Below are 69,573 nucleotides of genomic sequence, written 5' to 3' on the forward strand. Positions count from 1 at the left end.
AAGGGAAAAGTAATTAAATACCAGTGAGGAGATGACTTCACTCATCCCTACCAAAAGATTATACTGCAAAGATTTTTTCTAAGAACATTTAGGTAGATAATAGTGCAAATTAAGATCTACTGGATGTCATGCAAAGAAATACTCAACCTCAAATCACATTTTTCCTCCCAGATTTTTGCAGGGGACTGGGAGTTGCACAGTACAATACTTATTCTTTAGCCCAGAAGGAACCAGATAGATAGAAGACTAGGGTAACTACCTAGAAGAGTTATGTTTCTGTCCGTGGTGCCTTTTATTTGAGAATACTCCCTTTTTTGCTTTTTCTGAAAGATGCTACAAATGAAGCTGTGCAAATTGACTAGGGTTGCACAGACAAGCTGAGCATTAAGGTCTGTGCATTATAAACGGCGGGTCACGGTAGGTAGATACATGCATATAACTGGTACCTTATCGCCCTTCATTTCTATCTGTTATGCGGGAATTGAGTGAGTTCAGAGACACTGGGCCTGGATAGATGCCCGAATTAAACATTTTCCTAAGAATGGGAATGCAGAGAGAGACAAGCGCCAATCAGAGGCAGCATTTTGAGGCCCTTGAGATCCTACTATAAATATCTGCTCTGCCCCATGTCCTTGGCACCTTTTCCCAAAGTTAGATTCCTGGCCCTCACTCCCACACCGTCCCTTCCTCCAAAGCAATACCCCCTGATGCAGTGAGGCAGTGGACGCCCATGACCAGCAGGGGTTGGGAGTCAGGGCCCCCTAGCTTGGTTCCTGCTTTCCTTTCCCTCGTTTTATGAATCTCTGAGCTGAGCTTCTTCATCTGAGAAATGGGGCCAAGGATGATGAGTATGTTAACGAATAATCACAAAGCCGGGACTGCAAAGGCTTTACACGTATTCTTCACTTAATCTTCAGAAATGAAGGCGGTATTGATTACAATTACTGCAAGTAGCATCCTCCTTTGCAAAAGAAGAAATTGTAGTTTTTGGGCGGCTCCTGTGGCTCAGTGAGTAGGGCGCCGGCCCCATATGCCAAGGGTGGCGGGTTCAAACCCAGCCCCGGCCAAACTGCAACAACAACAAAAAAAATAGCCGGGCATTGTGGCAGGCGCCTGCAGTCCCAGCTGCTCGGGAGGCTGAGGCAAGAGAATCGCCTAAGCCCAAGGGTTAGAGGTTGCTGTGAGCTGTGTGACGCCACGGCACTCTACCAAGGGCGGTACGGTGAGACTCTGTCTCTACAAAAAAAAAAAAGAAATTGCAGTTCTTTTTTTTATTTTTTTATTTTTCCAAAGCCTCAAAAAATAGACAACTAATATTTATAAATAAAAATAGAAGATAATATCAAAAAACAGATCATGCCAAATCTTATAGACAAAAGAAAAAGAAGAAATACTTCAAATTCATTCTACTTCATCTGGATACACCTGATATTAAAATTGGAAAAAATATATTATTATAAAGGGAAATTACAAACATATTTCACTTATGAGGATGCAATATCCTAAAAAACATGTTAACAAGTTGAATTAAAAATTATTGTTCAAATAATGTACTTTGGTCAAAATTAAATCCAACTTATGTGAGAATTAGTTGCTAATTTCTTTTCTTTTCTTTTCTTTTTTTCCTTTCCCCCACTCCTCCCTCCTTCTCTATCTGATCTCCCTTTTCCCCACCCCCAACTGTGTCATTAATTGTCCTCATATCAAAGTTGAATACATAGGATTCATGCTTCTCCTTCCCCTGTGATGCTTCACTAAGAATAATGTGTTCCACCTCCATCCAGGTTAATACAAATGCTGCAAAATCTCCATTTTTTATGACTGAATAATATTCCATGGTATACCTCTACCACAGCTTGCCAATCCATTCCTGGGTTGAGGGGCATTTAGGCTATTTACAAATTTTGGTGATTGTAAATTGAGCTGCGATAAACAGTCTAGTACAAGTGTTTTTATGATAAAAGGTTTTTTTTTCCTTCTGGATAGATGGCCAGTAATGGGATTGCAGGATCAAATGGGAGGTCTAGGTTGAGCTCTTTGAGATTTCTCCATATTTCCTTCCAAAAAGGTTGTGTTAGTTTTCAGTCCCACCAGCAGTGTAAAAGTGTTCCTTTCTCTCCACATCCGTACCAGCATCTGCAGTTTTGAGATTTTGTGATATGGGCCATTCTCGCCTGGGTTAGATGATACATCAGGGTGGTTTTAATTTGCATTTCTCTAATAATTAGGGATGATGAGCATTTTTTCATATGTTTGCTAGCCATTCGTCTGTCTTCTTTAGAGAAGGTTCTGTTCATCTCTCTTCCCCATTGATGTATGGGATTGTTGTTTTTTTTATGTGGTTTTTTTAATGTGGATTAATTTAAGTTCTCTTTGTCTGATTCAAAATATGCAAATATCCTTTCCCGTTGGGTAGGTTTTCTATTTGATTTGGTTGTTGTCTCCTTAGCTGTACAGAAGCTTTTCAGTTTAGTTAAATCCCATTTGTTAATTTTTGTTGTTGTTGCAAAGAAATGGCAGTCCTAAGGAGTTAACTTACCTGAGGCCTGACCCCTTACACTACCATAAAAATGCCTGCCTAATCAAAGTACTGAAGGGTTGACGTTAACGGACGTGGACACGTCGATTAACCCTATTGCCTTTACTTCTGATGCTGTTGTAGTTGACCATGATGCTGACTTTGTTGTTTTTCTCTCTACCCAGATGGTGGGAATTCAGGGACCTACCAAGTGCAGATCATCAATCCATATATTAGCAAGTCTAAATCATAGCCTTAGGGACATGTCTATGCACCTAATAACAAATCTGATACACCTTTTAGATATTTCATCATTAACATATCATCTGTAGAAGATGAAGGGGACATCAACAAAAAAGGAAATGGGATTCAGTTTTACCTGAAATGGTCCCCCATACTTACGACTTAAAAATTCAGAATGGCAAAATGTAAGGTACACGCTGTTCTTACATGTTTCACTTAGATCTCCTAAGTTAAAATAATGTATCATGTGCTAAGTTTTGACTAGTCAAACTGCACTTTTGCTCCATTCTTATCTTTTAATTTACTTTTCATTGTGATGAAATAACTATGATAAATATTTAAACCTCTGACATTGTAAGATGCCAATCAGATTAAACACAACAGCAAACATTTGGCATACACCTGGAGACTTTCCTAAATAAAATAAAATCATGATTACATTTCATCACTTCCTTCCTCATTGCCAACTAACGTCCCCATATCGGAAAGGGTCGTTTTCATCCTACACATCTATTTATAATAGTGTGCTCACCATCTTCCTTCCTCTGGCACATTGCCTGTGACCTTGACTTGTTTCAGGACAGATAAAAAGTGCCATAAACATATGTTTATGAAGCTTCAGACATCTTGTAAGAGATTTTGTAGTTATGAAAGGCAGTAAAGAGTGACAAGGACAGTTTATAATGTAATACTGCCTGTCAAGAGAAAATGTCACCCTTACTAGAAAGGACCCAGAGGCGTAATTAGGACGTGGCGAAGGGACTGAATTCCTGGCAAGGAAATATGAGGGGGGAGGTAAAACGGACCAGCAATGGGAAACGCCTTCTCCCCGACACAGCTGAGAGGAGCCCCTGTCCACGCCAAAGTGCCCAGGAAAGAGTCCTGCTCCCACGTCCAAACTGCAGACTATCAATGAATACCCAGGACAGCAGCATTCTTGAAGATGTGCTAATAAGAATTTGTGAGGAAATGAGATAATTCTGATGTTTCTGACTTTTCCTAATAGCATCATTATGAAAACTAAAATAATGAATCCTCCTGGGCACAGAGTAAGAACATTAAAGGAACTGAAACTTCACAGTTCCCCACTGCTCCATACCCATAAACACAGATCCATACAGTCCCCCACAGAGCTATAAATAACTCCTGCCTGAAGGTCTCCTTCCTGGTCACATGTTTCTCCATAAGATGTGCTAGAATCCCTTCCCTTTTATCTTAACTTTTATCCTTTAGATTCCTGTCTTTCAAGGACAGGAGGGACAAATAAATGGGGCTCCAGATGCCTACTTGATTAACCATAGCCTCCCTCCCATTGAAAAAAATCTCCTTTCCTAGGACCAATAAAGGTCCTTGTAACCCATCGTTATGTGCTGCTTCAGGGCCCGCTGCATAAAACGGGGGTCCAGTGTATCTCTCAGCATCATTCCAGCTCAAACATTTTGTAATTCTGGACTGCAAGCCTGTAGATGGGAAGAGTCTCAGGAGCAGCCCCAAATAACCCCTGTCCTAGTCATGGGCCCCTTCACACAGCAGCGGGGCTTGGCCTGGGGCTGGGAGGCTGCATCATTCCTCCTCAGGATTAATGATGGCTTCAGAGATGGAGTCACTTTTCCCCAGGTGATTTTTCTCACCTTACAGAAAAATTGTATCTTCCTCACTTTCATTCTCAGAATCATTCACCTGTCAGCACCATCTCCTAACCCTAGGACTCAGTTTCCTCACCTGTTAAAAAAAGGGAGGGGTAGTAATGATGCTGATCACTGTTGAGAGGACTAAATTAATTAATGTAGGGCAGGTGCTTAGAGCTGTCCCCAGAACATAATAAATGTCAGGTAACTGCTAACCATCCTGCATATTATTACTACTGCACATAGCACTGTGATCCCAACCAGGATTCCAACCCCCAGGATCCCAGCCACCGCCCAGATCCCAACCCTGTTTTCTTCTCTTCCTTCATACTAAGTTTGTAGTGACTAATTCTGAACCCTATGTGTAGCATAGAGAGTCCATGCCAGGGATTGAGCTTAACAAAGCTGACTTCCGAGGGTGCTCTGGGACTTTGCCAGGATTTTCTCTTGATGGGAGGCACTGTATGGAACGTGTCCTCGACACCTCTACAGTATTAATAACTACCAAATGTGACTTAGAATCATAAACATGTCAGTGATTTGATTCCATGGACTGATGTCATGATTAAAACAGTCAAGGTCATCAACAGTGAGATAAAGGAACACGGCAGCACCACCCCTGGCCTGTCTGCTCTCCAACTCTGCTCTCATGCCTACGTCATCAGCATCGTAGAGTCCTACACAGTGCCTGAGCTTGAGGAATTATTTCTTCTCTGACTTGGGTTTTGAGTGCAGTTTATAGATTTAATCAGACAGACAACAATGAATGGCACAAAAATAACAGTCTAAAAGCTTTCCCAAACCAAAGTTCTTCTCTCCAGAAGAAGTCTAGAACTGTGAAGAGTGGACCCCCACAGCATTCGCCTCTTCCGCTCACAGTGCCCAGTTACATGACCAGGCTGTGGTTTTTGAAATAATATTTTATCTGAGGTTTAAAAAAAGATAATAGATTCAATCATTTAAATTCTTTTTTGCACACACAAATATCTGACACCATTACAAGCTCTAAAATGATATGTGTCAAATTCCTGATGGTTTTTTTTTTTTTTTTTTTTGTGGTTTTTGGCCGGGGCTGGATTTGAACCCAGCACCTCTGGCATATGGGACTGGCGCCCTACTCCTTGAGCCACAGGCGCCACCCATTCCTGATGGTTTTGATTTATGGGATTCAGTAATTTTGACACATATTATGAACTAATTTATCCTTGTTTGCCTTAAATCTAGAGGGACATCTTGGCACCCACCTAAGACAATGTGGTCAGAATCACTGAAATAGACTGACTTACTTAACCCTGTACAGATTTTTTATGGGGGTGGAGGGGGGCAGATATGTTCAGAAATGAGTAATGAGAAGATCAGAATAATATTATACAATTTCCTTAAAAATTGATTATATCCTTACCTTGGTATGGGTGGAATGGAACAGTCAGAGGACAAAGTCTCCCCTGGGGTAGACTGGTCCAGAGGCAATTTTGTTCTCACTCTATCTTCTCCACTGGAGGGGTCCAGACATGTGCGAGTGGGCGGTGAGGAAAGATCATGTCATCCTACCACTACCCCAAATCTGCACGCCCAAAACCCAGGAGATGGTACAATCAGTTCAAGTTCATGATGTAATCCTTCTCATACAGTGAGGCAATCCGTCCTGTACAGTATCCAAAGTGCGGTGAGGAATTGAGAGTGGCATCCCTAGACAAGTTAACTCATTCCTAGGTACAAACTATGAGAGCAAAGCTCAATCCCAGACTTCTGGGAGCCCCAAATGTCTATCCAATCCGTGGTCAGTGAGCGACTCCCCGCTGCCATTCTCTGCCATTCATTCTCTCTCCCTCTCTCCCGTTCCTCCCTCCCTGCCATTGCTACTCATCTGGGGTCCTGGGTTTTTGTTTATCCTCATCATCTGCTCCACATGATTCAGATGTCTGGGGGTGGAAGTGGTGGGGGAAAGCGTTCCTCACAATGATCTGATCTCTGGGGGAACAGCAGCTTAGATTGAAAAGGTTAATCTCTTGCTGGTACAATTTTCCTACCTTATCAATCTACAAGAGAGCCAGGCTCCTTCCCAGCTATGAATTATAGTCCAAAAAGCTGCCTTCGATTTTCATACTACTGTAAATAAAGCAGCTGCCCCTGTCTTCTCTAGTAATCAGATCTATTTTTTTCTTAGCATTGAACTGAACAGTGGGTAAGATTTGTATTAAGTTTATTACATACTAATTGTTTTTTCCCATTATCCTTCTACCAAACATGCTGGCGTGTAAGTCTGCTTAGGATATTCACAAGTTTCATATCCAGCTCCTCTAAAGGTGCCTGTCACAAGGCAGGCAAGCTCCAAACCTGCATTTCCAATTCTGGACTGGGATAACACACAATCACTTCATTCACAGCTTGGACAAAACTAAATTTTGGAAAGAAATGTTCCCAGAAAACCCACCCGTATTTCCTCCCGTATTTCTTTCTCCCATCTAGAAAATCTAGTCATCCTTGAATTAACTTCTCCCTGCCTGCCCCTCCTCCAATTCCCCACATTCTATCCTCCTCCACCATTTCCTCTCCCTTCCCCTACGCCCTTCTCACCTCCCACATCGAAATGGCTTCCAACTCAGGCCGATTCTTTTCCTCGGTCACCCCTCTTTCCCACCTATCAAGGTAACCACATCTGTGAAGACTTTTCCTCACCACTCCAATTAATAGCTTTGATTTCTGTGCTTCACATCACTTGACTTTTCAGTGCTTTTAAGTCCTTTTAGGGTTTCACACTTTTTGAGACCTGTTAAAAATCATGAGCCCAACAAAATCCATAAGCACTCAAAGTTTCATATAAAATGTCAGCACTTGATACTTTGAACACTTTTCTGTAACGCGTCCTGGTTACTGTGTGATGCTTATTTACATACCTGCCTCCCTCAATAGCATCTCAGGACAAGTTTGTATCACTTGTTTTAAACCCTGCCTGTATAGCATTGTGCTTAGGATGTACAGGCCTTAAAAAACATGAACTGTCTATTGAGATATCTAGGTGTTAGGTTAATCCAGCATCTTCCAAACATCAGTCTTTTGAATAACGTGCTTACAAATTTTGCCATCTCTGCTATAACCTGTCTTTTTATTTCCATAACATTTTGTGTGCATTTTTTGTAAAATCTTTACTGATGATTTCTCCCATCCCTGAACACAACATGTGCCATTAACCTCCCCAAAAGATGTGGAGTTTATTTCTCTCCCCCTGAATCCAGACTTGTCCTGTCACTTGCTATGATTAATAAAATGTGGCAGGAGTGATGCTTTGTGACGTCCAGGTCTAGGTCTTAAGAGATTTTGCAGCTTTCTTTTTTTACTCTCTTAGGATCCATCCATGATGTAAAAAAAAAAAAAAAGAGAAGGTTCAAGCCAGATTACCAGATGACCAGAGACTACAGAGAGAGACAGACCTGGCCAACTGCAGCCACTCTACCCATCCCTGCTGGGTTGCCAGACAAATGAGTATCTTAGTCCATTCAGGCTACAGTAACAAAATACCTTATACTGGATAATTTATAAACAACAAAATTTTTTTATTTCCAATTAATATAAGGTACAAATGATTAAGTTACAATCATTGTGTTTGTTAGGTGCAGTCTCTGTTGCAGTTGTGAACCGCACCCAGGAGATATGCCATGTACCCTTACATTGTGCCCCTTAGGTGGGAGCATACCCATCCCATCTCTCCTTCCCTCTCCTAGAAATTTATTTCTTGAAGTTCTGGAGGCTGGGAAGTCCAAGATCAAGTTTCCAACATATTCCAGTGTCTGGGGAGGGCCTGCTCTGCTTCACAGATGGTGACTTCTCTCTACATCCTCACATGCAGAAGGGGCAAAGAGCTTCCCTCAAGCCTCTTTTATAAGGACCCTAATACCGTTCAGGAGGACAGAGCCCTCATGACCTAATCACCTCCCAAAGATCCCACCTCTTAATACTATCCTATTGGGTCTTAGGTTCTAATGTATCAATTTGGGAGAGACATCAACATTCAAACCATGGCAACGAATAAAGCCATCTTGGTCCTTCTAGGCCCAGCCAAACTCTCAAGCCACAGGAATGACCCCAGCAGACATCATGTAGGGGAGAAGAATTGCCTTGCTGAGCCCCGCTAACCCATAAATCCTAGTAAGTCATTGCTCTTTAAGCCACCATGATTGGGGGATAGTTTATTATGCAACAACAGGTAACTGATGTGCTACTTTTCTGTAAATTAACAGTTTATTACTCAAGTCTAGGTTATAAAAAAAATTTTGTCACTTCCATAAATAGAAAATTAGTATCATTTGTGATAAAACTAAACACAATGAAAGAAGAAAAAACACAGCAATGCTGTTCACTTCTAGCTAGATAGTGCTGCCTACCAAAGCCTTTCTATTAGCTCCAGAGGAAGATCCCCCAAATGTTGGAGGGATAGTAACAATACACCAGAACTACAGCTGGTACTCTCTCCTGTACAAGCTGAGCTGAAAAAAAAAAATGAAAATATTTAACATGCTCACTCTAAAATTTGATAGTAATTAATTCTATTGCCAAAAATCATTATCTTGTATAATATTAACAATATAGGAAGTAAAAGGCTGTGGCAAAATTTGTGAGGCTGTAACTCATTTGAAAGATCCTGCCTTAAACCAACACTTGAACACTGAGGCAGGCAGACAAGTGGGCCATGAACATTTTTACCACTTTCTATGTGTCAGGCACAATGCTAAACAGAAAGGGGTTTGGGTAAAATAGTGCAACCCTGTCCCTGAAGTGCTTATGTTCTAGTGGAGGAGACAAAACTGTAAAAATATTTATAATACCTTAACCATGGTAAATGGAATTGTACAAGGTTTCAGATACAAAGCCTCTGGACTCAAATACCAAAGCCTTGACATTTTGTTGAAAAGTCTAAGGATATATGAATATTTCTGGGCCCATAGCTTTCATCAGATTGTCAAAGGAATCCATAACTTAGGGGGCACTCCATTGATTAATGTATAGTATTGTTCTTAGATCAATTCTTTTTTATTTATTTACATTTTATTATTATTATTATTATTTACATTTTTATATTGCCTAGTGCAGTGGCACAATCATAGCTCACTGCAGCCTCAGACTCCTCCTGGGCTCAAGTGATTCTAATGCCTTAGCCTCCCAAGTAGCTGGGACTATAGGCGTGCACCCCCACATACAGCTACTTTTTCTTATATATAGACAAGGTCTAGCTGTGCTGCCCAAACTTGTCTCAAACTCCTGGCCTCAAGCAATCTTCCTGCCTCCCCCTACTCACACACACAAAGTGCTGGGATGTACAGGTATAAGCCATTCTGCCCGGCATAGCTCTATCTCAGGACTCCTCTAGACTGCCTGTAACACTCTGTTTTCATTGTGGAATCACAACCCTGGCCTCCTCTTTCCTCTTTATGGTTTTCTACTTTGTCACATACCCATATGAAAGTTCCTTTAAATTCCCTGATAACGAAACTCCTAAAGATCTCTACCACATTTTAACCTCTTTGAAGTCAGAGACATGTCATGTAGCTTCCCGCCTTCCATTATGACAAACACCTTTGAAATGAAGAAGAAGCCTTCTAGAACTCCTTCAGGAGTCCTGCAGCCTAGGACTGATTAAAAATATTTTCCATTGCTCAGATTGAACACCAAATGTGTATTTAATCTGAAATGTGTACATAATGAAATATTTGGAAAAAGGTACCAAGGTCTTCCTGCAATGTGTTCTATGTGTATATTCATAAACGTCTGTCCAGACTGGCATTTTACCCCATGCCTGTTTAGGTCAAGGCTGAATATTTTAAATGGCACGGGGACAGTGTTTATTTACATACTGCATAAAGCAGCCATTGGGTGTTATTCACACCTGGGGCCTCTGGTCCTCTCCTGAGCATTAAAATGCTTCTGTTGACATTTATCTTTTCTCCATGTTTCTTCTTTTATCCTTTTCCTCCAACATAGCAATTTTGTTTCTCTCTGGAACTTAAATTCAGTGAAAAAACATAGGTCTTTAAAATCTGAGTCCTTTCATCAGAACTTTTTTTTTAATTTTTTAACTACGCTGTGAACGGAATGAGCTGAAGCCTCCTCTGTTCAAAGTTCTTGAAATCTCGACATTTAAATTTATTCTAAAATAGTTTTTGCATGAAAAACCAAGAAAGGGAGGATTGTGGCTTGTACCTTGGCATGGGATTTTATACGAGTGGGATAGAAACACAGTGGTGTTGAAGCTGTCTGCAGGATTTACTGGCACTGATTGGGGCAGGAGCGGCCTGGTGTCCAAACAAGCCCATAATTCATATGACTAATTCTAGCGTCTGGCTAATCCTCCAGCCCCACCCCCACCCCCACACACACAATCAACATATATGGAAATTTTAATAAAGCCATCACCTCATTCTCTTCCAAGAGAATGCTCACCCCTGCCTGCGCATTTCCAGAAAGGAAGGGGGCCTTCGGGACAAGGGGGCCTTTGCAAAGGGAGAACCCCTGCAAAACTTTCCAGGAGCGGATAGAATAAAACATCTCTCATTTCCAGATGTTTTCTAGTAGGTGTGCTTCTGAGCCATAGGAGCCTCCATGTTACAGCTCTGAAAATATATAGACATACTCAAACACTCTGAAATTTTACTTTTCTAAATACTTTTTAATTTGGACTTTATTTTTGAAGGAATAGTTAAAGTGTCATCTAAATATACTTCTTGGTTAAATGAGTCCTGTTTCGGTAGTTGAAGTATTGTTTTCATCTACCCATACTTCTGAACCTTTTTAATAACACCTCACTATAATCAGGAATTTAGCATGACATGACACAGTAGTCTACAGAGACTCAATACATGCTATGTATGTGTAATAAAAAACACCTGCCACTTAGATGTAAAGCTTATCTAAGATGAAGTAGCAGATTTGGAGAAAATGCATCAGAATACATTAACTGCCCAATGCGTGCCAAAGCTACCCCCAGCCCACATAACAATTGCAATGGCAGTCCTTGGAATAGCAGGAAGAATTGTTTTCAGGCTAAACTTCACACCTTTTCCGTGAGAGCTCCTTCCAAAAGAACACAAAGAAGTTGTATGTGTGCGCACACATATGTTTTTCCTGTTTTGAGAGTAGAAAGTTATAGAAGTAAATGATAGTTAGTGCCTGAAATTCCAACATGGGAACTGAAGAAAGTAGAGTAGATATGGAGGAGGTTTCTTCCAAATTCAAAGACTCTGGTTAGGAAGGCTGGGTGAGGTGGCTCACGCCTATAATCCTAGCACTCTGGGAGGCTGAGGCACGTGGATTGCCTGAGGTCACAGGTTCACAAAACCAGCCTGAGCCAGAGCAAGACCCCATCTCTAAAAATAGCTGGGCATTGTGGCGGGTGCCTATAGTCCCAGCTACTTGAGACACTGAGGCAAGAGAATTGCTTGAACCCAAGACTTTGAGGTTGCTGTGAGTTATGACACCACTCTACTGAGGGCTACAAGTGAAACTCTGTCTCAAAAAAAAAAAAAAAATGAAAAATAAAGACTCTGGTTAGGGGCAACTGAATGAGCACATAAACCCTGCTTCTCGAGGCCGAGCGCGGTGGCTCATGCCTATAATCCTAGCACTCTGGGACACAGAGGCAGGTGGATTGCCTGAGCTCACAGGTTCAAGACTGGCCTGAGCCAGAGCGAGACCCTGCCTCTAAAAATAGCCAGGTGTTGTGGTGGACACCTGTAGTCCCAGCTACTTGGGAGGCTGAGGCAAGAGGATCACTTGAGCCTAAGAGTTTGAGGTTACTCTGAGCTACAACACCACAGCACTCCACCAAGGGCTACAAAGTGAGACTCTGTCTCAAAACAACAATAACAACAACAACAACAAAATGCTGCTTCTCTCCAAATGCAAAGAGTAAAAGTAAAAAATGTAGTGGTAACTTTAGGGTAGACGGAGGATGAACAGGCAGGAAAGTACAATCAGAATTCAGTCCCTCCTAGGCTATGGCGAGAGGAAGAGGCTCCTTCAGGCTCTACACCCCTACGTAGCAAACGGGCAATGAGGCCATCTGTACATTACACACACCTGGAGCCCCCTCCACCTGGTAACAGCCTCCCTGTGCACCTGAAGGGACTACGCGCTTACATAGTCAACCCCACAGTAGAAGGGGTTCCAGTGTGGACAAGAGCAGTAGAAAGACATTGAGTCTCAGGAATTCTGAACCTCAAGAGTCTCTGGAGGTAAATTATCCCTTTCCTATTTCCTTGGTCCAATCTGGTAACAGTGTGGAAATACCTAGAAGTAGTCAAAAGGTCTGGGTTCAATTCTCTGTTCTTTCATTCATAGCATCTGAGTTTATGTTACTGAGCAAACTGGTTTGAACCCAATGTTTCTTGAACAGCAGAATGGACATAAATGCTTACTTCACAAAAAGGAAGTGGTGAGAACAAGAACAGGCCTGGGAAGAGTGTGTGTCTGTGTGTGCCCACAAGGGGCACGGCCGAGGGTTGGCCTTCCAACGGTGTACACAGGGCACGAGGATGACAGACCACACCCTCACCTGTCAAATGTACTAATTGCCGGTGAGAGGCCAGCTGAGCCACCTGGCCAGCTGCCTATGCTTCTGACCAGGTATGTACCTCTGTGCCTAAATATCCAGCCTCTCTCCTGCCCATGGCTGGACACCTCAGGCTCCTCTCTCAGAGCCATCCCGTGTGGGAGCCTACCCCTTCTCACCTATTTGAGGACACTGCCGCAGCAATCATTCATTCATTCTTGCACCATCAGGTTGTTGTTCTCTACTGGATCTTTCCCAGCATATAAATGCGCGACTGTAATTTCTTCCATTTAAAAGGAGAGAGGAGAAACAAACAACTCCCGGGGTGCCTCCTCCAGCTACGACTCCATTTCTCTTCCTTTTTAGAGTAAAACTCCTCTAAAGAGTAGCCTGTACTCTGCCTCCAGTCCAGCTCCTCCTGTTCCTCTGGAATCCATTCCAAACCACTTTTACCCCCATTACTTCATCAAAATAGTTCATGGGGAAGTCACCAGTGACCTCCCCAGCTGCACCCACAAGTCAGTTCTCGGCCTCCTCTGCCTCACCCTGCAGCAGCCCCCGGCACACTTGATTGGTCCCTCTTTTCTTAAAATACTTGATTCACTCGGCATCTGGGACATCACTCTGTTTGGGACCTGAGAACAGTGTCCCATCTCACTCAGAGTAAAAGCCAAAGCTTTCGACTGGCTGGAAGGGCTTTCCTCCATTTCTCTCCAGGAGTGCTCTTTCTCCAGACAACCACAGAACTCATTCCCTCAACTCTATCAGCTCAAATATTCCTTTATCAGACTGTGGGTCTTTCCCTGGCACCCACTATAAAGTAACTGCCCCCCCCCCCAGCCCCATTTGTGCCTTACCAGTAGCTTCATGGTATAATCTATGTCATGAGATTACAGGTTTACTTATTTTATATAAGCTGGGTTTGTTCCCAGCACCTATGTGGCACATAATAGGGATATAGGTATTTGTGGAGTGACCAAGTAAGAGAATGCTAAGCCCTGGAAACTGAACAGAGACTGCCCATAACCAGCTTTCAGTGTTTGATTCAGAGAGAGGTGTCATAATGCAAGTGGTGCTAGGGACATACCATACACCCTACTTATTACTGGGCTGGAAAGACCTATCCTTATCCAAGGGTGAGGCAGGACAAAATCAACATGATACCCTGAAAACTTCTATAATACCAAAGAAACTTTTGAATACCATTTATGTGGTGTCCTAAAAAAAGGCATATGAACACACAGTCTCTGTGAAATAAGATGAAGGAAATTCAAGAATGAACAGACTAAAACAAAAGGAGAAAAGAACACAAAGCCACTGGAATAAGAAAAACAGTGCTGTCCCAGCTACTGGGGAGGCTGAAGCAAAAGGATCACTTGAACCCAAGAGTTTGAGGTTACCGTGAGCTATGATGCCATAGCACTCTGACAATAATTAGTACTACAGAATATCAATTATGATGCAGATAGACAACTTGAGTAGCCCTTCCAAAATGTAGCATAAACGTAAAAAAAAGTATAAGCCTAAAAGAAATGTCCCAGTATATTAACTATGTTGGCATCTTCAGTGATTTTTCTTCTGTTTGGATCTATTTTTTCTACTTTTAAACTTTTAGTAATACACAAGAATCATAGTAATAAGGGGAAAGGGAAAGTAAAAACTTTAAGTCTATTCCTTAACCTGTGTGCACATAGTTTTTTTTTTTTTTCTTGTGAACAAGAAATTGTTCCCTCCATCCACCATCCTCCTACAGCCCAGCAATGCTACTCTGCCCCAGCAATGCTACTCCTCCTCAGCAATGCTGCTACTCCTCAGCAATGCTGCTACTCCTCAGCAATGCTACTCCGCCCCAGCAATGCTACTCCTCCTCAGCAATGCTACTCCTCCTCAGCAATGCTGCTACTCCTCAGCAATGCTACTCCTCCACAGCAACGCTACTCCTCCTCAGCAACGCTACTCCGCCCCAGCAACGCTACTCCTCCTCAGCAATGCTGCTACTCCTCAGCAATGCTACTCCTCCTCAGCAACACTACTCCGCCCCAGCAATGCTACTCCTCCTCAGCAATGCTACTCCACCCCAGCAATGCTGCTACTCCTCAGCAATGCTGCTACTCCTCAGCAATGCTACTCCTCCTCAGCAATGCTGCTACTCCTCAGCAATGCTACTCCACCCCAGCAATGCTACTCCTCCTCAGCAATGCTCCTACTCCTCAGCAATGCTACTCCACCCCAGCAATGCTACTCCTCCTCAGCAATGCTCCTACTCCTCAGCAATGCTACTCTGCCCCAGCAATGCTACTTCTCCTCAGCAATGGTGCTACTCCTCAGCAATGCTACTCCTCCTCAGCAATGCTGCTACTCCTCAGCAATGCTACTCCACCCCAGCAATGCTACTCCGCCCCAGCACTTAACTACATAACTCAGAAGTTTCCACAAAACTTATTCTATTGGAAATTATTGAGAGATTTGTTGCTTTTCATATGACTAGATCTACAAAAGTCCTCAAAACTTAGGATGAAATTAGGAGCACTAAGAAATAAGCAGGATCAAACCCAGCCCCTGCCAAAAAAAAAAACTGCAAAAAAAAAAAAAAAAAAAGAAATAAGCAGGAAACTGGGGGCACCATTTTCCTCACATCCCCCTAATTTGCACAGGGATCCGGGCACAATCATTTTGTTTAAATGCCTGTTGGGATGGAGAGTGCCAATTCTCACTTCAAAGTATGCATTTTGAGGAAGGGATTTTAAAAAATGTTGTTAGGCAACTGAGCCTATGTGAACATTAGAATTCTGATGGGAAATCTGCCTTATTCTCCAGCCCTAATGCGGTGAGCTTGGCTGCTTTGAGCATCCTTCCAAGACTGCAGTTAGGGCTTTTAAACCTCAGTTGGATCTGCTGACACTCGGTGTTAGTTCTTTTCCTCCTCCCCCAAATTCGCAAGCTCATTTCTTCTTAAATTCTCCATGAGATGATGCATGAACGCATTTTATTTCTCAATGGAAATGTAGAGCTGTAGAGCTGTTAGACTTGAAATCACCAGGTGGTACTTGGAAGCGGGAACTAAGATTTTGTTGCCAGGGTAACCACACATTCTACCAGCTATGGGAAGAGCTGCCATGTTTTGTATGCTCTAGGGAATATATGTTATTTTAAAAATGGCTTAGTGCGTATGAATATTTACTATTTTAAAAGAATACCCATTTCTTCACAAACCATTGAAATATTTTTTGATTGCTCATGGGCCACAAAGACATTTAATTTCTTCAGGGCATTAGGTCTCATCTTTCCTCGCCAAGGTAATAGTGAAGATCCGGTAATAACTAATACTTTATGCTACCCACAATATATCTCTATATCTCATTTTACATGTTAGGTAGATTCATTTTAAATATGCAATTAGAGCTTAGTGATGTATCCTTTTTGAATTCTATACAGAAATACTTTACAGAATGTATTCCATTCATTAGTTATGAAAATCCTTACTTCTCTTTGCAGTAAAATTTGAGATGTAAAGGTTAATCTTCTGAGACCCCCAAAGTTCCACTGGAGTTGACAAACATTTTGGGTAGTTTGTGACCACATTGGCATGGAAGAAGCAGTCCCACAATACCCAGAATAAAGCAAAAAGTAGCCAGTGACACAAATATCTTTCTTTCTTTCTTTGCATCCATCATTCCTTCCTTCCTTCCATCTTTTAACATCTATTTACTGAGCTCTTACTTGGCCCTAAGAAATATTGCAGGTGCTACAAGAGTTTCTTTAGGGATTACACATAGCAGTAGAGGTGCAGGTAATATGATAGGGCCAAAAAAATCTATATACTAGATTTCATTCAATTGTCTTCCAAAGTAGTAGCACCAGTGAAATTCTCCCATGAGCAGTGTCTAAGATTTCTCTTTGCTCTACAAGGTCTGACAATTAAGTTCATGAATTTGACACCATGCACTTACATTGGCAGCCCTGTAGAAACAACTCCAGTAAAGTTTCATAACTTGGATATACAAGTGTCTCACATCTGGATTTGTGTCAACATGTGTTGGTGTCTTGCTGAGTGATGGGCATTAGTGTTGTTGGGTGACTTTGTGTTTGGTCGCAAGAATGTCAGAGCTTAAATTAGAGCAATGAACAAACATTCATAAATTTCTGGCTGAACTTGGCAAGAGTGGAAGTGAAATCAGGGACATGTTAGTCCAAGTTTATAGGGATAATGCCATGAAGAAAACTGCAGTGTACAAATGGATGAAACATTTTTTCTGAGGGGAAATTGTGTCACTGACAAAAAGAGATCAGGGCATCCAGTGACAAAAACATTGCAAAAATTCATCAAATTCTGTGTTAAAATTATTGGCTGTGAGAAGCATAACAGATCAAATAAACATCAATAGAGAAACAGTTAAGAAAATCTTAACTGAAAATCTTGGCATGAGAAAGGTGTGCGCAAAAATGGTCCCAAAGGAGCTAACCAATGAACAAAAGTAAAGGAGAGTCAAAGTTTGCCATGACCTTTTGGAGAGGCAATACGATGTTTTAGCTCACGGTATCACTGGTGATGAAACATAGGTGTATCACTACGACCCTAAAACAAAGTGTCAAAGTGCTTAATGAAAGTCAGCCAATTCTCCACAACCCAAAATGGTCCATCTGTCTAAATCAAGAGTCAAAATTTTGTGCCAACCTTTTTTTGATATCGGAGGGATTGTTCATCATGAATTTGTACCAAGTGGACAGTTAACCAAGCTTACTATTTAAAAGTGCTGAAAAGTCTGCATGAAAAAGATGAAAACAATCTGAACTTTTCACCAAAAACTCAAAGCTCTTATATCATAACAATATGGCACTGTCTGTCAGGGAGTTGTTAGCCAGTAGACAACTACATTGGAACATCTTCCCTATTCACCTGATCTGGCCCCTAATGACTTCTTTCTTTACTTAAAGATAAAGGAAATATTGAAAGGAAGACATTTTAATGACACTTGGGACATCAAGGGTAATATGATGACAGCTCTGATGGCCATTCCAGAAAAAGAGTTCCAAAATTGCTTTGAAGGGTCGACTAGGCCCTGGCATTGGTGCATCATACCTTCCCAACGTGGGGAGAACTTTGAAGGTGACTGTTGTGATATTCAGCAATGCAGAAAGCAGAACTTTGGCGAGGATGAATTCACGAATTGAATTATCATACCTCGTACATCCTCACTAATACTTGGTCTCTGGTGGATATAAAATCCCACTTTATGGTGGTTTTAATTTTGTATTTCCCTGATCACTATGTTCACATAGCAATTGGCTATTCCAGTTTTCTTTTCTGTCCACAGCCTGTTCCTATATCCTTTACCCACTTTTCTCTGGGGTTGTCTTTTTCCCATTGATTTCTAGGGATTCTTTATATGCCCTGCATCTAAAAAATTTCTATGTTTAAACCTCTTTCTTGCTCACTTGTCTTTTCACTTGTTTAGTTGTCTTTTAACTATAAAAATTTCTAACTTTAACATAGTTAAGTTTATCTATCTTCTTTATAGTTTGTTTTCTGTACATTAAGAAATCGTTGGCTCAGTGCCCATAGCTTAGTGGTTAGGGCACCAGCCACATACAGGGGGGCTGGTGGGTTCGAGCCCGGCCCTGGCCTGCTAAACAACAATGACAACTACAAAAAAAAAAAAAAAAAAGCCAGGCATTGTGCCGGGCGCCCGTAGTCCCAGCTACTTGGGAGGTAGCTCCTTCTCTTCCAGCAGCAAGGCATATGTCTAGGCCTTTACCATCACCACCCTGCCTTGATTACTATGGCTTCCTTAGTCTTCATATCTATTAAAGTAAAAATCTGTACCTTGTTCTTTTTCAAAATTATCTTAACTATTTTTGACCCTTTGCTCTTCTGGGTAAAATTTAGAATAGGCTTGGTGAACTGCTACTATCCTCAGGGGTCTTTTATGCTATAGATTATACAGCTGGATTTTTCAATACGAAAGTTAATTAGAAAATACATAGTCTGTTCATTGGAACCTTGCTACAAACTGTATACACGAATTCTAAAAATTCCCTACATGTATCCTCAAATCAAATGATTGCTGTTTAACTTTGGTTGATTATGACCATGGACAGACTTTGGATCTTTCCTTGGTAAGAGACTGGGCCATTGCAGTCCAGTGGCTGATAATTCCTGCCCCTCCTGATCAGTGTCAGTAACTGACAGCAGCTTCCAAGTTCCTGAAGACAAAAAAGGAAGCCCACCACTGGCTGCTGGCTGGTGAGACTGAAAAATGTCCTGCCTCATCTACAGTGCTCCTCTGGTGCCTCCAAGCTGCCTGCTCCTCAGAGCCCTCAATATCTGCCACTTTTCTGGGATAGGAGAGGATTCACTTAAGTCTGCACATCTTCAGGCTTGTCAGTGCCATAATAGCAACAGTAGGTGTTAGGACAATGGTGTGTGCACTTTCACATTCCTCTCTGATTCCGCTACATAACAGCACTCAGAAACAACCTTTCAAAATTACAGTTTAGAGCCACAACAACTAGTTCTGTCTTCATCAAATTCTAGGCATGAACTTTGAACATATTTTACTCATCAAGCATTGTGCAGAGCACTTAGCATATATTACTTCTGATGATATCCAACATAGGTAATACGTGGTAGAATCCCAAATTTGCAGGTTAGGAGGCTGAAACTCAGAGAAGTTATGTGGATTGCCTAAGAGAAGTATAGCAACCAGCAGATGTGCTAGGCACTGGCATTCTTTTTTTTTTTTTTTTTGAGACACAGCTCAAAATTAACCTGAGTGTCAAGACACCCAGAAAAAAAAGTAGAAAAAGTGAAAATGTCAAATGAACAGGGATAAGCAAAACAAAAGAGAAATTTAAGGTTCTCTGATTACTTCCGAAACCCTACAGATATGCTAACTACTGTTAATTTTGCCCAAGAGTATGTAATTCTTTTTCTTTCTTTTTTTTTTTTTTGGATCTAAACTGAGTTGAAAACTAAACCATTTCAAAAAATTCTCTAAATTAGTTGGGAAAAATTTACAGTCAGCTACTCATGTAAATTGTTTCCAATTTAACTCACAATTCACGTACTATGCTACACATAATTAAGCAAGCAAAGGTTGTTTTAAAAATTTCAATATCAGGGTGGCACCTGTGGCTCAGTGAGTAGGGCGCCGGCCCCATATGCCAAGGGTGGCGGGTTCAAACCCAGCCCCGGCCAAACTGCAACAAAAATATAGCTGGGCGTTGTGGCGGGCACCTGTAGTCCCAGCTGCTCGGGAGGCTGAGGCAAGAGAATCGCGTAAGCCCAAGAGTTAGAGGTTGCTGTGAGCCGTGTGATGCCATGGCACTCTACCTGAGGGCGGTACAGTGAGACTCTGTCTCTACAAAAAAAAAAAAAATTTCAATATCGGCCAATCCCATGGAAAATGTAGGGACAAGTCTTTTTTTTTTTTTTTAATCAATAAAAGGTGAAAAGTCTGATTCGCTTCCTATACCCTTTGGGTAGCACAGTATAAGGATCTCTGAGCTCTAATTTTCCGGTTTGTAAAAACAGAGAAAATCACAATCATTGCCTCAACAGGTCATGATGATTAAATGTATAACCCATGTGAAAAGTACTTTAGAAACTATATAATATGTTGAGTGCATATTACCTGTTATTAGACAGAAGTTTGATAATCCAAACAGCTAGAGCTATTATGTTTCCAGAGCTAAAAAGCAGAGTTCCTACTCATTTCAGACTCTGGGCCGGAGACAGAAATGGAAAGGAAAGGTTTCTAAACAAAAACGAAGAAGAGAACAACGGAAGTTCCTTCGAGTCACCCTAAGAATGAGAGTGAATATACTTGAAACAACAAAAATTCTTAGTGCCTTCTTACGGAAGTGTTCTTTTTGTGCGGACTAATAGAGTTATTACCTGATCTGCGACTTCCAAAGTGCAGGACCACTGAAACTGTAATAGAAGAATCAGGGGAAGTAATGTCAAGGAATCAAGACTTCTGCTATGTTTGGTTGAAGTCCAAACTTTAATGTGATTTTAATCTATTGCATGTCCAATGAGGAATTTAACTGTGATAATACTGAAAAGAAATATTGAATGAGAAACAAGAGAGGCCCAAACCCACAAATCTCATGAGGCCGCTGCTGACATGATTCTGTCAATAGACTCTGACTGGTTTTTAGCCAGGGCCTCTTCCCAGCACTCTTTCAGTTACTCTTTGCAGACCGTTGGAAATAAAAGGGATCATCTTAAATTGTAAGAGCAGGTAGGAAAAGAGTAGCTGTGGCACTGCAGAAATATGAATTATAGCTAAAAAGATCCAATATTCTGCTGCCTCTCTCCTTGTTTTCCTATAAAGTTCAGCAGGACCTTAACCCTAAACTAAGTGGCTTAATGCTACATAAAACGTCTGATAAAAAACAGTCTTGGATTGTGAGCCCGATGCTTGTAGAGTATTTTAAGTAGTAATTTGCAATCGACCATTGGATTCGGTGACAAAAAAATTCTGAACCATCTTGTCCCTGATCCAGCTCTGTCAGTAGACTAAGACTGAGCAGAGTGAACAACGTATCTCCTGAGCTAAAGCATGGGCAATAAAATTCAAAGACCCGTCTTTACTGCTACCACATTCAATGCGCACTTTGTACCCCGCACCAAGCCCTGGTGGGAAGGGCAGTGAGGACTGCAATCCAGACTGTCCTCCACCTGTCAAGCTCTGCACCCTGGGAGGGAGCTGTGTCCACCAGCAACAAGAGGAGCCTCCTAAGTGAAAGGCTCCATGAGTCTGAAGGGCAGTAACGGCACAGCTAATTGTTCACAAAATCTATCGCATAAACCAGTGGACCCAGTGTGGCTGGCTCAGTAGAGACACTCTCAACGCCTTAGGAAAAATCACAAGGTTTTATTTCCTTCAAAAAACGTCCTTCCCATTGGTAAACTACAAATGCTTGCCAACCCACACATAGACTGTAGTCCATCTCCTGCTGACGGGTAACACCAAGGGTCTTTATCTCCAACTGGAAATAATATAAATAAATTGCATGGAGCCAGGCCCTGGCCTGAGTCTTTCATCAACAGCATGTACTGCACGCTCAGCTGTGCTTTCCTCACCTTCTTGTCCTTCAGCTTTAGCCCCAGCGGGATAGAAACACTGGAAGACTTTTTGTAAGAGAGGATTAATCCTGAAGATCATTTTTCTTTTAACTTTAGTTATATGCTTCTTAAGCTATCACTTGAGGTTAGCATCTCTGACACGGCAATGACAAAATCTGAGATTTTTTTTTTACTTAAGCTAACCTTTGCATGGTACCTAACACACGCCAAGCACATGGTTCTAAGTGCTTTCTTTACAAGGGCAGACTCATTAAATCCTCACAACTTATTACCCATCCTACATTTGTGGAATGGAAGCACACAGCTGGCCATAAGCAGAACCAGAAATCAAGCCAGGCAGTGTGGATGTGGGGTCCATCATATCTAGACTGCTTTGCTATAGGTGGTACCGACATTGCAACAAAACGGGTCCCTCTGAGGAATATTTTTTTTTTTTTTTTTTGGTTTTTGGCCAGGGCTAGGTTTGAACCTGCCACCTCCGGCATATGGGACCAGCGCCCTACTCCTTGAGCCACAGGCACCACCCCCCTCTGAGGAATATTTTCTGACACTCCCATCCAGCAAATCATGCCTCAGGTTATAACCTTTGGCAAATATGGTCCTCAAAACCAGATATAATTACCTACATTTTGAAAAATCTATTTTACTATCATAGCAAAAGATCATAGTAGGATGCAACAGTCTCAACTAAAGTAAGTAAAGACCAGCTAAGAAGGTCTCCATGGTATTCATTGGGAAACATCGGGATCATAGTAAGATGCAATAATCTCAACTAAAGACCAGCTAAGAAGGTCTCCATGGTATTCATCATGAAAAATTTCTGCGGAAAAATAGGAAATATTTGAAAGCAAAATGAAATGCTCACCCTTAGTACCCCACCTTCTAGGGCCACATGATGCAAAAATCCCATACTCTTGATAATCTGAATTATCATAGAAGGCATTCATCACATTTTCTCTTCAACTTTTTCAGAAGGCTTTAGTTTAAGTTACAAAGCTTATCAAGTGGAAAATTTCACATCTTGTTTAAACATAAAAGGAGGGAGGATTAACCCACCGAGTTTATTCCTCAGAATCACAACGATCATCATCGCGGCTTGACCAGCTAAAGGAAGGAGACTGTGATATTACTTTGTAGATGTATGTTCTCCTAACTTTCCAAACAGAATTTCCAAGACAAAGAAACCTAATGATCATTAAACTAGTACTCCAAACGTACTTCACTGATGAATGAATCATCGTCAAAGACACGAGTGTGTGTGAGAGAGAGAATCCCTGCATGCGTGTACGGATATACATGTTGTATATGGTTATAAACAGTATCCTCTAAATTTAAACATACTGTAAGGCATAATCAACTTAGAATCACCTTCATGAAGTAACTAGAAGTGACTAATTAACTAACTTCTGGCTTCCGCCAAATGCCAAGAGTGGATTTTAGCCTCATGGGTTAAAAACATGAGCACTAGGTACTTGCTGAGAGCACATCTGGAATCACTTTATCCTGGGACTGTTGTATAATGAGGTGCTAACATAGCCAACTAGGCTCGCCCCCCCACTGAAATGTGCGTGTGTGTCCTGGACTTAACCCCGTTCAGTAGCAAGTTCAAATTCCAGAACAGCTTGTCCAGGGATCATGTTGGCAGGAATGTGCTTGTCTTGGAAACCTATGTACCAAAATATGCTCATCCTTAAGAAAGGCAGATCCTGCAGATAACAGGGACTGACCCATCAGGGTTCTCATATTCTTACCCTCATCCCAATATCTAACCCCTATTCTCTTCATCACTGCTTGGGAAACAAAAGGCAGTAAGCGAGAAGTTGTAATAAATCCTAACAAAACAACAAACGAACCAAGAATTTTGGGGAGCGGCAATTTGGGGAGGGGAGGGGTAATTGTTCACAATGGCATTGATGAAGAATGTGAATGTGCCACAAATTTTATGGTTGTCCCAAGTTCTCTGGTGGGAACAGATTTCTCTAATGGATGAATAATTAGACTTAATTATTCATAATTAAATATTAGACTTCAATAATTAATTAAATATTAGACTTAAATATTCATAATAATGATAGGACATGCGTAGGATGAAGGAGACCTAGTTCGACCTCCAGTTCTACCACTAACTAGTAGTTCGACCTGTGATAAATCATTTTCTTGCCTGGCCTCAGATGCACCCATTCATAAAACAGGTGGTTAGCCACACAATCTCTAAAATCATTCCACTTTAGATCTATCTTATGACTCAAAGTTTTTTACTGAATTTCAAATATGTGTGTGTGTGTGTGTATGCAGAGAGAGGGATGAGACAGAATTAATCCAAACAACCTACTGGGGAGCAGGCTAGGCATGAAAATGCATATGCTGGTCTCCCCTCTTCAGAGATGATTCTTTAGTTATCATTTCTTCCTCATAAAGCCACGTGGGGCGCTCACTGAGACAAGCCTTGAGTTCCCTCCACTTAGACCCTTTAGCCTCTCTTATTTCCTTTCTTCTTAACTACTGTCAATACCAAAAGTAACATGGTGCAGAAATCTGCAAAACTGTAAAATGATACCATTTTTGAATTCTTCATTCTTTGATCCATTCGCACTTTTATTTTGAGAAATATTTTCATTTTAAAATGTGACAAGTTACTATTATTTATGATTGCAAGAGGAACTTTGCCTAACAATTGCAATCAGTGTAAGCTGGCTTATTGTACCCTCAATGAATCCCCAACAATAAACAAAAAAAAAAGAAATTAACTTTTTAGATTTCTCAGTCTTAGTTGGTAACGTGGTACATATCAATGGATACGAGACCACCTAAACAAAACTCTTTGTGATCCTCAACCATTTCTAAGAATGCAGGTGGGTATCAAGGCCAGAAAGGTTGAGTGTAGTATAGTGGTTAAGGGAACAAATTCCACAGCCAGCTGCCTGAATTCAAACCTCACTTCTATTGCTTGGGAGTCGCTGACTGACACAGTTGTTCTGTGCCTCCATTAGGGATAACAACAGTAATAGAATTCACCTGATAGGGTCGCCATGAAGCTTAAATGAGTTAGTCGATAGATGTACGGTGCTTAGAACTATCAATGTCATCCATCATTCTCTGGTGTTTTTCACCTGCTTCTTTCAGTTTGGATTGATTGGGTTTGCTCTAACTACTGCTGCCTCTGTCTTAAACCAGCATGTAGCTGTGATGGGTATTTCTGCTCCACGGACTAAGGGTATAGCTGCCCTGGCTTACCCCACAACCACAACCACTGCTCTCCTACCCCTGTGCCGTACACCTAGCTGTGCTTCGAATATGCCCTTCACAGAAACTCCATCAGCAAAAGAAAACCGGAAAATCAAAGTAATGCTAAGTTTTTTTTTTAAACATGCTATGTCAGATGAATTAGAACATAAAGCAGAAACTTTAGCTTTAGGAATAATCAATAAAACAGAAGAAAGAACCAGAGAGAAAATGCAAGCAATGATATCCACTCCTTAAAGGAATATTTGCCCATGCTCCTTCCAATTTCAACTATGCTTTTTCTCAACCTTCCATCTCTGTTTCCAACTCTCTCTGATCTCCCAGACTACCCTCCCACCCACTTAGCCAAGACCCTCAGGCCATCAACCTGCTTTAAAACTTGCATGGGCCTGGGCGGCGCCTGTGGCTCAGTGAGTAGGGCGCCAGCCCCATATGCCGAAGGTGGTGGGTTCAAACCCAGCCCCGGCCAAACTGCAACAAAAAAATAGCCGGGCGTTGTGGCGGGCACCTGTAGTCCCAGCTACTCGGGAGGCTGAGGCAAGAGAATCACGTAAGCCCAAGAGCTGGAGGTTGCTGTGAGCCGTGTGACGTCACAGCACTCTACCCGAGGACGGTACAGTGAGACTCTGTCTCTACAAAAAAAAAAAAAAAACTTGCATGGGCCAAGGCGGTGCCTGTGGCGCAAAGGAGTAGGGCACTGCCCATATACTGGAGGTGGTGGGTTCAAACCCAGCCCCAAAAACTGCAAAAAAAAAAAAAAACTTGCAGGGACTGGCTCAGCGCCCTGTTGCTCAGTGGCTAGGGCACCAGCCACATACACAGCAACTGGCAGGTTCGAGCCCAGGCCAGGCCAGCTAAACAATAATAACAACTGCAAGCAACTCCCAGCTACTTGGGAGGCTGAGGAAAGAGAATTGCTTAACCCAGGAGTTGGAGGTTGCTGTGAGCTATGACGCTACAGCACTCTACCCAGGGCAACTGACAGCTTGAGACTCTCTCAAAAAAAAAATTTTGCATGGGCCAGATTCCCATCACGTACACATAACCAATGGCCATTTAATCTTCCAGGGGACTCCTGGAGTTTTATGAATATTTATAATCATAATCCCTTGCGTTTATATGAGTTAAACTAGTTGTCTCATCTATATATTCCCATGAATTTTTCTTGAATTCTTGGCACTTGGCATGTTGTTATTCTAATTTCACAGTTTAGGAAACTAAGGCTCAGGGAAGGTAGCATACTTACCCAAAGTCACAAAACTTTGAATCCACAGAACCGAAACTGGACTACAAATGAAACAGGAAAATTTTTAAGATTGGAGGAGTTGGGGGGAAACACCGCAGGGAAGAGGGAGGGCCCAGTAGGTGGGTGGGACTAAACTATTTTTGTCAGGGGGTTACCACTTAAGCAAATCTGCTGACTGCGGAAATAACCTCCACTCACTCCCCCAGAGTTTTTCACAGCCTCTTTATTGCCTCCACAACTTAAGCTATGCATTTCCTATGAATTCCAAGACTTCTTTTTCTTTTATGTACTAATTTGTTTATACAATGGCTACCTTGGTGGTACTGTACTAAGGAGGATTTTAAAGACAATATACCCAATATGTTTTATATTTAACCTTAGGGCTGCTTCTGAATAGAGTATGTATAAATTGAGAACTGTCTGTATTGCGTATGTGATGTCATTAAATATATATTTGGTCTGTCCAAAGCTATCTGGCATTTGTCCTTTACCAACATTACAGAGTATTTTAGTTTCTCAATCATGCGAACTTAAAAAGCACAGACAAATCTAATGAATGTCAAACATGTGCAGTGACTCAGGTTGATTACAGGACTTTCAAACATTAAAAAACACTAAGACAAAGGATCAATGAGGTGAATATTCACTTTAAACGAATGCCAAGAGGATTCCTTTTGAACCTTTGAAACTTCAGTTCTCTTGAATATGTCTAAATGTGCATTAGTTTAAAAAAAACTGTTAAGAAATTTTTACCCAGTGACAAATAAGACATCTGAAATATGAATGTAATAGTCTTTGTATGTAAGGAAGCTTCCACTAAGCAACCTGAAATATTTTTCATTAACACTGATACATTTAAGCAAATAAAACTATGCTCTTTTACCTATTTTTTTTTGTAACTTACCACCTTTGTCCAATAGTACTTTTTACGATAATGGAATTATTTTAGTAGCCACTAGTTACATGTAGCTGAGGACTTAAAATATATCTAATTCTATTGAAAAAGTTAATTTTTAATTTTATAGAATTTTAATTCATTTAAATGGCACACGGCTAATGGTTACATATTAGATAGAGCAGCTATAGGTCTCTTTCAGCAGTAAGAAAAAAAATCCTAGGATTCTGTCATTGTAAAGACCTCAAATTGTGAGCCAGGAGTAAGGCTGTAGTTAACTAAACCTCTGACCATTAATTGGATGCTGAAATAAAGTTAGCTAACCAGGGGCTGTTTTTGTTCTTAAGAAACATCAGAAAACCATTGTATGTAAAATAGTGTGTGAGACTCACATATACTCAAATAAAATATATACTGCACCCTGACCTCAGACAGTTTGTATCTAGTTGTAAAGAGATAGATATGTATATAGAGAATACAAGAAGACACGAGAAAGGAGGGAAATGGGGGGTTGGGAAGAGTTGTTCAGCAAGGAGAAAACAGAACAAAGACTAGTTCCCGATGGGTGCACTAGTCTCACAATTTTGGTTAAATCACAATTCAGCACATCCTAACAAGACAAGGCTGACTAATGGGGTAAAATCATCCTGTTTAAAAGTAAGTGTTGCTTAATTCCCTAACTCCTGTAACTCTAGGACAAACAACAGTACTGAGCCCTGAGGACATACAATGGGGCAGGAGAGAATGGCTGCCCTGAGGGGAAAGTACTCCCCGGGGAAGTACAGCTAGATGAACACAGGCTATGAAAAGATACTGTGGTCACTCCCACCACAGAGGGGGACCCTGAGGGCCACACAGACAGACCGAAGAGGCTTGAACTCAGTCTTGGCTGGTCAGGGAAGGTTTAAGGTGCAGAAAAGAAGGTTCCAGAAAGAAAGAAAAAAAAGCAGTAGTCATCTTGCCGTTGAATTGATCTATCCAATCTGTTTCCTTTGGAAATTTCCTTTTCATTTGGCATCACATCATCCACCCTTTCAAGTGTGTTCACTTCTTGAGTACATTTCAATTTATATGTATTTATCAAACATTGATGATTTAAGTCTCATTATCATTTTCCTGGAGGGTTCACCATGTGCTAGAGGCTAAAAGGTATATAAAAACAAACATATTTCTCCTGAGAAAAATAGGTTCCCAGGTCAAAGATTTCAATAATCGTCCATGTAAGAAAAACATAACACTGTTCGGAAATGCATTTCTTCATGAAAAGTTCTTTTTCTAACTAGTGTGTGGTTTTCTACACACACTAAATTTAAACATCTCTCCAAAAGAGAGATGTTTGGCTAAACAAATAAAAGGGGAAAAAAATCCCACCAAGATGTAAACTTACTATTTCAATACAATTAAACTTACTATAGCATAGTGACTACAGGCTGGGATTTACCTGACAGTTTGTGTTCAAATTCCAGTTCCTCCACTTACAGGCTAAATGGCCTTGGGCAAAAGTCCTCAATTGTAAAAGGAGGATCTTGGAGACCAGAAGGGAACTCTTTTTTTTTTTTTAAAGAGAGAGACCGGGTCCAATTCTGTCAACCAGAGTGGAGCGCATGGCTCAATTACGACTCCAACCCCCAACCTCCAGACTCAATCTTCCTGGCTTAGCCTCCCAAGCAGCCCACCACCTGCCTAAATTTTTATTTGAGACTGGGTCCCCCTATGTTGGCCTCAAGAAATCCTCCCGCTGTGCCGTCACCTCCCAAAGTGCTAGCATTATAAGCCAAGCCACCAGACATAGCTTACGTACAAATTTATAAAAACCTTAAAATAGTGCCTACCCTAAAAGAATATTAGCTATTCTTAGTGATTATAATTCTGATTGCAGAAACCCGTAAGAAAACAATATATATAGTTCTCACAACTCTGTCAGAGAAATTAAAACAAATGTGGAAAACAGGGGACCTCCAACAATTTCAGAAATTTTCTCCACTACGTCCTCGGCCTCAAGGTGGGAGGGAGGTGGGAAAAGGCCCGCAGGAGGAGCTGGGAGGAAACCCGCGCTCAGAGAGCCCACAAACCTCGTCTTCCCAGTAAAGCGAAAAGCACACGTGGTAAACAAAGATCTTGACTTAATGATTCAGGCTAGTGTTTTTTCATTTGCTTACAAATCTTTGATGGGATGACTTGAGAGGAAAAGTTTACAATTACTAGAAAGAACCTAAAAGGACACGAGAGATGAAATGGTTGCAGGATCTTGTAAATGTTTCTTTACAAGAGCAGTCATGGGCGGGGTGTCTGTGTAATGTCTACTCAACTCTGCGGAAGGATAAGGGGAAATCTTTGGTGTGCCTATTTCCAAAAGTCTCAGCGGGGAACCATCTGGAACCAGCTGCACGCCAAGCCCCACGTTCACCGAAGCCTCCTGGATTTCCTCGTGGGTCTGGTGCTTTAATAAGACAACTACGAGTACCGTGGGGACGTCCAGGGCACAGATCATGTGCGGAGGCTGCACCCCTTAGTCCCTCGCTCGGGGACGCTTTCCATGCCACGGGGCTCCACATCAGGAGCCACGTACGCAAGCAGGGACTGATGCCAACAGGGCGTGATGGCTTCCCAGACTGCAGTCTCCCAGGCAGGGCATCCCTACACGGCCCGGTGCGTTCGCGGAAACTCCGCGAGGCCTCGAGGCCCCCGTGCGGCTTTCCTCAAAGCACCCCGGGATCAGCCCTGACGTTTTAGGGCTCTCTAGGTTTTCCACGACGCAGGCAAGCGTGGCTGGCGCGCACCGGCAGGCTCCCAGCTCGCCCGGGAGAGGCGGGAGGGGCTGGCTGTGCCCGGCTACCTGCCCGAGCCTTCCAGCCCCACTCGCCCACCACCCGCTTCTCCTCCCCACCCCCCGCCGCCTTCCCTCTTCCCTCCAGCCTCCCTCTCCTCCCTTTCCCCTTCCCTCTCCCCCTCCCCCGCGCCTTGCTTCCCCTCCCTCTTCCCTCTTTTCCTCCCTCCCTCCTTTCTCTCTCCTCCCCTCCCTCCTTTCCTGGCTCGCAGTGCCCGCGGGACTCGGGAGGCGGTGCCTTGTGGGTGAATCACCGCCACTTGGGCCCGGGGCGCGCAGAGCAGGGTTGGGCCGCCGAGGTCCTGGCGCACAGAGCCTCAGTGGAAAATTTCCGGAGACCGACTGGGGCTGCGCGGCGGAGGCTCCGCCCACCACGTCCCCCTCCTTCTCTCCCCTCCCCTCCCTCTTCTTTCCTTTCTGCCCCTCACCCTCCCCGCGCCATCCGGCCGCGCGGCCGGACACTGCGGAGGTTTCCTTCCCCCGCGGGAGCCGCGCCGCGCGCGCTCCGCCCGCTGCAGCCCCCCAGGCTGGCGCCGCGCGCCCTAGGGCCGCCGTCCGGGGCTTCCTCCGCGCCCCTCCTGGCAGCTCCCAGCCGCGGCGCGGCCTTGCCCCCGACCTTGCGTGTAGCCGGCTGGCATCCTGAGAGGCGAGCAGCGGCGTCTCGGCGCCTCCGCCTTCGCCTCTGGGGCGCCGCGCCCCCCCCTCCAGCCCTACCACCTCAGATCCGCGTTGTGAGTGTCCCCCCACACTCCACTGTGGAATGTGGGACAAAGGGAGAAGCCGGCTGTGAGGGGCGTCTCCTCTCCTCGTGTGGACTTGCTGCATCGTCATTTAAACAAAGCACCTACTCGGCTCGATTGTATTTTACCCACCCCCGCTTAACCGCCAGGAAAATAAACAAGCTATTTTCTCTATCCTGTAACATTCCCCACTTAGTTTTCCTAACCACGAACAAAATTTATTCCTGAGACAGCAATTTTGAGTATGTTGACCTCTACACAAGGGTGACAAATGGCCACACAACGAAATTATTTCACTCAAAAGGGGTGTGTGGTGTGCGTGATTCACTTCAATAAAACAAACACATTTAACTGTTTGAGCAACTGTTTGGTTCTGATGGGTGTCCCTGAATGGGGAGGGAGGTTGAAAAGTGACATTAGAACCAGGTGTCCTGCAGGCTTCGTAATTCCGCCAAAACGGTGAAAGCTTTACTTAAGATCTCAGAACCAAGCCTATATACATCTAAGAACCAGAATTAAAATTGCAAAGATATTAATTTCAATAAATCCTCATTTCAGTATTTCAGCCCTGGGCAAATAAAGAGCTAAAAACTGAAGGCCAGGAATATAGTCCTTTATGGCCAATGAGAGAGTTTGGGACAGAATACATTCATTCAGTCGCTGTCATTTCTCTTTAGACAAAAAGATGGATTTTTAAATCATCCTATTTTGATAAATTATAAGTCTCATATTTTTTATTTTTCAAAATAATGGGGCATAGCATATTATTTAATAAAACATATTTGTCTTTTCTTTGCTAAGTATACACACACGTTGTTTTCTCAATTATTGGTGAAACCTTGGAGCATTCTGAATAGCTTGTAAGCATGTATATGAGAACTCAGATCTGTGATTTTGCTTTCACATTTCACTTGCCAGGCCACTTCGTGCTAATTAACAGGTATCAGTTTACCTACTGGAAAAAAACAATAAATCCTTCATTTCTCTATTGTTGTTTTCTTCATCTTTTAGTATACACTACACCTAGCAAAATGGATCATTCCAGAGTCACACAGAAAGGCTAACAGGCAAGTATCACAAAAAGGTCATTTGTCTGACATTCCCTCCCCTCTTTTATTTGGGGAGAAGATGAGAGAAACAGAATATTGAAAATAGGTCCCTAGAAAGTTCCTTACTCTTGACAGAATTGGAATGTGTATACTTAAATAACTGTAAAACTATCTAAACACCATATTTCTAAAAAGTTTTTAAGGTTGAGTTTCTGTGGGAACCATAATTTTCTTTTTCTTGCTGAAAAATGAGGCGTACGTTTACAAAACACTGATACTTACAAATATATGGATTCACAATATACTGCATTTTTTAGGCATTACTAAGTTACCCAATCATGGGTAATGGGATCTGAGACATTAACAAAAGCACTTTCAGGACATATCTCATAATGAAATTGACTCACAGAATTAACATTCCTCACTTTTTCAAGGTATGTGGTCCTGTCTGCTATGACCCCCTAAAACCAGTGCAGCCAATATGTGACCATGATGGGAGACATTCCTAGCACCCTCTTGAAGATGTTGGAGTAAAAAGATAATGAGTTTGGAGGTGATTATCACGGCCAAGAAATAACCCCAGAACTGCCCTCTCTACAGACTTCCTGTTATGTGTGATAGTTTAATTAGTGATTATTTAAGCCTCTTTTAATTGCATATTGTGTTTATTGCAATAGACAGTTTCCTGCTGTGATAGCCAGCCTTCAGGATGGTTCTCAATGATTGTCACCTTTGTATATATACATGTCTGTGTTGAATCAGGGCTTGCCTTTGTGACTAATAGAATATAGCAATGTAAAGTATGATTTTCAAGGCAAGTTCACAACGGCATTGCAGTTTCTGCCTTGGTCTCTTGGATCACTTGCTCTGGAATAAACTAGATACCATGCCATGAGTATGCTCAGGCTTGTGGAGATGCCTTCTTGGAGAAGAACAAACTGGCCAATGTGTGAGTGGATGACCATGCAAGCAGATCTTTCAGCCGCAGTCAAGCCATCAGATGATTATAGCCCCATGAAAGATGACCATAACTTCAAAAAAGACTCCAAGCCAGAATACCCAACTGAGCTACTCTTAAATTCCAATTCTCAGAAACTTTGAGAGTTAAATTATTGTTGTTTTCAGATACTAAATTTTGGAATAATTTGTTACACATCAATTGACATCTAATAGGGTATCCATCAACACCAGAAAAACTTGCCAAAGTCAGCAAAGTACTTTAGGAATCAATACCATTGCTTTAGGCTTGGGAGCTGTCTTACAAAGATTAAAAAGAACTTTTCATTTATCAAATACCTTCTAAACATGATCCCAAGAATAAAATATATAAAATGATAATAAGAAAAAAAAGTTAAGAGAAGAATTTGTTAAGGGATTTGGGAAGATTACTAGATGTAGACTTGGGCTTATGAATGGAGGCTATTACAGGTAATAGGTAAATGTACCTGTTCCAATTTACATACAAAGCCTTAAGAAAAAAACCTACAGAACCTATCTCATTCTTTTTTTTTTTTTGTAGAGACAGAGTCTCACTGTACCGCCCTCGAGGTGGTAGAGTGCCGTGGGGTCACACAGCTCACAGCAACCTCCAGCTCTTGGGCTTACGCTATTCTCTTGCCTCAGCCTCCTGAGTAGCTGGGACTACAGGTGCCCACCACAAGGCCCTCTATTTTTTTGTTGCAGTTTAGCTGGGGCTGGGTTTGAACCCACCACCCTCGGCATATGGGGCCGGCACCCTACTCACTGAGCCACAGGCGCCACCCCACCTATATCATTCTTAACCTGAGGACTGTATGTATCAAGAAAATATAGAATATAACAACGTGGGTGAACCTGGAGGACATTATGCTGAGTGAAGTAAGTCAGATACAGAGTGACAAATACCATCTGATCTCATTTATATGTGACATCTAAAACAGTTGAACTTGGTGGAGTCCATAGCTCAGTGGATAGGGCGCCAGCCACATACACTCAGGCTGATGGGTTTGAACCTGGAGCAGGCCAGCTAAACAATGACAACTGCAAAAAAAATAGCTGGGTGATTGGCAGGCACCTGTAGTCCCAGCTACTCAGGAGGCTGAGGCAAGAGAGTCACTTAAGCCCAAGAGTTTGAGGTTGCTGTGAGCTGTGACACCACTGCACTCTACTAAGGACGACATAGTGAGACTCTGTCTTAAAAAAATAAAAAGAAAAAAGAAAATAAAACAGTTGAACTCACAGAAGCAGAGAACAGAATGGTGATTGCCAGGAGTTGTACGAGAGAGGCAGGGGATTGAGGAAATATTGGTCAACAGATAAAAAATTTTAGTTAGATAGGAAGAATAAGTTCAAGAGATCTATTATACAACATGGTGACTATAGTTAATAACTATATGTTGTATTTTGAAAATAAAGCTAAGAGTTAGATTTTAAGTGTTCTCATCACAAAAAAGTATGTGAGGTAATGCATATTATTAGCTCAACTTTACCATTTCACAATGAAAACATATTTCAAAACATCATGCTATACATGATAAATATATACAATTCATATTAGTTTAAAAAATTTAAGTAATTTTAATTCAAAAGAAATATGAAAGCCATTGGAGTAAGGAGAAAGATATGCTTTGGGGCGGCGCCTGTGGCTCAGTGAGTAGGGCGCCGGCCCCATATGCTGAGGGTGGCAGGTTCAAACCCAGCCCCGGCCAAAAATGCAACAGAAAAATAGCTGGGCGTTGTGGCGCGCGCCTGTAGTCCCAGCTGCTCGGGAGGCTGAGGCAAGAGAATCACGTAAGCCCAAGAGTTAGAGGTTGCTGCGAGCTGTGTGACGCCACGGCACTCTACCCGAGGGTGGTACAGTGAGACTCTGTCTCTACAAAAAAAAAAAAAAAAAAGATATGCTTTGAAAAGATATCGAGGGGAGGAAAAGTAACTTATTTCATTACTTCTCCATAACAGCAGTGTTCTTACTTGAATTTTGAATAACACTGTCCTGGAATAAGGGAGTCACGCTATGTACATAGCAAAGGTTTATTTAATTAGGAGAAACAAAGCCCTTAGAAAGCAAGTCTTGGAATTCGTCCTCATGCTTATGGCTTACAGAAGACTGTCCTTTTCCACCCACAAGCCATTGCAACAAACATTTATTCAGAGTTTATTTTGTGCTAGTCACTGAGTGAAAAAGTTAAACGTACTAATTCACTTAATGACCTCTTTCTATGTATCAGACACTGTTCTAGGCACTGAAGATTCATTTAATGATGTGCCAAATAGAAGTCTTTTCTTCATGGAGTTAACTTTGCACACAGGGATTTGAGAGGGAAGGTGCAGTAAGGGCAAGATCATAAGAAAATAAATAATTATGGATGGGTGTCCATAGCTCAGTGGCCTCATGCTCCGGGGCTGGTAGTTTGAACCTGGCCTGGACCTCCTAAGCAACAACAATGACAACAAAAAATAGCCAGGCATTGTGGCGGGCACCTACAGTCCCAGCTACTAGGAAGGCTGAGGCAAGAGAATCACTTGAGCCCAAGAGTTTGAGGTTGCTGTGAGCTATGACACCGCAGTACTCTATCAACGGTGACAAAGTCAGACTCTGTCTCAATAAAAAAAAGGGGGTGGTGGTGTAAAGATCCTAATGGTGCATATGAACAATTAAAATATTAATCCTTAAAAAAAGAAAATAAGTAATTAAACACAGCTTTCATATTATGAAAAAAGAAAATAAAAAATAAAAGGTCAATGGGGGAATGGAGTTCAAGTATAAGGGGCTACTTTTACTGGACCAGACAAGATTTTTTGGAGGCAGTGGCATGTAAGTGAAGACCTAGGCTGGGCACAGTGCCTCACGCCTGCAATCCTAGCACTCTGGAAGGCTGAGGTGGATGGATTGCTGGAGCTGGAGAGTTCAAGACCTGAGCAAGAGTAAGACCCTGTTTCTACTAAAAATAGAAAAACTAGCCAGGCATTGTGGCAGGTGCCTGTAGTCCCAGGTACTCAGGAAGCTGAGGCAGGAGTATTGCTTAAGCCTAAGGGTTTAAGGTTGCTATGAGCTGTGATAACATGACACTCTACCTAGCGTGACAGAGTAAGATTCTGTCTCAAAAAAGAAAGGAAAGAAAAGAAAGAAAGAAAGAAGAGGAAGAAAGGAAAGAAAGAAGGAAGAAAGGAGAAGGAAAAGAAAGGAAAGAAAAAATTATTTATTTTCTTTAAAAAAAGGGAGACCTAAATGATGAGACAGCAGCCACAGAAAGACCTTTATCCACAGGGGATACATTTCAGGATTCCCAGTGGATGCCTGAAATTGTGAATAGTACCCAACCCTGTACATATACTATATTTCTTCAAGCTGATAACCAAGAATCCTGCTAAGTGACAAACAAGTGGCAAATAGACTGAGCACCAAGAATGGAAGCCCAGACATGAATCAGGCTGTGATCCAGGAGAGAGCTGAGTGACACACTGAGACCAGAATGGCACAGACAGTGAGAAACGGCAGAATTCTGAACACTTAGAGGCAGAACCCTCAGACTTGCTGATCCAGTGGGTATTTGAGAAAAAGGAAGACTCAAGATAGCTCCTTGGTTTAGGGTTTGCTCTCCTCTATAAATTGTGGCATTATTCTAAATTGGAAAGATCAGAAGAGGAATAATTGTTACAGGGAAATCAAGAGTTCTACTTTAGCCAATAAAGGAGAAGACAGATGTCCTTTAAGACTTGGCTGGATGTCTAGTGATCAGCCAGAGACTAATTACTAAAAGACACCAACATAAAGTCTAGTATATAGACAACACAAAAGAAGTGTCACACAAAGATATTTATAAAGCACTAAGTTGAAAGTAGAGTGAGATCAGTTTCAAATTGGAACATCAAGCAAAGAAGAGCTAATGCAAGTTGTGATATCCAAGCTGGGCCTCAAAGGAAAGATAGAATTTAGATACATGGTAATGGCAGAGAAGAGGAGGTATGAAGAACATTCCAAGCAATGGGAATGGTTTAAATGGAAAATGGTTTACATTGACAACACTGAGACATGCACTTTGGCGATAGCATTGGGTATACGAAAGGGAATTTATTAGTTGTCTGTTGGTGAGTAATAAACTGTGCCAAAACTTAGTGGCTTAAAACAATAAACATTCATTATCACTTATGTCTGTGCCTCAGTATTCCAGGCTGGGCTTACCTGGTCCTCTGGCTACAGAGGTATTAGCTGGGCCTACAGTCATCTCAAGGTTCAACTGGGCAGGATTTGCTTCCAAACATACTCATGTGACTTTTGGCAGGCTTCAAGTCCAGCCTAGTTGTTGCCAGAGACAGCAGTTCCTAGCCACATGGGCCTCTTATAGAACAGTCCGTACCATGGTAGCTAGTTTCCCTCAAAGCAAATGAGGAAGAGAGCCAGGGAGCATGAGCAAAAGAGAAGACGGAAGCCATAGTCTTTTTGTACCCTAATCTCAGAAAGGACATGCCATCATTTGGGCCAACAAGAATTGCATCACCAGGCTAGCCCATATTCCAGGAGAGGGGATTACAAATAGGCAGGAATACCAGGAGGTGGGATTTATTGGGGGATCATCTCAGAAGCTGCTTACCACAAGGAATAATGGGAGACAAGGGGGAAATATGGGTTGGGCCAGACCAAAGAAAGTCACAGACGTCAACTTGAGAATTAAACTATTCCATTGGGAATGGTTAGTAGGGAGAAGCAAATTTAATATCTAAGGCCTCTTTTGGCAAATTGAAGTGTTGGAGAAATAGAATTGTGAGGATCATATTATAGACCTGTTCAGTAAGTTGAGGTTAACTTGTTACAGCCTCCAGGAAGCAAACCCACTCTATCTTATCAGTAAACAATGGTCAAATAATAGTACAAAAGACAGCCATCTACCTGCACTAAAAACTTCTAACAACCTAAGTTGATGTTGCAATTCCCCAAAATCCAGAATTGACAACTGATTGTGGCTGTTTTTCTGTCTTAGGAGGCTACAGTTTTGCTTTCAGTAGCTTTTAAATTCTTTCACTCCTTCCCAATCCAAGCAAGAAATACATTTTATATCACAACTCAGAATACACATGTATTTATAGAAAATAAAAATCAAAGATTTACAGGATCATACTTACTGTTACTGTATGTGGCATACTGAGTTTTTTGTTCTGTTCTATTGCATTAAAGGAAATTAAAAGCTGATAGTATTCCACTGAATTCATCACTTTCCACCACTGGGTCCCATTTTGCAGTTTGAGAAATGCTGCTGTTCTCGCATATTAGATAGCAATCAAACAGTCATAGCCTGCTAACCCAACAGACATTTGGTGAAATAGTTTCACAGAAACTGGGTGAGGACACCTTATCCTACAAATTCTAGCCCAAAGCAAAATAACAATAGCCAAAGCACATCAGGCCTCAGCTGGAAGCCACTTGAGTTAACAGATGTGCCTCAGATTGGCCCTTGAAAAGATAAGTCAAAAAGTTAATAGCAAAATAGAAGTTTTAATTGGGCTTGGTGGCGTATGCTTGTAATCCTAGCACTCTGAAAATTGTGCTCAGGAGTTTGAGACCAGCCTGAGCAAGAGCAAGGCCCCCATCTTTACTCAAAATAGAAAAAGTAACTACATGCCATGGTGGTGCTTGTAATCTCAGCTACTTGAGAGGGTGAGGCCCCAGGATCACTTTAGCCCAGGAGTTAGAGGTTATTGTGAGCTAGGCTGATGCCATGGCACTCTAGCCTGGACAACAGAGTGAAAGACTGTCTAAAGGAAAGAAAGAGGGAGAATGAAAGAGAAAGAAAGAAAGAGTGAAGGAAGGAAAGAAAGAAAAGAAAAATGGAAGTTTTAACCACTTCCCTTCTTTTTGTTAATTTACTATTCAAGTTTTCATCAGATAGAGATCAGATCAGGATTACAGCCTTCTAACACACACACACACACACACTCTCTCTCTCTCTCTCTCTCTCAATTTTACAGGTATTGTGCTTCTTCTAAATACGTATTGCAATACAAACCACCAAAAGGTCTAAAGGACAAGAGATCAAGTTACCACTGCGGGGGTGGGGGTGGGGGCAGCCCAAACTACCCACCCTGAGGGCTTCCTTAGCACCTCTTACTGTGCAGAGGAACGCTGGAGAGTCACCTGGAATTAAAAAGTAGTTTACGACTTTTTGATTTTTATCTGTTAAAACCCAATGTAAGAAACTTCCTGGGACTCTTCTCCAACCCAATACTAGTAAGAGTGTTCTGAGAAGGAGAGTTGATTGAGTCACTCGGGAATGAATGTATGTGAAAGGAAGATAACCACATTTTTTCAGTTCTGATGTGAGTTAAATTCCAAATCTGCCCTCAGGAGTTCACAATCTTCTTGGGTTCAGTACTACACAAAGACTTGAACACTTTTGAATGCAAAACAGCACGTTTTTAAAGATCCTGCACCGTTTGGTTTAGAAAATAATACCTGGGAAAAGAGGTCTAAGAAGGGCAGAATTAAGGCGTGCGGAGCTAGGCTTTCCTGAGGCTCCATGACTAAGTCTTGAGTGACGGTGGCATTTGAGCAAGGTGAGGGGAGACTGGGCAAGAAAGCAAAAAAGACTATTGTTTAAGTAAGACTGGTCTGACCAGAGTAGATTTGGGGTGGGGAACACGGGAACATAAAAGGGAAATCGGGTCCTCCCCTGTCAATCACCAACAATAGTGCAGGCGAGGGCACGAGAACCTTCACGTGCCACGGAAGTAAGCAGTTGTACACAGATTTCCTCAGGAAAACATTGAAAGCAAAAATTGTGATCACACCCAGCCCTTTCCTCTATGCCCTGCCCAATCTCTCCCACGTCCCCAAAAGGAAGAGAGCAATGTGTCAAACTCGTTTGTTTGTTCATTCATTCCACTAACATTTTTTCCCCCTCTTAAGGGGTCTTTGTTTCCAGCAAGGGAAGGACTCTTCCCTTTCCCGCAGCACCGAGTATTCCACAGCAAAGGGGCCCCCTAGTTGCGCGGCTCAGCAAGACCACTTCACCACTGAAGGAAAGCACCAGGCGCGGTAGAAAGCCTCTCAGATCAGCATTCAAGACAGGTCAGCGCCTTTGGTGAGGGCTGGTGGTAGAATAAGTCAAACAACGTGTCGGCGACGGGACAAGTGGGGACTCCCACACGGCCTTAGCAGCGCCGGGCCCAGCTGCGCTCGCTTCAGGGGCTCTGGTTTGCTGGACGAATTTAGCGTTTCCCCTGGTAGACTTCTCCACGTCCACGTATAAAGGATATCACCAAACAGAGCTGCCACCCGACCTATCGGGCTAGTTTTGAAGAGTGAAAGCTGGTCTAGGTGGAGAAGAAAGAACGAGAACAGAAACCGACCATCAGGACCACGCTGCTGCCCTGGCCCAAGTTTTCGGAAGAAAACCCCAACGTAAATCACAAAATTAAGTCAGTAAAGGGTTTGGTGGGCGGCAAGTGTCCCCCCAAACCAAGCACTGCTGGTGACTCATACTAAAGAAAATGGGAAGGGGATGGCTCCTCAGACACCCGCGTGTTGGGCACCAGTTGGGGATGAACTGAACAGGCACCGGGAATTATCCAGGGCGGTCGTTGCAGACCGTCCGGGAAGCTGGCTGGAGGGTCCCGGGCGCCTGCGGGCGGGGCCGCGCCGTGGGAGGCGGCCGCGGGGGAGGGGAGCGGAGCGCCGGGTTGGGGTGCAGGAGGCGGGGCCTCGGGGCTGGGCGGGCCGGGGGCGGAGCCCAGGTGGTGTTGATACACAAAGAGAAGCACTCGGGCTCCCGGCCCCGCCCCCTGACGCGGCCGCCCGGGTGCCGCTATAACCCGCTGCTCGCGGGGCAGCTCCAGAGCCGCACGCCGCCTCCTCCCCGGAGCATCTCTTCAACCCCACCGCCAGCAGCCCGACCACGCGTTCCCGCACACTCTTGCCTTTCCCTTGACACGGCCGACGCCGGAGGATCGGGGCGGCAGTTTGCTATTCCCCGTTTTAATTAAAACATTTCTTGCGTACTGTTGGATTTGGGGTTTTTCTGGTTTGTTTTTTACGGTTTTTATCTGACTTGATAAAAAACCCACTGAAGACGTGTACGTGAGGTTTCCGGGACACAGGAGCGGAGACCACCGAGGTAACGTGTGCTGGGGGCGTCTGTGCGGAGGGCTCTGGCCCGGCAGGAGTGGGGGAGGGGCGGCGGGAGGGGCTGCTGCGGGGAGACGCCCGCGGGGGCAGTTGGCTCCGGGTCGAGCGTTGCGTTGCCCCGCAAGCCTTCGCTGCTGGCTAACGGCACACGGGGACCGCCGCCCGCACGGCGGCCAGGGAGGGGGCGCAGAGCCGCATCTTCCCATTTAGGGGGAGGGGAGCCAGCCGGGTCCGCGCCTATGCTGCGGCAAGTCTTGTGACTGATTTGCATTAGTAAAAAAATTATTAAGTCCTGGAATAGGACTAGGAATCGGGGGGAGGCGGAGGTGGGCTTGGACTTCTGTTATGGCAGATCGGGGAGGACGGGTCCGAAACGTTTGACAATCGAGTATCGATATTGCATCAGTTTCCTTTCCGGGCAGAGGAGGGGCTGGCCCGGCGGAGCACTCGCCGGCCAAATGCCTGTGGACGGGTGTACTCGAGGGCACGGACCTCCGTGTGTAAACAAACCCGAGGGGCCGGGGTTCGCCCCTTCTCGGGAAAGGAGGGGTAGTGTCACCCAGTCCGCCTCCTTTTGGGGGGATGCCATCTGCCGCGGAGGCACGTCCCCACCTGGGGGCTTGGGGCACTGCCGTTCCAAATGCTAGAAGCGCGAGTCGTGCGCCCTGCGTGCCTGTGCACGGTCAGAGCAGCCGGGGCAAAGCAAAACAGCCCCCTCGCCCCCTCCGCTCAGACTCGGGACAATGGAGAGGGTGAAAGGCTAAAATCCGCGGGAGAAGGGGCCCCGGCGGGTGCCGCGCCGCGGTGGGATCATCTTTGTTCTCAGCGGCTCTGCCGTCTGTACTTTTCCGCCCCTCGGCGCGCCCCCGCCCCGCGCGCGCGGCTGGTACTTTTCCACTCGCCTGGCCTGGGATGAATCAGCCGCGCTGCGCCGCCCGGCGGCGTCACGTGACCGCGGCGGGCGGGAGCCGCAGTCCTGACGCGCCGCCTCTACCTTCGCAGGCGGCCGCGCGGGTCGGTGCACCGCCAAGGACAAAAGGAGCCCGGCGCTAAGCTGCACCCGATTCCTCCCAGAGCTCAGCATGAAGAAATCCGAAATGGGAAGGTTCAGTATTTCTCCGGATGAGGACAGCAGCAGCTACAGCTCCAACAGCGACTTCAACTATTCCTACCCCACCAAGCAAGCTGCTCTGAAAAGGTGGGAGAAGTTGTGCACTTTTTTAAACAATGGTTCGTGCGGGTTGAGGGGCGGGGGCGGTGACCTAGCATTCTGCTTCGGTTGCTTTAATGTACTGTAGCATTAGCGAGAGTGCTGTAATCTCTAACAGTATCTCTTGTAATGACATGATCGTGTGAAATTCGACTCCTAGTTAATATTTATACATTTAAGTAAAGATGTAACAACTACTGTGGGAGGGTGCTGTTTCATGTGAAAGCAACCAATCCAATTTACAATTTTATATATATATATTTTTTTTTTTTTTTCTTTTTGCAGCCATTATGCAGATGTAGATCCTGAAAACCAGAACTTTTTACTTGAATCGAACTCGGGGAAGAAGAAGTATGAAACAGACTTTGTAAGTTGAAAATAGTAATCTGTGTTTCTGTGGCTTTATGGAGTAAAAGAATAGTTTTACTTTTAGATTTCAAATCTGACTTGCCCAAACCTGGTTTTCTCCATTTAATTATTGTTATATGTTTGGTTATCGTTTTTCCCTCTATGTAGCATCCAGGTACTACTTCCTTTGGAATGTCAGTATTTAATCTGAGCAATGCGATTGTGGGCAGTGGAATCCTTGGGCTTTCTTATGCCATGGCTAATACTGGAATTGCTCTTTTTATGTAAGTATGTGTAAGTAGTGAGTCTGCCATGCAGGGCAGTTAATATGATGATAAAACATATTTTGGCTCCAGAAACTGAATATACAGTTGAAGTAGTTGACTTAAAATTAAATCAAAGTATGAGAAATCCCAACATCTCTTTATTCTGCACAATATCAAGAAAGCCAATTAAATAGGAAAAAGTAGGGTAATGGTTAAAACTGACAAATTAAGCTAGAGATCTTTTAAGTCAAAGGGAAGAGTGAAGTGAAAACAAAGATGGTGGGTATTAAAAAAGAACTTTTGATTAATCCAGAAGCACTATAAATTTTCTTTTGTCAAAATCAGAAGCTATAAATATCAGTAAGCATAGTGCCTTCAAATCAGTTTGGTGAGTTGACAGTCTTTCCAAAGACCTGTGGCTCCTTACTCACATAAGGAAAAGAATTCTTCCAAATATATAAGGTGTGGTGGTATTTACTTAGCCTGGAACATGTTTAAGACAAGTGAGTCATGATTTTCTGGACACTGAAAAGCAATCCATATGGGTTTTTTTAATGTTTGTTTTAAAGAAGTGTGTGCTTGCCACGTGCTGTGGCCAAAAAAAAAGAAAAAAGAAAATGATATTAAATAAGTGTCTGTATTTAAAGGTTTTACTGCCCTAATTGCACGGTTACAGTTAACTCTTGTGCTTTCCAGCATAAATACCTGGATAGGATTTTGGAGGTACAGAATACTTTATAGAGCAGTGGTTCTTAACATTTTGGGGTAAATGACTCTTGGAAAATATGGAAAAATAGATCTTAATAATCTTATTTTCAGGAAAAATGCACAAAAAAATACATGCTGGTTTGAACATGTAATTTTCAATGTTCGTGTTACAGTAAGCACCTATGGACTTCTAGGGCAATATCCGTGCAGAATTGTGTAACTTAATACCTTCTTTGTACGGATGAGGAAACCACACTTACGTAGCATGAAACCGTCCCTTTGTGACATGGGGTTTAGTTAGCTGACTGGTACCTTCTACTCAAGTTATTTTCTCCAGCATGGTAGAACATTCATGAAAAGAAAAGCAGACCTTTGCAAAGTCCTGCTTTGTGAAATTCCACACTGAGGTTAAGCCTGGTTTTGAGTAGTAGAAGCTAGGATACATATAGTTTGGCTTGCTTCGTCAGAATGAGGCTTTTTGAGGAGGAGGCTTTTGAGACTAAGGTGAAGGACCAGGATTTACATCGAAAGAATTATAGAATTTCAAAGTTTTTAGTGGATAACTTAAATGACATCACTGTTGAATGTTTGAAATCCTTCCTAGCTCTTAGTATAAAAATTGGAGGTGGTTTAAACTGTAGCCAGTGTGGTTATAAGTACAAGATTTAAATGAGATAAAATGACACCTCTGTTTCGTAAGTGAAAGCAGAAGTCTGATGTTACACTTGCACTCCTAGAATTATTTGTACTTTAATAGGTGCTGATGTGATTAACTGTTTTAATAAATGGTTAAATAATATCTAGATTGCTAAAGCGAGTGTTTATTTATCAGTATTTTCATTATATTTAGAGGTTTAGACATATGTGGGCCAAAAGTCACATGGCTGCCACAGTCTACTTAACTCTATAGCTAACCTTAAGCAGATTCAGTCTTGAGGTTGAAAGTGACCTCAAAGGTTATAAAGTCCATTTATCCCTTGTTATTTCAGTGTTTGGGAGGACTTCATTTGCCTTAATTGTTTTTAATTAAATCAACTTTTTTCTAATTAGAGGTGAGGCTGCTTTGTCACCTCAATGTAGACCCCATAAAACTTCTGGCATTAGAATGATAGCTTAATGTCATTTACTCCTCCATTTAACTAATAGACAATCAATTTTTTGCTAGCGTATTACTTGGTACTGAATGTAATTTGCCCAAACAGAATTTTGTTTGCAGGGTTTTTTTTTTTTTTTTGTGAGTTTCCCTGGTTCTTTCACTCTTTTTTTTTTTTTTTTTTCTTTTTGAGGTATAGTCTCATTCTGTTGCCCTGGGTAGAGTGCTATAGTATCACAGCTCACAGCAATCTCAAACTCTCGGCTTGAGCAGTCTTCTTGCCTCAACCTCCCAAGGAGCTGCGACTATAGGCGCCAGCCGCAACACCCAGCTAGTTTTTCTATTTTTAGGAGAGACAGGGTCTAGCTTTTGCTCAGGCTGTTCTCAAGCAATCCACCCGCGTTGGCCTTCTTTTTTTTCTTTCTTTCTTTCTTTCTTTCTTTTTTTTTTTTTTAAGAAAAAAAGGCACTATCTCTCTTCTGTCTTGGACAGAAGGAAAGTGAAGCTGGAAGAAAGAGAACAAAAGTATGGGTAGATTGAACCCGTACCTTAAAGGAAAGCCATATTACATTAGGTTCTCATTAGTCACTTTCTGGTTTTGCTTTTTTCTCTTCAAGTGAAAGGGTTATGGGAGGAGACAGACAAGCTAATAGTCTGCTTGTTCTAAGCACAGGCATTGTTCAATTTCCTGACCATTGGGCCTGTATTCCTCACCAGTGGGTGCCATGTAGATGGAGTGTATCATACCTGTGGTTAGTTCTCTGATTTGTGCCCACTTTTTAGTAAAGCTTCTAGTGCCTGATGCTTAAAATGTATCCTTTCCGCCTTTCCATTCCCTTCCTTATCTGTACAGTCCATGTGGTCTCAAGCCCTTTCCTAAGACTATCTCAGTTGAATTTCACAAGAACTTAGTGGCGGGTATTTCCGACATTTTACAGATACAGATAAAAAGGGAACTATTAAAATACAGAGAAAGAGCAAGCACACAGCTAATTACAGTGCCAGAATCAAAATACAAGTCTCACAATTCCACCACTAGGTAGCTGGGCTTGCTCGTGTCTATGTTGGGCTCTGCAGGTACATCCTTGCTCCTAACTAATACTGTAGAATTATCACCTGAAATAATGTTACATTGGCACTCCAGCTAGCTGGAGAGTAAATTACAGTTCTTGAAGGCATTTGTGCATAAGTGGGACCAGTTCCATAAACAATGTTATTTAAACAACCAGAAAGCATTGTCTCTGGACCTAGCTGTGTTTGTTTATAACCCTGTGCCTTTTTCCTTTTCTCATCAGAATTCTCTTGACATTTGTGTCCATATTTTCCCTGTATTCTGTTCATCTCCTTTTGAAGACTGCCAATGAAGGAGGTATGTTAACATTCCTGGATTTTTCTAAAACATTTTATACCTGTTACAGTTTTTTCCTCATATAAAAATACTTGCTTCATGCTCCTGTGCTCTTCAAATTGTAGGGTCTTTATTATATGAACAATTGGGACATAAGGCATTTGGATTGGTTGGAAAGCTTGCAGCCTCTGGATCAATTACAATGCAGAACATTGGAGGTAAGAATTTTTTTAAAGACAATTTGGGTAGACTTTATTGCTTGTTTTGTAGCACAGAGTGGTGACACATGAGTTTTAGTGTCACGTGCCACATTTTGCGCTTGTAATGGTATAATTTTGTTTTCCTCCAGCTATGTCAAGCTACCTCTTCATAGTGAAATATGAGTTACCTTTGGTGATCAAGGCATTAATGAACATTGAAGATACAACTGGGTAGGTGCTAAGTAAGGTTGCTCATAAAAAACAATTACAATCTAAAATGGTTAGATACATTTTATCAAAGTTGGATACAAAATGATTACCAGTAAATTATCCATAAATATGCCAGTTGAAAGTGACTGAGAAGTCCCCCATCAACTGATTTGAACTTCTGAGAATGAAAGGCCAAAAGATAGTGGTTAGCCTTGTAATTCTAGATATCTAACCTAGCCTGTATGTGAAAACAGGTTTTCTAGAACTTGCTTTCTTTCTGTATTCATACTTAAGAAGTTATAGCTATCTAATACACACCCAATCTAAGTTAGGACAAGAGCTTTGGATTACATTAAAAATTTAATTCTTGTTTGACTTTTATAAGTTTGAAATTTTTAGAACTTAATTCTGTGTAATGGAGAATATAGGTTGAACATCCTTAATCCAAAATGTTTCAAAATCTAAAACTTTGAGTGTCAACATGACAAGTGGAACATTGCACGCCTAATCCCATGTGGCAGGTGTACGAAACAATACAAATATTGTATAAAATTACCTTCCAGTTACATGGTTAAGGTTTATATGAAATATAAGTGAATTTCAGGTTTAGACTTAGGTCCCGCCCCCAAGATGTCTTACGTATATGTAAATCTAAAATCTGAAACATTCTGGTCCCAGGCATTTTGGATAAAGGGGCCCCCAAAATGTGTGGCCATGTTGTAGAAACCTTTCTTCTAGCAAAATTATTCATCCCAGTGGACTAATAGATTTTATCTAAAGCAAACATGAAAATAGGGATCATTTACTTCCTAACTTGCATACAGCTCAATACCTGGAAATGAGGTGATGTGGCTTTAGAAGTTTAATTTGATAAGCTGATCTGTAAGTGTTAGTTTTCTGTAGACTCCTGGTTGCTGATGTAAATGGAATATAATTCACAGGGTAGTTAGTATTTGAATACAGGGATTTAAAAGAGGGTCTAATTCATGGTTACTAAAAAAAAAAAGATAGTGGTAGAACTTATGAGTGCTGGTGCGGGGGGAGGGGCAGGGGCATACGTAATATTTTTTATTAAGGGATCTTTTGATTATCTTTGGAGCAAAGGTGGGTCAAAGTGTCATAACATACTCTGGCAACCTGGAATAAGTCCTGGTTTGGAGGATTGAGTTTTGTACTTTATGGTTTTGCCTGTGCATTTTATGTAAGGGTAAAAAAAAATTTCCTTGTTGAAGTGTTTAGTAAATATACTTGCTAACAAATGTCTGGGAGAAAAAACCCTTGTTTTAAAATTTCCTTGTTTCTAGCATCAGAAATTGCATGTTAAAGCTATAACAGTTGGTGTACAATTTTTCTAAAAGTGCTTAAAGATAAGATTACTGGCTTTACAAGGCAGCTTTGTTCCCTGTGTGAGTACCAAGCCTTTAAGAAGCATTTTGTTACGAATCAGCTGGCAGCCTTCCCAGAGCAAACAGAGGGACAAAAGTTACACTGTTTCATACCCCGTTTCTAACCTGAGTGAATATTCATCTAAGGCACGAAGTTGAAAAGTTATTCCTGTCTTGAGCAAGGGATACTTTTTCCAAATATGTCTTTTTGTTTGTTTTTGTAGTATTTCTATATAATGAGTCGTGTTAGAAGGTGTGTATATTTTTCTGAGGATATTTGTGACCGCCTTTGACCTTCTTTCTCTCTTCTCTAATTCAGACTGTGGTATCTGAATGGTGACTATTTGGTCCTGCTGGTGTCACTGCTGCTCATTCTCCCTTTGTCACTGCTGAGAAATTTAGGTAAGCAAACCCATCATCTCTAAAGAGAACTGAAATGAGCCTCCTACCAGCTAGTTGGCTTTCTCTAGTCTAATTGGAAATCAGTGAGATAAAAAGCCCTTAAAAACAGTTTTTACAAATTAAGTTGCAGCATGAAAGACTTTTAGTTCTTTCAAAATCCTAGCAGGGTGTCTGCCAAGGGGCCAGAATATTTCATTGGCATATATCTTCTGCTTTGTTAGTAATAGACAGATAATAGTTTTTATTATTTTGGTTATAGCTAGGATATTTAAATAATTCTATATCTGATTTAAGAATTAGAAAGTTGGGTGGCGCCTGTGGCTCAGTCTGTAAGGCGCCGGCCCCATATACCGAGGGTGGCGGGTTCAAACCCTGCCCCGGCTGAACTGCAACCAAAAAATAGCCGGGCGTTGTGGCGGGCGCCTGTAGTCCCAGCTACTCGGGAGGCTGAGGCAAGAGAATCGCTGAAGCCCAGGAGTTGGAGGTTGCTGTGAGCTGTGTGAGGCCACGGCACTCTACCCAGGGCCATAAAGTGAGACTCTGTCTCTACAAAAAAAAAAAGAATCAGAAAGTTAATTTTTTACCCACACTTTCGCTCCTAAACTCTTCCGAGCTAAATTGAGCTATTTAATGGAGAAAATATATCTGCCCTATACCAGTTTTATTAAACTAATACCAATATTTCCCACTTTTAGGATACTTGGGATATACCAGTGGCCTTTCCTTGTTGTGTATGATGTTCTTTCTGATTGTGGTAGGTATAATTTTCTTTTAGAATACAGTTTTTTATAAGCCTTGTGTTGTTCAGTTTAACAAATGCAAAATAATATATTTTCAGGTGATCTGCAAGAAATTTCAGATTCCTTGTCCTATAGAAGCTGCTTTGGTAATTAATGAAACAATAAACAACACCTTAACACAGCCAACAGCTTTTGCATCTGATTTGGCATTTAACATGACTGAAGATGATTCATGTAGACCACGCTATTTTATTTTCAACTCACAGGTAACCATATAAAATGTTTGTTTTCTCAAAGGAAGATTTTAGGGAAGAAAAGAGGGAAACTAGCCACTAGAAATTAAAATAACTCCTAAGGTACAGGAAGGAAGGAGGGTAATAGGTGCTTTTTAGAAAACACAGAATCTGTGAATTTTTGAAGATGGAGGAAAGTTTTGACTTCTCTCTTAAAATAGGTAGAGAAATGAAATAATCATACGCTGTTAATAATTGACACATTCAAAGTTAAGATACTGATGCTAGAACAGATTAGAAGAATGGGAGCTAATTATGAAAGGGAAACTATTTTAGACTTTGATTCTAAGATTGGAATATAAGCTGCAGACCTTTACAGCATGTGAATTTGTTACATCAGGATATTAAATAGATCCTCACTTCTTTCCAGACTGTCTACGCTGTGCCCATTCTGACCTTTTCTTTTGTGTGTCATCCTGCTATTCTTCCCATCTATGAAGAGCTGAAAGGGTGAGTACTTTATATCCATTTTTATATAAATTTGTTGGGAAAAATGTTAGTCTGCTGTTAAAACTCTTTGCTAAAATAATATATTTGCATTGTCTTTTGAATTTACATAGCCGCAGCCGTAGAAGAATGATGAATGTGTCCAAGATTTCATTTTTTGCCATGTTCCTTATGTACCTGCTTGCCGCCCTCTTTGGATACCTGACATTTTACGGTAAATAATGCCTGGTTTACCTCCAGCACGAACAAAAAGGAAAAACTTTTATGTGTAGTTACATGACTTAAAAAAGTATCTGTTTTGATATGTTTTATATTTGTGATGAGAAATTAAATTTAGAGCCTAGCATTTCCTGCAGTGTATTTGATCAGTAATTTCTAGAATCCAGGTTTGAAGATAGACCTTTAGTCATTTGATGGCATGTTTATACGATGTGCTTGACTCTAAATTCGTCTTGCCTGTCTTCCTCTCTCCTCACCTTCTAACTGTATTATACACAAACACACACAAACTGTAAGCCAAACCATGGGACTTAGCTGTTTAGCTCCTGTTGTTTTTTAATGGGAATCATGTGGCTAAATCTCTGTGGTATTTAGAAAAATTTCCCTTCTATGTTATTTTAATTGCATTGACCATAATTCCAAAGTAATCTTATTAGCCTCTTAGTTTATAATCATTTTATGAGTAGCTAATAACTTTGCAAATTTCACTGAAAACATTTCTACTTGATCTTCAGAGAAAACGGCACTTGTACAAGTTTTTTTGTTGTTTTTTTTTTTCCCCCTTAGAACACGTTGAGTCAGAATTGCTCCATACCTACTCCACTGTTGTGGGAGCTGATATTCTTCTTCTCATCGTCCGGCTGGCTGTGTTAGTGGCTGTCACTCTGACAGTTCCGGTCGTGATTTTCCCGGTAAGCAATCACCTGCCCTGCTTTCAGTAGAAAAGAGTTTTTGAACATAAAGATTTGTGAGATTTTTATCATTTCGGAGGAGAGAAACACCAGTTGAGAATATCAAATTGGTAGTGGTTTTGAAGAGGACTGATTCTTTAAAATAAACAGTTGATTTTCAGAACATCCTCAGGCAGTTTTTCCATAATTGCCTATATCTTTATATTCAAATGTTTAGAAAACAGCGGCAGAGGATTTTACTTTAGCAATAGTTGCTATTTTAGATACAATCCCTATCACTTGCGCTTTCTTTTCATTCATTAAAGCTGTACGTTTGAAACTTGTTATCTTACTTTATTTTTGTGTAGATCCGGAGTTCCGTCACTCACCTCTTGTGTGCTTCAAAAGATTTCAGTTGGTGGCGTCACACCGTTATTACCGTGTCTATCTTGGCATTTACCAATCTCCTTGTCATCTTTGTCCCAACTATCAGGGATATCTTTGGTTTCATTGGTAAGTTTGAGAAAGTATCAAAGTTGATTCAAATACCCAGGATTTTAAGGTTTAAAACATCAATGACGAGTAAATCATTGAATTCTCAAGAAACGGTATTTTTTTCCCCCCAGGTGCATCTGCAGCCGCTATGTTGATTTTTATTCTTCCATCTGCCTTCTATATCAAGTTGGTGAAGAAAGAGTCTATGAAGTCTATACAGAAGATTGGGGTGAGTAGTAAAAATTATCCCAACTGATTTTAATTTTAGCCTCTTAGCCATCACTTGATGTAGTTTCAGTATTAAGTGTCTAGTAAACATATTTCACCGGTGGAAGATCAGGGTGAGGAGGTGGAAGATGGTTTGCCATCTATGTAAATACCCATAAATACTCAAGTTAATTGCAACAAAGTTGTTAGGTAGTTTACAGATAGGAACAGAGATGATGGACCCAGCTTTTGGTGTCTGTTCACCCAGTCTTTGTTGGGCTGCTTCCTGTGTGATAGGCACCAAAATGGGTAAAGGGCGAGCTGTTCAGATGAATGAAGCTGACTGTCTTCAAAGCAAAGCTCTGGGCAGCCTTCAGTCTGTCGACCGTTAGGTACTTTAGAGTAACAGCTGATTCTACAGAGTATGGTGTGCTAACCATAAATTCTGGTTCCAGAATGCTGGTAGTGATATTTAGGAAAAAGACTGCTTTTCAGTCATTTCCCACCGCTGTTCTGGTCTGATGAAAGTACTAGAATTGTTTATAGACCAACAACTGTCATCTTGGTTTACTCAAAATTACACAGTGGTAGTAATTGAAGGGTAGGATCAGGAGTAAACTTAGTATCTCTTCCAAAGAGCCCTGGCTTTGACTCAGGTTGCATTTTAGGATGACTTGGGTTTGATTGTGTGACTTAATTTTTGCTTGAATTGCAAAAACAACCAGCCCAGCTCTATAGGAAGTACTTTATCCCGTGAGAAAAGTCCCTTTTCATTTGAGACAAAGTAATGAAAGAGTATGAACGTTTAGAAGGCTTTAAAGGTATAGTTATTTCCTACTGTAGCTAACTTGATCACTCAAGCTGCTTTCTATTTAGCAAGGTATAATTTTTGTTCTATAGAACGTTATATAATAGAGGTAGTTCAGTAGTGAAGAGCCCATTTCACAAAGTAGAAGGAGGGCTGGTTAGCATGTGTGATGTGTTGGTTGCTGACGGGTTTTCTCTGCTCGTTGCAGGCTCTGCTCTTCCTGTTGAGCGGCATAGTGGTGATGTTCGGAAGCATGGCCTTGATTGTTTTGGATTGGGTACACAATTCCTCTGGAGGCGGCCATTAACCTGCACCGTTCACACTCGGCCCATCTGATGCCAGTGTTGAGTCAACTCAACTACTACGATATTTCACCTAAGGTTTTCAGTTTCACTTCCTTTTGAAGTGCAGATTCCTCGCTGGTTCTTCTGAGTGCAGAATAAGTGAACTCTTTTTTTTTTTTTTAAGTTTTTTATTTTTATTTTTTTTAAAGAAACTTATCTGTATGTTAGAAATGGATATGAACAACAAAACCACGAGTCTCGGGTTAAGGGAAGTGACAATTTTATTCCATTCCAGAGAATGGACGAACTCTTAACTTTTATCAAGCCACATGTTTGGCTGTGTCATTGTTTAACTTGGATATTTTATGATTTTACTTGAATGTGCCTAATGGAACCATTCGATGTGAAAACAGTTCTTCTTAATTTACAGCAAAGTATTGAAATAACCATCGGAAAAAACACTATTTTTTTGTACCAAAAATACTTAAAGACCTCAGAAGCACTAGTTTACTTTTAAGAAGTTGCTTTTTTTGAATTTTATCCAGAACCGTTGTCAATAAGTTCCGTACAACAACTTCATTGGTATTTAAAAATGAATGTTAGTATTATGAAATGATTTGCCTTTTTGTAGGCATAATAAGCCAAATACTTTTTTACCCAAAATAATTTTTAGAGAAAACAATGTAATGAAAAATTGTACCATGAATTAGGAACATAGTTTTTCACTTAAACTTAACCATTACTGAAAGGATAATTGATTGATTGTTTGCTATACCAAATCAGATGAACTTGGTTCATCACTTCTCTTCTCTGTCCCCAAGTAATTTGGTTCGTTCAGACTGAAATGTTTATGTCTTCAACTTACTAGAATGGAAGATAATGCGATAATAATTTCTGTGGGAAATAAGATAACTAATTTTGAGGTACCAAATAGTGCAATTGGGTAAAACAGGGTTTATTCAGTTGCATCCGTTCCCAGAGTTGTATTGCCAACTCTGGATCTTTTTTTGGGCCAGCCCTTTTTTGACATTGCTTCCAGCAGTGGAAAATGGGCATTTGATGGCAATAGGCCAAAACTATTCTATCCAGAGAGTACAACGTTTCAAAATGCTCACCTACTGGAAGTGTGAATTACTTGACAATGTATGGCTTAGTTATGTTCATGTTTTGTCTACAGTAGAGGTCTAATCCACAGGCTACACCAATGTATGATACAAGTTCTCTTTGTATAGGCCACTGGGTTTCTTATGCAGTAAGTTTTTACAAAACTCACTTGCACTGGATTGTCATCTCATTCTTGTACAACGTAGAAGTATTTGTTTACATACAACAAATGGTTAGCTGGGGGAAACAGTGCAGCCTGAGTGTAAGTAGTTGTTTTGGTCCAACTGCATGTCAACCTTTCCATTTCAATTCCAGTTAGAGCTGAAAACATTACTTTGAACTTGGCTTTAAGAGCACATTTATCGTACGTTACAGTGTATGGTGAATATATTATTAAATAATGTGGTACTTTGCTCATTAGGCATAATGTCTAAAATCTTATATACATAATTCCATTTAAGTGGTTGAGGGAAGCAAATAATGGAATCATCAGTTGGTCATCTGGCTCTAAGGTTTTCCCTTGAACTAAACATTTTTAGTTTTGGGCAAGGGTCAGATATGTGGCAGACATGGTTTTTGTTACACATTCTTGTATTATATGTGACTAAATTTACAGACAAGATACATATGTAATTAAAGACCCTTATAGAACTGGAAGACGTCTTGTAGTGCTACACTGAGTGAAACCAATGGTCCATGTTTATTTGTTTCTACCAAGGTAAAGTAGTTGGGGACCATCTAGAGATAGAAGGGCAGTGAGAAGACAGTTCTACAGCACTGCTTCCATTTAATTGGGCTTTGGGCACTCCATTTGAATCCAGAACCTCACCTTTAGTTCAGACCAAGAGTTGGCACTTCTGCTTGAGTTCCTGGAAAGAGCTGCTGACTTTCTATCTAAGACCCCTCGGTGAATGCCAAGGAAAGAGTTGTTTTCTACAAGATAATACTATGGCAACCAGGAAGGAATGGAAAAAAAGGAATCTTCTTACAGCAACTCAATGTGGGGAAGCTCCTCCAATCCTCTGGGTGTTTGAGGTTCAAAATCAGCTGCCCAGAGTAAACTCCAATGCATGATTTTCTTAGAGCTGTCTTGTCTGCCTTGAGGTTCCTACACAGTGAATCCCCATTAATGAGCAGTCTTCAGTATTAAAACCACTGTCCTGTCACCTCATTCGCATTACTGTCTTCCGTGGATGTTTCAGTTATAACTGTAATGTTATTTATAGAACAGCATTAATCCATTAAAGCTAACCTATTTTTCAATATTTATGATAATCTCTGTACATATATTGTCTGTCCATATGTATTTGTAAATAGATTGTATATAATGTGAGGTTTGGGTCTTGGGTTCAAGTGTATATATTCCTGTAAGTTTCTTAACTGCATTTCGATGAATTCACGTTAATGTATCTATAAGAATTGTCTCAAAAGTACCTGTACAGAAAATTGAATATAAAAAAAATTGACAAATTGTGTACAAACACCAAAAACAAAATACTTGTTAAAAGTCGTATTTGCAATAAACTGAACATCAAATTTTTTCATGAAAAACTTGGTGCAAATTCAGATCTTTTATTTAAATTTTAAATAAGGTCTAAATTTTCAAAATGCAGTAGTTAACCAAAATGTGATCTAGTGTAATGAAATCAAATGTGACGTAGTGTAATGAAAGACCTTTGAGAACCCAGGTGTGTTAACTTTGTGTATATAATGTAAAATATGCCCACTGTACTGTTAGAGGCCAACAGTTCTGGTTTGGCTTGTTGGCAAAGAGTGCTACACCGTTTCAATGAAACAATGTATGTTTGTTTTAACTGAACTAAAATAAATACATGCTTAATCCTGAGTGGCATTGTTTTCTTTCAGGTAATGGGATACAAACTACATTAGATACATAAGTAGGGAGCATAGTACCTTGCACGTAGTAGGTATCCATGTTAGTGATTGTAACGATCAAGAAAAAGAGTGGTTAAGTTCCTAAAGATTGTAAGCTTACAAAAGTGAGAAGGAATGGGACCTCTTGGAGAGCTGGGAAAAGAGAGATGCTGAAAGATATTTCAAAGACTCCATCCTGCCTGTGGAAATACATAGGCTGATTGTGCATCAGGATCAAACCAAAGGGTTTTTTTAAAACGCAGCCATCTGTAAAGCATGTGGCCCTGTAGTCTGATGGCATAGGCCTGGTTTATGTTCTGGTTTGGAAAGCTACTTGGGTGATTGTGATGCACGGTTAATACTAAGAAGTGTGAAATAGGCCTGGAAAAAAAATGAGTTCAGCTTTGGTGAACCTAGTCACAGGAAATGAAGGGAAGTTAATGGACAAGCTGTTGCATGTCTGTCCTATAGCAGCATGGTGTGGTTACCTGAGTGACACTGGGAGTGGGGAGGGTTACTAAGAGACAGGAGAGTTCAGGCATGGCGCACTGATAGCCTGAAAAGGTTGGCACTCTGAAATAACCAAAGCTGAAACAAAGAAGGAAAGAGCCCTCCAGACAGCAGGTATGCTTGGCAGTGGTTCCAAAGGCATGAAACTTCTCCAAGAAAACTAATTGGCAGTTACCCAAAATGGTCACATGAGAAGGAATTACTTGTGATTAGAGATGTAGAATTTGTAACAAATCTAAATGGAAGAGTAAAGGACTGTGGTGGATTTTTCAGTTGTTGGCTGAGAAACTTTAATTGGACACCTACCAGGTGCAACTAACTAACATGCCTGGGGGAAAGAGGGTGGGGTTCTATGTCAGATTCTAACAGAATACATACGCTTTCAATTAACTTTAAAAAATGAGTGAGAATGCCTATTGATCTAAAATTAGAAATAAGTTTGGGTAGGTCCACTCAAGATTATATACATACTATGTATATTATATATATATATATACACACATATATACCATAATATATATATATATAATGTATATATATATCAGGGACCCCTAATCTCAAAAGGTTTTCATTGAGCCAGAGGAATATTCTAGAAATTTTTTTTTGAGGCAGAGTCTCACTATGTCACCCTCAGTTGAATGCTGTGGTGTCACAGCTCACAGTAATCTCAAAATCTTGGGTTTAAGCAATTCTCTTGCCTCAGCCTCCCCAGTAGCTGGGACTACAGGTGCCCACCACAATGCCCTGCTATTTTTTTGTTGCAGTTTGGCCGGGGCCGGGTTCGAACCTGCCACCCTCGGTATATGGGGCCAGCATGCTACCCACTGAGCCATAGGCGCTGCCCCTGGCAATACTCTTAACTGGAGAATTGACTCAATTAATTTCTCGTAATATCCATTTGAATTAGTGTAAGCAAAAATGGCAGATACAGATAACTCATGAAGACTGGGATGTTTCCGAGAATTAAAAGTTAAACTGGCTTAACTTTAGAAGTCAAAAACTCGATTTGTTCTAGAGATCTCAGTGACAGAGGTGTAGGATATAGCCCTGCAACAAGATTCTGAGTTTCCAATTTCTTTAGCTCAGTTTCTCAAGATGAACTAGCTAACTGGGCAGTTACAGGTCAAGCATCCACTCTGATCTACCCAAATGCGGTTGGGTGGTCAGGGGGACACAGGACAAACACAGACGCCAGGACCTGCCCCTGTGGTTGAGAGAACAATTCACAGAGGACGGCTGCCATGGCCATGAGCTAGAAATAGGGTCACAAACTATCTTATGGCACTCAAAGTCCTGCCTTGTCCTGGGAAAACTGCTTTGTCCCAGGCAAAGTAGGATGTTTGATAATCCTAGCTAGGAAAGTACCAAAAAATAGGTCTAATGAAATCAATATCCATAAACTAATTTTCTTTGGATTTCCTTTTTCTGGTCTTCCTTTTTTTGCAGTTTTTGGCTGGGGCTGGGTTTGAACCCACCACCTCCAGCATATGGGACTGGTGCCCTACTCCTTTGAGCCACAGGCACCACCCCTCCTTTTTCTGGACTTCCTTGCAGGACACCAACCTTCTTTTATGAGGGTGCCCCAATTCAAGGGAGTATAGCTTCTTCAATCACTTTTTTTTTTTTACTTCCCCCACAAGAGTTACAAGCTTTATAGAAACAGGCATCTGTATTTTCATTAATTTGTCTCCAACACTCAGTAGCAAATGGTAAATAGCTACTCAAAATGATTGTACATAGGTATCCAGCGTAATTGTTGAATGAATAAATATACCCTTTATTTCATGTAGCATAATTGAAGCAGGCTCAAACTTTTAAGAAAGAATTTACTTAGCCGGGCATTGTGGCGCGCACCTGTAGTCCCAGCTGCTCAGGAGGCTGAGGCAAGAGAATCGCGAAAGCCCAAGAGTTAGAGGTTGCTGTGAGCCGTGTGACGCCACAGCACTTTACCCGAGGGCGGTACAGTGAGACTCTGTCTCTACAAAAAAAAAAAAAAAAAAAGAAAGAAAGAATTTACTAAATGCTTGCAAGAGACATACTGCATGTACCATGAAATTAGACACCTTGACTTAAAACATACAGCGTCCTCACCTTCAGCCAGAGGTCTATAATGGGAAGGCTTTCTTAGTGAGCCCATAATGTGCCTCCAGGTGGCAGAAGCCATCTTTAAAGTTTACCACATAAGTGATTTTGTGAGGGCAAAACCCTGTTTTTGAATCCTAGCCAGATTTGATTATCCCTCCTGTCTTGCAAGGAATAAGCAAATCTGATTGCTTACTCCTTACATCTTCAAGGGAGCCTTGACCAGCTCCTGGGAATGTGGCCCTCGGAATGTCCTTTTTTGTCAGGTTGCTTTGTACAAATGCTAGGATTAATGATGTGCACTTGTTGGGGGTCTTGATTTGTGGTGGCCAAGGATGGTTGCACAGCAAGATGTGCCTATGCAACTAGTCCCTCAGCTATTAAAAAAAAAAAAAAAAGCCTTGGAGCCTGAGACTCATTTGGGCTTCCCTGGGCAGAGACATTCCACACATATCTCTATAGTTCACTGCTAGAGAGAGAGCACTTCTGCGTGGCCTTGGGCAAAAAAGTTCTTGTCCTCTTGTGCTGGACCTCTCCAGGCTCTACTGGTGCATGTCTTTTTCCTGTTGCTTTTGTTTTGTGTACTTTCCTGTAATAAATCTCAGCAGTAAGTGTTATCTGTTATTGAGTCTTGGGAGTCCTGGTGAACCAGCAAATAAAACATGTGTCTTCTCATTTTTTTTTCTCTACACCATTTAATTTACAAACTTCAGTGTCTCTTGGCTTCTTCAGTGAAAGCCCCAAAGCATTATTGGACAACTTTTACTAATAATGCCGGGGCTCAGGAGAGTTAAATAGCAAAGAAGAGTTTCCCAGGGCACACCCTACTGAGTGCAACTTTGTAAAATCCCATTTAACATACCTTCTCCCAAGTCCCTCTCGCTGTGCTGTGAGCCAGAGATTGTCCGTCTGCGCTTCCTCCCGTACCACACACAGCCTGTCACCTCTTCTCCTAGTTGTCCAACTCTGCCTTCAAACCTGCCTATTCTCAGAAAATCAAAAGTGTTGAAGTTAACAGGACTTAACTTCCTGAGATGACTGGTCATCTATTTTAATTTCTCTTCTGCTCTTAAAGATCTCATTCCTACTTATACCCTTTCCAAATGAACTTCCCTATGTATTCCTTCTAACTACTTACCATACTTTCCCTGAAAGCAGTTCTGGTAAATTCAACTTTTTATATCTGATTACATTAAAAATAGCTGCAGTAGAGCTGTGCTGGCTGAAACAGGGTCGTGGGTGAGGTCTAGAGCCTGAGAGCTCAGCCTCCCAACCTCTTCCACCTGCCTTACCCCTCCATCCATCCATAAGGGCTGCCTTAACTTAGCGCTGCAGGACATAGTTTGAAAAACAGGGCTCTAAATTCTTTCAGGAGAACTAGACCCCAAAATGACAAGATTCCTGCCACCGTGAAGCTCAGCTGCTGAGTCCCCATGTTCTGTGAACAGCCTCTTTCCTTCTGGAGTGGAAGGTGGCCTGGCTTCTTATCTACAACCTAATCACCTTATCTTGGTGCAACCCAGTAACCTCAAGACTGACACAAAGGTCATGTAGAGGCTAGGTCTGGTTGAATGCAAATGTGTGGCTGATACTCAGATCCTTCCAGATATCTCTAAGGAACAGCAGGTGGAGAAATCAAAGTGGGTAATCCTTCTGTTCCCTAGTCAACAATAAAGTCATTACTGGGAATTGCCTATGGATTGTTGAAAAAAGTCATAGTCTCTTTAAACAGGAAGAAGGCAGCATAAAGCACCATGTGTTGACCTTAGGTTAGAATTTGTTCTGAAGGTCTTTAATTATTTTTGACAAGTGATACTAAGCCAATCCTCTGAATTATCTGTTTTCCAGGGATTTTGATAATTATTCCTGGATCCTAAATGCATGACTTAAACTTCCGAAGTTATGATACATCCTTACTGAAAATGTAGGAAAATCACACACCAATACCATTTTTTAAAGAGAGGTACCCAGTCAATAATGCAATGGAAGGAACCAAATATATTAAGAATGGATATTTTAAGGATACAATTCCAACAAGCAACTATTTATTTTTCTTAGGGGACATGTGCCCCTTAAGTTTTGATAAATGATAAATTTTCTTCCAGTGTCTCCAATTTTATTACATTTTATCATGAAATCGTGTTATATTCCAAGCCAAAAATAAGCTGTATTTCTTTTTTATTTCCTTTCATTTTCTTTGTATTTCCCTTTAAAGTGACTGGAAGTCTCAAGAGATGTGGAACTCATGGTTCACAACCCTTCTGCTTCAGATAGAGGAATTGTATTTTTAAACCGATCCCTAAATAGAAAGATCCAAAGGAGAAAATATGTGGATTATGAAAATCTCTTTTCAAAATGCATGAGAGCCTCATAAATTTGGAAACATTCTTCTCTTATAAAATGCTCCAAAAAAAAAATAGTTTAGTATTTACGGCATATATTGAAGGCAATGAAGCAAGAGAACATTTCTTCTTTCTTGTGGAGAGACTAGTGAATTATATTTTAAACAAGCATTCCTTCTTCTTTAAAAAAACTACACGCCAACAATTATACATCTAAAAAACTATGATTCCCCAGAAGCAATCACAGATTTTACTGTAGTATGTATGGAAGAAGAGTTAATAATCAACTATGCCAGTAAGTGTCTGCACTTGTCCCTATGCCACAGTGTTTCTGGAAAGTTCTCCAAGTCTCTGGGAAAGGGAATGACCTTGTAGTTGCTCAGAGATGGGTTCAAGTTCTGGTATTCCATTACTAGCTGTGTGATCTCTAGCAAGTTCCTTAACCTGTCATCCTTTTCTTCAGTTGGTTCACTTTCAACATACTGAACTTTTTTTTTTTTTTTTTTTTTGCAGTTTTTTGGCTGGGGCTAGGTTTGAACCCACCACCTCCAGCATATGGGGTCGGCGCCCTACTCCTTTGAGCCACAGGCGCTGCCCCATGCTGAACTTTTTAAACATAAACTTTAACATAATTCACATGATTTAGTGCTTTCCATGTGCTGGGTACCGCACTGAGGGTACTCACTACAATCCCATGGGGCAGGTGCATTTTCTTTTTCTTTTTTTTTTTTTTTTTTGAGACAGAGTCTCACTATGTCACCCAGCTGTGGGAGACTCAAGACCAGCTCTAATCCCATTTTATTAATCAATTAACTTTAAAACTAGGACAAATATTGATCACTTCTCTGCTTTTTGGCTAAGATCAAGTGATAAATACTGAAAACTCATTAGAAAAGGATGATGGATTTTATCAAATGCTTTTTCTGCATCTATCAAGAGGATCATATGATCTTTATTTTTGCCTCTGTTAATATGGTGGATAATGTTTATGGACTTGCATATGTTAAACCAGCCTTGCATCCCTGGGATGAAACCTACTTGACCATGATGAATGACTTTTTTGATGATAAGCTGTAATCTATTGGCTAGGATTTTGTTGAGAATTTTTGCATCTATATTCATGAGTGAGATTGGTCTGAAATTCTCCCTTTTGTTTGGGTCTTTTCCTGGTTTTGGTATCAGGGTGATGTTTGCTTCATAGAATGTGTTGGGGAAGATTCCTTCTTCCTCAATTTTTTGGAATAATTTCTGCAGTACAGGAATAAGCTCTTCCTTGAAGGTTTGATAGCATTCTGGTGTGAAGCCATCTGGACCAGGGCATTTTTTGGTTGGAAGTTTTCTTATTGTTTCTTTAATCTCAGTGCTTGAAATTGGTCTGTTCAGGAGCTCTATTTCTTCCTGGCTAAGTCTAGGGAGAGGGTGTGATTCCAAATATTGATCCATTTCCTTCACATTGTCAAATTTCTGGGCATAGAGTTTCTGGTAGTATTCAGAGATGATCTCTTGTATCTCTGTGGGATCAGTTGTTATTTCCCCTTTATCATTTCTGATTGAGGTTACTAGAGATTTTACTTTTCTATTTCTCATTAGTCTGGCCAAAGGTTTATCTATTTTATTAATTTTTTCAAAAAACCAACTCCTTGTTTCATTAATTTTCTGAATGATTCTTTTGTTTTCAATTTCATTGATCTCTGATTTGATTTTGGATATTTCTTTTCTTCTACTGAGTTTAGGCTTAGATTGTTCTTCTTTTTCCAATTCCATAAGATGGCTTGTGAGATTGTTGATGTGCTCTCTTTCTGTTTTTCGAATGTAGGCATCTAAAGCGATGAATTTTCCTCTCAAAACTGCTTTTGCAGTATCCCACTGCAAAGTTGAGTTCCACCTTTAGTGCCTTATGGTCTGAGAAGATACAAGGTAAAATTTCAATTCTTTTGATTCTGTTGATATTTGTTTTGTGTCCCAGGATGTGATCAATTTTGGAGAATGTTCCATGGGGTGATGAGAAGAATGTATATTCTTTATCTTTGGGATGGAGTGTTCTATATGCGTCTATCAAGCACAGTTGTTCTAGGGTCTCATTTAAATCTCTTATATCTTTGTTTAATTTCTGTTTAGAGGATCTGTCCAGCTCTGTAAGAGGAGTGTTAAAGTCCCCTGTTATTATTATCAGATATCATATTGCTCAGACTGAGTAAGGTCTGTTTCAAGAATCTGGGAGCATTTAAATTGGATGCATAAATATTTAGAATTGAAACATTTTCTTGTTGTATTTTTCCCTTGCCCAATATAAAGTGACCATTTTTGTCTCTTTTGACTTTAGTTGTTTTAAATCCACATGAATCTGAAAATAAGATTACAACTCCTCTTTTCTTCTGAAAGCCATTGCCTGAAAAATTGTCTTCCAACCCTTGACTTGGAGCTTTAATTTGTCTTTTGAAGCCAGGTGTGTTTCTTGCAGACAGCAAATGGATGGCTTGTGTTTTTTAATCCAGTCAGCCAATCTATGTCTCTTCAGTGGGGAATTCAAGCCATTAACATTTATTGAGATAATTGATAAGTGTGGTAGTATTCTATTCATCTTATTCTGTGAGAGTCCATTGCTTAGTTTTATCTTTTGCATCAGTGTGGTGGTTAGGTTCTGACCTTTAATTTATGAGTTCTTACTTTGCTGCTGGATCCATTGTGATGGTCAGTGTGTAGAACAGGTTGAAGTATTTCCTGTAGAGCTGGTCTTGTTGTGGCGAATTTCCTCAATGTTTGTATATCCATAAATGATTTGATTTCTCTGTCAATTTTAAAGCTTAGCTTAGCAGGGTACAGAATTCTGGGCTGGAAATTGTTCTATTTAAGTAGATTAAAGGTAGATGACCATTGTCTTCTTGCTTGGAAAGTTTCATTAGAGAAGTCTGCAGTCACTCTGATGGATTTGCCCCTGTAGGTCAACTGGCGCTTACTCCTGGAAGCTTGCAGAATCTTTTCTTTAGTCTTGACTTTGAACAGGTTCATCACAATGTGTCTTGGAGAAGCTCGGTTAGAGTTGAGGCTACCTGGGGTTCGGTATCCCTCTGAAAGCAGTGTGTCAGAATCTTTGGTGATATTTGGGAAATTTTCTTTTATAATATTCTCTAGTATGGCTTCCATTCCTCTGGGGCATTCTTCTTCCCCTTCTGGGATTCCTATAACTCGTATCTTGGAACACTTCATAAAGTCCCATAATTCTGACAGTGAATGTTCTGCTTTCTCTCTCTTCTTTTCTGCCTCTTTTACTATCTGAGTTATCTCAAGAACTTTGTCTTCTACCTCTGAAATTCTTTCTTCTGCATGGTCTAACCTGTTGCTGATACTTTCCATTGCATCTTTAAGTTCCCTAATTGACTGTTTCAGTTCCTTCAGCTCTGCTATATCCTTTTTATATTCTTCATATCGTTCATCTCTTATTTGATTCTGTTTTTGGATTTCCTTTTGGTTATTTTCCACTTTATTAGCAGTTTCCTTCATTGTTTCCATCATTTCTTTCATTATTTTCATCATGTGTATTCTAAATTCCCTTTCTGTCATTCCTAACATTTCTTTATAGGTGGAATCCTCTGCAGCTACCTCATGGTCCCTTGGCGGGGTTGTTCTGGACTGGTTCTTCATGTTGCCTGGAGTTTTCTGCTGATTCTTCCTCATGAGTGATTTCTTTTATCTGTTTCCTTGCCCTAATTTTCCTTTCACTTCCTCTTGCTCTTTAAGTTCTCGTGCCTATGGACTAAGGTTTCGATGAGTCCTTTTGGTACAGGACCAGAAGGATGAGAAGGTTGTAGAGCAAGAAAGGGATGAAAGAAAGGAGGAACGAGCAAAAAGAAAAAAGAAAATAGAGAAAGGAGACGGGGTGGGTAAAAGGAATATTGACAAAAAGAAGAGAGGCACAGAAAGAGGGAGACAGAGCAATATAGGTGTACAGTAGGGTACTTTGACACAACCTTAAAAAAACCCCACCTTCTGGGGGTGCCCAGTTGGGTGGTTCCCTTGAGGTCAGCAGATCTTTGCTAACCTGATCAGACACAGTACCCCACCTCCACCAAGTAGAGAGGAAAGACAAAAATGCTATAAATCAAACCAAAACAAGCAAACAGAAAACTTTACGGGATAAAATTGGGTGAAAAACCACATAATAGGGGTAGAAACACTAGCAAAAATGAAGTTCTAGTTATTGAAAAAGGCAGCAATGGGAAATTATAATTAAACTAGAAAAATTGAGAAAGAAAAAAATCTGCATGGAAAAGGTTGAAATTAAAAAACAAAACATCAACAACATCAAAATAAACAAAAAAAACCCAACACAACCAAAAACAAAGAAGTACATATATGTTGTTGAATATTGTCTGGGCAACGCGTGGTCTTCTTGGGTATGAGGTGTTAATCACAGTTCTGATATGACTGGAGGCTGCTGATTTCTCAAACCTCAGCAGGTAGACACCCTAAATCTCTCTTCAGCCCTCTTAAAAGGCACTTTGAACTTGTAAACTTGCTGAGCAGAAGCTTTCCCAGGAAAGTGCTTGTCACTGGAGTCACTGCTGAAGTGGCTATCCACTTACCTAGTAGTATATGTATACCATGGAATACTATTCAGCTGTTAAAAAAAAATGGAGACTTTACATCCTTGTACTAACCTGGATGGAAGTGGAAGACATTATTCTTAGTAAAGCATCACAAGAATGGAGAAGCATGAATCCTATGTACTCAATTTTGATATGAGGACAATTAATGACAATTAAGGTTATTGGGGGGGAAGCAGAAAGAGGGACGGAGGGGGAGTGGGGCCTTGGTGTGCGTCATACTTTCTGGGGGCAAGACATGATTGCAAGAGGGACTTTACCTAACAATTGCAATCAGTGTAACCTGGATTATTGTACCCTCAATGAATCCCCAACAATAAAAAAAAAAAGAAAAGAAAACTCAGGGGGTTATTTGGATATTAAGGGAAAAAAACCCAAAAGTGCCTTTTACTGTGTTGATCACACGATGGAATATTCTACAGTTCTGAAAAATGAATGACCTGTAGATCATTCAATAACAACTTAAATGAAAAAAGCGAATCTCAGAGCACCACATATACCCAGCGTCGTATCCTTTTATAAAGGTCAACAACTAAAATAAAACACAAATATATATATATATATACACACATGCATACATATATATTAGCACACATATATTTGATGCAATAATCAAAGAAGGAAACAATGAATGATGTGCACAAAATTCAAGACAGTGGTTAGTTTGGGGAGAAAGGATGAGGTGGAAGAGCACCTAGGCAGATGCCAGTTACTGTCCACATCTAGGTTCTCTGGTGTTTATACAGGAAAGATGGAAAAATTAATAGACAAAAGAGGACCAATAGGGCCCCATGAGGAGAGTACCAGGACCAGACCGATTACTCCAGTTATGAACTTTGGAAGTCCATTAAAAAGCGACTCTTATACGGGCAGAACCATAGGAAATTGCCAATTTTCTATCTCTCTCTCTTTTTTTTTTAACCTACAAAACCAGGAATTTAGCCCACATGGTTGCTCACACCTATAATCCTAACCCTCTGGGAGGCCGAGGCAGGTGGATTGCTTGAGCTCAGGAGCTTGAGAACAGCCTGAGCAAGAATGAGACACTGTCTCTACTTTAAAAACTTCTACTGTACTCAGACAAGCCTTTCTTTCATGACTGCAGAATCCAGCAGGGGCCATGAGCAGTCGTCCCAAACACGGCCAAGCAGAGCAGCCTAGAGAAGGGAGAGTGTGGATGCATGCGTCTAGGGAGCAGGCGTGGAGAAGCCAGGGTGTGCCCGGAGCACTGCAGAGATAGCTTTTGAGAAAACAAGGCAGTGGGGAGCGCCTTACTCACCAGCGAGATATCCCCAGTCTTCCTGCTAAGCCGGGTCCAAGCCTTACCCAGCTGTGCTACTGTCATTTGCAAAGCGAGGAAATACAGCTGGTAACAAAACTACACATGCAAGATGTCAAATGAGAAACAGGTGTACATTTACCTTCCTGCGATTCGAGGTTGGTGCTTAAACATAAATGTGCTGTTCCTAAGTTTCTTAAATAGCTCAAACCCCTGGGCGCAAAAAGGCAGGATTCTTCTTCCCATGAGCATCCTGTGCAGGCAATAGCCTCCCTCACTGTGGCCTGCAGCGAGGGGAATACATCCTACTGTAGCTGAGCTCGAGCAGTGTCCTGCAGTCAGGACCTCGACGCTAGAGCCAGCCTGCTGCCGGGGGGCCCCCTGTGTTTGCTCCACTCGGAGCCCCCTGCCTCCTCTGGGGAGGGATCCCTCTGCCCCAGTGTCCCTCCTCGGCTCTCTACCGCCCCATGGGCTCATTTACTTTTAGACTCGTGTGCACAATGACAACGCGCGTCCCTTTTTCTCCACCCACTTCTGGTGGCTGAAATCCAACCCGCCAGACTTCAAAGGAAGATAGATAATCTTGAGGCAATGAAAAGTGATATCTTTGCATATGAAAGGGAAAAGGTTGAGGTATATATGATTCTTAACTGTATTAGGGATGTATGAACCAGTTTTAAAGTGAGGTTTTATTTACTGTAGAGATGGATGCAAATCAGAACCAATGATCCCTTTGGTCTACTTAGTTAAAACCAGTTCATCCATCCCTTAGTGGTTTTTTAAATTATTATTATGATTGTTATTGTTATTTTTGTTGTTATTATTTGGGGTTTCTTTGTGTTTTGTTTTTCTTTGCAACTCTCCACACTAAACTGGCAATATCGTGGGGAGGAGCCGTGACTAAACGCTCCGCTGCGGTGAGACGTAGCAGTAATCAGCTCCCAGGGATGTGTGTAGCCGGGGCTGCAGCTCGCCATAATCACTATTGATTTAAAGCTTTATTTAGCCTTCATCTGTACCCTCGTAGTCAATAAGGTCTTGCCACATTTTACTAGTGAGGTTCAGAAATGTATTATTTGTTTGTTGTTCTGCCCCTTTCCCAATATTAAACTGTGAAATTTGTGATTTGTTTAAAACTCTGGGTGAATCATAGCTTAGTTTGCACATCCAGCTAATTTGTTTCTATATATTTTGTTTGATTCTCTTTCTCCTCTCAGGGCTTTTACAAAAAAAAAAAAAAAATATATATATATATATATATATATGGATCTTCTGAAAAGTTTTTTGAGGTGTAAGTTTTTTTCTCTCTCTCTCTCTCTTTTTTTTTTCTTTTCGTTGATTAATGGGTACAATGCTGAGATTCAATCACTGCATGAAACACTGGCTGTGAAAACAAAACAAAACAAAAAAGACCCCAGAGAGCTGTTTTCCAAGCAGCTCTGGGGAAGCTACGTTAACAGTCGGATGCCAGTTTCAGAAAGATTCATCCTATGTTCTGATTCTCTGTTCGTCTTTCCTCTCCTCTCTTTCTCCAAGAAGGAAGTTGATCCTAGTGATTTCAGCCCATGCATTAAACAGGAAACAATAATAAATGTCTAGAATTCATCTTTTTCTAAAGGGAACTTAAAAACTGCTGCTACATGTTAATGTACAAAACTGGTTTATGCCACATGAACAGAGAATCACAAGCTTGGTTTTGGTACTTTTTGTTCCTCTTTGTATTCAGTTGTATAGAACTTCCAAATTCAGAATAAAAAGAAAGCTGTTGTGTATCAAACCATCTAAGCAATAAATGTTATATTTAAAAGTGGCAAAAAAAAAAAATAACAATAATAGAAAAAAGAAAAACTACCCAGGTATGGTGGCAGACACCTGTAGTCCCAGCTGCTCAGGAGGCTGAGGCAAGAGGATTACTTGAGCACAAGAGTTTGAGTTTGCTGAGAGCTATGATGCCACAGCACTACCCAGGGCAATAGAGTGAGACTCTGTCTCAAAAAAAAAAAAGAAGCCTTTCAGAGGAGATGCCATCTTCCAGTAATCCACCAAAAAGACAAACAAAAGGAAAGAGAAGAGGCACCTGATAATGTTCTCTAGGCCTTTTAGACGACATAGAGTTGTTCCCTTGGCCACATATATGCAAATTAATAAGAAAGGTGACATTGTAGACATCAAGGGAATGGATACTGTTCAAAAAAGCATGCCACACAGATGTTACCATGGCAAAACTGGAGGAGTCTGCAGTGTTACCCAGCATGCTGTTGGCATTGTTGTAAACAAACAAGTTAAGGGCAAGATTCTTGCCAAGAGGATAAATGTTCATATTAAGCATATCAAGCACCCTAAGAGATGGGAGAGCTTCCTAAAACATGTGAAGGAAAATGATCGGAAAAAGAAGGAAGCCAGAGAGAAAGGTACCTGGGTTCAACTGAAGCTGGCTGCACCCAGAAAAGTTCACTCTGTGAGAATCAAGGGAAAGGAGCCTGAGCTCCTGGAACCCATCCCTATGGCATAATAGGCATACAGCATAGCACCCAGGAGAACCAAGAGAGCCAGTGGAACAGGAGTGTAAGGAGCTGGAACCTATTTGTCATGAATTCATGGCATAACAAGCTTAGCAAGCTTTGTCACATTCAACGGAAAGGCGTCTCCCTGAGCTGCTGAAACCTTTTCCTTAGAATTCATGGCATAATGCGTATTAAAAATAAAGGGCTACTCTAAAAATAAAAATCAAAAAACAAAAATTTCCTATGGTTGGACCTAATACATATCAATAAATATTAATTTCTTTTATTTACCATTTCTTTAGATTACTTGATATGATAAAGGACCTACATAATTCCACAGCGCCCTGAACTCATCAGATTTCCCCAACCTCGGCTATAGTCACACAGGTGATTTCTAATCCCAATTATTGGTCTCTGTGTCCCAAAGCCTCTATCAAAGTGCCAGGTTCATCAGGATGCTGACTCAATGCTCCCCAACATCTCAATGTACTTCAGTGGGAGAAGGAAAAGATTACATTGGGTACGGAATAGGTCAGGAAACTAGGCACAGAGAGGTACGTTAGAAAAGATCTCAGGCCCACATGAGCACCTCCTTCTGGTCCTGCTCCTTGGAATAAGGGGACAGGTCCTGATGTTTTGGGGTTTCCTGTATGATGCTGAAGGCTCTCCAAGTCCTCCAAGGACTCCGTCTTGGAACCTAGGTCCCCTGCTGGAGTCCGCAGCTGCCTTCCTACTCAGCCTGGCTCCTGGACTCTGGCTTTGACTGCTGCCAGTCAAATCTCTCTTGGAGTGGCTTAATTATTGGTATTTGAGGAAT

At 41.4% G+C, this 69,573-nt stretch overlaps 1 protein-coding gene across 2 annotated transcripts; it reads left to right on the top strand.

Annotated features, from left to right (window-relative positions):
• Positions 1–40,836: 40,836 nt before the first annotated feature.
• Positions 40,837–55,406, top strand: SLC38A2 (solute carrier family 38 member 2). Of its 2 annotated transcripts, XM_053554702.1 has the most exons (16): positions 40,837–41,111; positions 42,125–42,320; positions 42,618–42,699; positions 42,849–42,964; positions 46,043–46,116; positions 46,221–46,313; positions 46,445–46,526; positions 48,210–48,292; positions 48,988–49,046; positions 49,131–49,298; positions 49,696–49,775; positions 49,886–49,986; positions 50,559–50,683; positions 51,031–51,175; positions 51,289–51,386; positions 52,381–55,406. In XM_053554702.1, exons 2-16 carry the CDS (start codon positions 42,205–42,207, stop codon positions 52,477–52,479), a joined length of 1,521 nt encoding a protein of 506 aa, XP_053410677.1. In that variant the 5' UTR covers positions 40,837–41,111; positions 42,125–42,204; the 3' UTR covers positions 52,480–55,406. The 2 variants fall into 2 exon arrangements, with proteins under 2 accessions (XP_053410677.1, XP_053410678.1); XM_053554703.1 differs by lacking the exons at positions 40,837–41,111; positions 42,849–42,964 and having other exon boundaries at positions 42,182–42,320.
• Positions 55,407–69,573: the final 14,167 nt, after the last annotated feature.

Source organism: Nycticebus coucang, chromosome 12, assembly GCF_027406575.1.
Source record: "Nycticebus coucang isolate mNycCou1 chromosome 12, mNycCou1.pri, whole genome shotgun sequence".
Taxonomy (NCBI): Eukaryota; Metazoa; Chordata; class Mammalia; order Primates; family Lorisidae; genus Nycticebus; species Nycticebus coucang.

Coding starts and splice junctions, on each gene's coding strand:
- SLC38A2 (XM_053554702.1), top strand. CDS start 42,205: ATGAAGAAATCCGAAATGGGAAGGTTCAGTATTTCTCCGGATGAGGAC. Junction 49,776..49,885: donor ATCTATGAAGAGCTGAAAGG/GTGAGTACTTTA, acceptor GAATTTACATAG/CCGCAGCCGTAGAAGAATGA. Junction 51,176..51,288: donor GGATATCTTTGGTTTCATTG/GTAAGTTTGAGA, acceptor TTTTCCCCCCAG/GTGCATCTGCAGCCGCTATG.